This window comes from Balaenoptera ricei, chromosome 16 (assembly GCF_028023285.1).
Source record: "Balaenoptera ricei isolate mBalRic1 chromosome 16, mBalRic1.hap2, whole genome shotgun sequence".
Classification (NCBI taxonomy): Eukaryota; Metazoa; Chordata; class Mammalia; order Artiodactyla; family Balaenopteridae; genus Balaenoptera; species Balaenoptera ricei.
This window is the reverse complement of record NC_082654.1, coordinates 105,181,994-105,254,082: the sequence shown is the minus strand read 5'-3', so window position 1 is coordinate 105,254,082 and position 72,089 is coordinate 105,181,994.

Here is a 72,089-nt window from a genome sequence, read left to right as displayed (position 1 = left end):
AATGCTCCAGGACTCTTGTCATCACAATGCTCCATGACACCTTTCATCACAATGCTCCATGGCTTGGTCATCACAATGCTCCATGTCGCCTCTAATCACAGTGCTTCATGAACCCGTTCATGAAAATGCTCCATGCCCACTGTCATCACAGTGCCCCATGACTCCTGTCATCACAATGCTCCATGACCCTTGTCATCACAAAGCTCCCTGGCCCTTGTCATCACAATTTCCGATGACCCCCTTTATCTCAAAGTTCCATGACACTTGTCATCACAATGCTCCATGAACCCTGTAATCACAATGATCCATGACAGTTTTCCTCACAATGCTCCATTACCCCTTTCGTCACAATGCTCCATGGCTTGGTCATCACAATGCACCATGCCTTTGTCATCACAATGCTCCATGATCCCTGTAATCACAATGATCCATGACCCCTTTCCTCACAATGCTCCAGGACGCCTTTCATCACAATGATCCATGCCGCTTTTCATCACAATGCTCCATGCCCCCTGTCATCACAATGCCGCATGACTCCGGTTATCACAATGTTACATGCCCCTTGTCATCGCAATGCTCCATGAACCCTGTCATCACAGTGCTTCATGACCCTTGCCATCACAATGCTCCATGAACCCTATAATCTCAATGATCCATGACCCCTTTCATCACAATGCTCCATGACCATTTTCATCACACTTCTCCGTGTCCCTTGTCATCACAATGGTCCATGCCCTTGTCATCAAATGCTCCATGGCCCCTGTAATCACAAATCTCCATGCCCATGTCATCACAATGCTCCATGAAAATGCCATCACAATGCTCCAAGACTCTTGTCATCACAATACTCCATGGTGCTTTTCATCACAATGCTCCATGACCACTTTCTTCACAAAGCTCCATGACCATTGTCATCACAATGCTACATAACCCCTGACATCGCAATGATCCATGACCCCTTTCATCACAATGCTCAATGATGCCTGTCATCACAATGTTCCATGGCCTTTGTCTTCACATTTCTCCATGGCTACTGTAATTACAGTGCTCCATAATTCCTTTCATCACAATGCTCCATGGCCCCTGTCATCACAATGTCCCATGACCCCTTTTATCTCAATGCTCCATGTCCCCTTTCATCAAAATGCTCCATGACCATTGCCATCACAATGCTACATGACCCCTGACATCGCAATGATCCATGACTCCTTTTATCACAATGCTCCATGATGCCTGTCATCACAATGTTCCATGGCCTTTATCTTCACAATTCTCCATGGCTCCTGTAATTACAGTGTTCCATAAACCCTTTCATCACAATGCTCCATGGCCCTTGTCATCACAATGTCCTATGACCCCTTTTATCTCAATGTTCCGTGTCCCCTTTCTTAACAATGTTCCATGACCACTTTCATCACAATGCTCCATAACCCATTTGATCACAATGCTCCTTGGCCCTTGTCATCACAATGCTCCAATGCGCTTTTCATCACAATGCTGCATGAACACTTGCCTCACAGTGCTCCAAGACCACATTCATCAAAATGCCCCATAGCCATTGTCATCAATTTTCCCCTTGACCCCTTTCATCACAATGCTCCATGACCATTTTCATCACAATGTTCCATGCCCTTGTCATCAAATGCTCCATGGCCCCTGTAATCACAAATCTCCATGCCCATGTCATCACAATGCTCCATGAAAATGTCATCACAATGCTCCAAGACTCTTGTCATCGCAATACTCCATGGTGCTTTTCATCACAATGCTCCATGACCCCTTTCATCACAATGCTCCATGGCCCTTGTCATCACAATGTCCCTTGACCCCTTTTATCTCAATGCTCTATGTCCCCTTTCATCACAATCCTCCATGACCACATTCATCACAATCCTCGATAACCCATTTGATCACAATGCTCCATGGCTCTTGTCATCACAATGCTCCATAGCACTTTTCATCACAATTCTCCATGACCACTTTCTTCACAATGCTCCATGACCATTGTCATCACAATGCTACATGACCCCTGACATCGAAATGATCCATGACCCCTTTCATCACAATGCTCCATGACGCCTGTCATCACAATGTTCCATGGCCTCTATCTTCACAATTCTCCATGGCTCCTGTAATTACAGTGTTCCATAAACCCTTTCATCACAATGCTCCATGGCCCTTGTCATCACAATGTCCTATGACCCCTTTTATCTCAATGTTCCGTGTCCCCTTTCTTAACAATGTTCCATGACCACTTTCCTCACAATGCTCCATAACCCATTTGATCACAATGCTCCTTGGCCCTTGTCATCACAATGCTCCAATGTGCTTTTCATCACAATGCTGCATGACCACTTGCCTCACAGTGCTCCATGACCACATTCATCAAAATGCCCCATAGCCATTGTCATCAATTTTCCCCTTGACCCCTTTCATCACAATGCTCCATGACCACTTTCATCACAATGTCCCATGCCCCTGTCATCACAATGCTCCATGATCCCTGTAATCACAATGATCCATTCCCACTGTCATCACAATGTCCCATGCCCCCTTTCATCACAATGCCCCATGACCCCTGTCATCACAATGCTCCATGGCCCTTGTCATCACAATGCTCCATGACCCCTGTCATCACAATTCTCTAGTACCGCTTTCATCACAATGCTCCATGCCCTTTGTCATCACAATACTCCATGCACTTGTCATCAAATGTTCCATGGCCCCTGTACTCACAATGCTCCATACCTTTGTCATCTCAATGCTCCAGAACTCTTCTCATCACAATTCTCCATGCCTGTGTCATAACAATGCTCCATGAAAATGTCATCACTATGCTCCAGGACACTTGTCATCACAATGATCCATGACCACTTTCATCACACCGTTCCATAACCCATTTGATCACAATGTTCCATGGCCCTTGTCATCACAATGCTCCATGACACCTTTCATCACAATGCTCAACGATCCTTGTCATCACAATGTCCCATGACCCATTTTATCTCAATGCTCCATGACCCCTTTTATCACAATGGTCTATGACCATTGTCATCACAATGCTCAATGCCCCTATCATCACAATGCTCCATGACCCCTGTCATCTCAGTGATCCCTGACCCCTTTCATCACAATGCTCCGTGATGCCTGTCATCACAATGTTCCATGGCCTTTGTCATCAGAATGCTCCATGGCCCCTGTAATCACAGTGTTCCATGACCCCTATTATCACAAGTACAGATGACCACTGTCATCACTATTCTCCATGGCCCTTGTCATCTCTATGCTCCATGACCCTGTCATCACAATGCTCCATGACCCTTGTCATCACAATGCTCTTTGATCCCTGTAATCACAATGATCCATGTACCATTTCCTCACAATGCTCCAATACCTCTTTCATCACAATGCTCCATGCCACTTGTCATCACAATGTTCCATGCCCTTGCCATCGCAATGCTCAATGGCCCGTTTCCTCACAACGCTCCAGTCACCCATTTATCTCAAGGCTGCATGCCAATGCTCATCACAATGCTACTTGCCCTTGTAATCACAATGATCCATGATCCCTTTCATCACAATGCTCCATGACACCTTTCATCACAATGCTCCATGGCCCCTGTAATCACAATGCTCCATGACCACTTTCATCACAACGCTCCATAAACCACTTAATCACAATGTTCCATGGCTCTTGTCACAACAAGGCCCAATGAAACTTTTCATCACAATGCTCCATGACCCCTTTCATCAGAATACTCCATGGTTTTGTCATCACAATGCTCCATGTCGTATGTAATCACATTGCTCCATGAACCCGTTCATTACAATGCTCCATGCCCACTGTCATCACAAATCCCCGTGACCACTGTCATCACAATGCTCCATGGCCGTTGTCATCTCAAAGCTCCATGACCCCTGTCATAACAGTGATCCATAACACCTTTCCTCACAATGCTCCATTAACCGTTTCATCACAATTCTCCATGCCACTTGTCATCACAATGCTCCATGCACTTGTCATCACAGTGCTCCATGGCCCATTTCCTAACAATGCTCCAGTACCCCTTTCATCACAGGGCTCCATGCCACTTGTCATCACAATGCCCCAGGACCCCTGTAATCACAATGCTCCATGGTGCTTTTCATCACAATGCCCCATCACCCCTGTCATCACAATGCTCCATGGCCCTTGTCATCATAATGCTATGTGACTTCTGTCATCACAATGCTCCATGAACCTTGTCATCACAAGCTCCATGATCCTTGTAATCACAATGCTCCATGCCCTTGTCATCACAATGCTCCAGAACTCTTCTCATCACAATTCTCCATGCCCGTGTCATCACAATGCTCCATGAAAATGTCATCACAATGCTCCAGGACTCTTGTCATCACAATACTCCATGGCGCATTTCATCACAATTATCTATGACTACTTTCATCACAACGCTCCATGAACTCTTTCATCACAATGCTCCATGGCCCTTGTCATTACAATGTCCCATGACCCCTTTTATCTCAGTGCTCCATGACCACTTTCATCACAATGCTCCATAACCCATTTGATCACAATGCTCCATGGCCCTTGTCATAACAATGTCCCATGACCCACTTTACCTCAATGCTCCGTGACCCCTTTCATCACTATGCTCCATGACCATTGTCATCACAATTCTCCATGGCCCTATCATCACAATGCTCCATGACCCCTGTGATCACAATGCTCCATGGCCCTTTTCATCACAATGCTCCATGAACCCTGTCATCACAATGCTCCATGATCGCTGTAATCACAATGATCCATGACATCTTTCCTCACAATTCTCCAGTACGCCTCTCGTCACAATGCTCCACTCCTCTTTTCATCACAATGCTGAATGCAGTTGTCACCACAATGCTCCATGGCCCCTGTAATCACAATTCTCCATGCCCTTGTCATCCAAAAGCTCCAGAAGTCATGTCATCACAATGCTACATTCCCTTGTCATCAAATGCTCCATGACCCTTGTTGTCACAATGTCCCATGACCCATTTTATCTCAAAGCTCCATGACCCCTTTCATCACAATGGTCTATGAGCAGTGTCATCACAATGCTCCATGCCCCTATCATCAAAATGTTCCATGACCCCTGTAATCGCAATGCTCCATGGCTTTTGTCATCACAATGTCCCTTGACCCCTTTTATCTCAATGCTCTATGTCCCCTTTCATCACTATCCTCCATGACCACATTCATCACAATCCTCGATAACCCATTTGATCACAATGCTCCATGGCTCTTGTCATCACAATGCTCCATAGCACTTTTCATCACAATTCTCCATGACCACTTTCTTCACAATGCTCCATGACCATTGTCATCACAATGCTCCATGATCCCTGTAATCACAATGATCCATGACCCCTTTCCTCACAATGCTCCAGGACGCCTTTCATCACAATGATCCATGCCGCTTTTCATCACAATGCTCCATGCCCCCTGTCATCACAATGCCGCATGACTCCGGTTATCACAATGTTACATGCCCCTTGTCATCGCAATGCTCCATGAACCCTGTCATCACAGTGCTTCATGACCCTTGCCATCACAATGCTCCATGAACCCTATAATCTCAATGATCCATGACCCCTTTCATCACAATGCTCCATGACCACTTTCATCACACTTCTCCGTGTCCCTTGTCATCACAATGGTCCATGCCCTTGTCATCAAATGCTCCATGGCCCCTGTAATCACAAATCTCCATGCCCATGTCATCACAATGCTCCATGAAAATGCCATCACAATGCTCCAAGACTCTTGTCATCACAATACTCCATGGTGCTTTTCATCACAATGCTCCATGACCACTTTCTTCACAAAGCTCCATGACCATTGTCATCACAATGCTACATAACCCCTGACATCGCAATGATCCATGACCCCTTTCATCACAATGCTCAATGATGCCTGTCATCACAATGTTCCATGGCCTTTGTCTTCACATTTCTCCATGGCTACTGTAATTACAGTGCTCCATAATTCCTTTCATCACAATGCTCCATGGCCCCTGTCATCACAATGTCCCACGACCCCTTTTATCTCAATGCTCTATGTCCCCTTTCATCACAATGCTCCATGACCATTGTCATCACAATGCTCCATGACCCCTTTCATCAGAATACTCCATGGTTTTGTCATCACAATGCTCCATGTCGTATGTAATCACATTGCTCCATGAACCCGTTCATTACAATGCTCCATGCCCACTGTCATCACAAATCCCCGTGACCACTGTCATCACAATGCTCCATGGCCGTTGTCATCTCAAAGCTCCATGACCCCTGTCATAACAGTGATCCATAACACCTTTCCTCACAATGCTCCATTAACCGTTTCATCACAATTCTCCATGCCACTTGTCATCACAATGCTCCATGCACTTGTCATCACAGTGCTCCATGGCCCATTTCCTAACAATGCTCCAGTACCCCTTTCATCACAGGGCTCCATGCCACTTGTCATCACAATGCCCCAGGACCCCTGTAATCACAATGCTCCATGGTGCTTTTCATCACAATGCCCCATCACCCCTGTCATCACAATGCTCCATGGCCCTTGTCATCATAATGCTATGTGACTTCTGTCATCACAATGCTCCATGAACCTTGTCATCACAAGCTCCATGATCCTTGTAATCACAATGCTCCATGCCCTTGTCATCACAATGCTCCAGAACTCTTCTCATCACAATTCTCCATGCCCGTGTCATCACAATGCTCCATGAAAATGTCATCACAATGCTCCAGGACTCTTGTCATCACAATACTCCATGGCGCATTTCATCACAATTATCTATGACTACTTTCATCACAACGCTCCATGAACTCTTTCATCACAATGCTCCATGGCCCTTGTCATTACAATGTCCCATGACCCCTTTTATCTCAGTGCTCCATGACCACTTTCATCACAATGCTCCATAACCCATTTGATCACAATGCTCCATGGCCCTTGTCATAACAATGTCCCATGACCCACTTTACCTCAATGCTCCATGACCCCTTTCATCACTATGCTCCATGACCATTGTCATCACAATTCTCCATGGCCCTATCATCACAATGCTCCATGACCCCTGTGATCACAATGCTCCATGGCCCTTTTCATCACAATGCTCCATGAACCCTGTCATCACAATGCTCCATGATCGCTGTAATCACAATGATCCATGACATCTTTCCTCACAATTCTCCAGTACGCCTCTCGTCACAATGCTCCACTCCTCTTTTCATCACAATGCTGAATGCAGTTGTCATCACAATGCTCCATGGCCCCTGTAATCACAATTCTCCATGCCCTTGTCATCCAAAAGCTCCAGAAGTCATGTCATCACAATGCTACATTCCCTTGTCATCAAATGCTCCATGACCCTTGTTGTCACAATGTCCCATGACCCATTTTATCTCAAAGCTCCATGACCCCTTTCATCACAATGGTCTATGAGCAGTGTCATCACAATGCTCCATGCCCCTATCATCAAAATGTTCCATGACCCCTGTAATCACAATGCTCCATGGCTTTTGTCATCACAATGTTCCCTGCCCCTATCATCGCAATGCTCCATGACCACTGTCATCACAATGCCCAATAACCTCTCATCACAATGCTCCATGATACCTGTCATCACAATGCACCATGACCCTTGTCATCACAATGCTCCATGATCCCTGTAATCACAACGATCCATGTACCATTTCCTCACAATGCTCCAATACTACTTTCATCACAATGCTCCATGCCACTTGTCATCACAATGCTCAATGGCCTGTTTCCTCACAATGCTCCAGTATCCCATTCATCACAAGGCTCCATGCCAATGGTCATCACAATGCTACATGCCCTGGTCATCACAATGACCCATGATCCCTTTAATCACAATGCTCCATGACACCTTTCATCACAATGCTCCATGGCCCCTGTAATCACAATGCTCCATGCCTCTGTCATCACAATGCTCCAGAACTCTTCTCATCACAATTCTCCATGCCCGTGTCATCCCAGTTCTCCATGACAGTGTCATCAGAATGCTCCCGGACTCTTGTCATCACAATGCTCCATGGCGCTTTTCATCACAATGCTCCATGACCACTTGCATCACAACGCTCCATAACCCATTTAATAACAATACTCCATGGCTCTTGTCATAACAAGGCACAATGACCCTTTCATCACAATGCTCCATGACCTCTGTCATCACAATGATCCATAACACCTTTCCGCACAATGCTCCATTACCCTTTTCTTCACAGTGCTCCATGCCACTTCTCATCACAATGCACCATGCCCTTGTCATCACGATGCCACAGAAGTCATGTCATCACCAATGCTCCATGGCCCTTGTCATCAAAATGCTCCAGAAGTTATCTCATCACAAGGCTCCATGACCGTGTCCTCACAATGCTCAATGAGCACTGTCATCACAATGCTCCATGACCACTTTCATCACAATGCTCCACGCACCCTGTCATCACTATGCCCCATGATTCCTGTCATCACAATGCCTCATGGCCCTTGCCATCACAATGCTCCATGACCCTTGTCTTCACAATGCCCCATGACCCCTGCCATCACAATGCTCCATGATCCCTGTAATCACAAACATCCATGACCCCTTTCATCAAAATGCTCCAGTATCACATTCATCAAATTGCTCCATGCCCCTTTTCATCACAATGTTCCATATCCTTGTCATCACAATGCTCTATGGCCCCTGTAATCACAAGGCTCCATGCCCTTGTCATCACAATACTCCAGCACACTTCTCAACACAATTCTCCATGCCCGTGTCATCCCAATGCTCCATGAAAATGCCATCACAATGCTCCAGGACTCTTGTCATCACAATGCTCCATGACACCTTTCATCACAATGCTCCATGGCTTGGTCATCACAATGCTCCATGTCGCCTCTAATCACAGTGCTTCATGAACCCGTTCATGAAAATGCTCCATGCCCACTGTCATCACAGTGCCCCATGACTCCTGTCATCACAATGCTCCATGACCCTTGTCATCACAAAGCTCCCTGGCCCTTGTCATCACAATTTCCGATGACCCCCTTTATCTCAAAGTTCCATGACACTTGTCATCACAATGCTCCATGAACCCTGTAATCACAATGATCCATGACAGTTTTCCTCACAATGCTCCATTACCCCTTTCGTCACAATGCTCCATGGCTTGGTCATCACAATGCACCATGCCTTTGTCATCACAATGCTCCATGATCCCTGTAATCACAATGATCCATGACCCCTTTCCTCACAATGCTCCAGGACGCCTTTCATCACAATGATCCATGCCGCTTTTCATCACAATGCTCCATGCCCCCTGTCATCACAATGCCGCATGACTCCGGTTATCACAATGTTACATGCCCCTTGTCATCGCAATGCTCCATGAACCCTGTCATCACAGTGCTTCATGACCCTTGCCATCACAATGCTCCATGAACCCTATAATCTCAATGATCCATGACCCCTTTCATCACAATGCTCCATGACCACTTTCATCACACTTCTCCGTGTCCCTTGTCATCACAATGGTCCATGCCCTTGTCATCAAATGCTCCATGGCCCCTGTAATCACAAATCTCCATGCCCATGTCATCACAATGCTCCATGAAAATGCCATCACAATGCTCCAAGACTCTTGTCATCACAATACTCCATGGTGCTTTTCATCACAATGCTCCATGACCACTTTCTTCACAAAGCTCCATGACCATTGTCATCACAATGCTACATAACCCCTGACATCGCAATGATCCATGACCCCTTTCATCACAATGCTCAATGATGCCTGTCATCACAATGTTCCATGGCCTTTGTCTTCACATTTCTCCATGGCTACTGTAATTACAGTGCTCCATAATTCCTTTCATCACAATGCTCCATGGCCCCTGTCATCACAATGTCCCACGACCCCTTTTATCTCAATGCTCTATGTCCCCTTTCATCACAATGCTCCATGACCATTGTCATCACAATGCTCCATGACCCCTTTCATCAGAATACTCCATGGTTTTGTCATCACAATGCTCCATGTCGTATGTAATCACATTGCTCCATGAACCCGTTCATTACAATGCTCCATGCCCACTGTCATCACAAATCCCCGTGACCACTGTCATCACAATGCTCCATGGCCGTTGTCATCTCAAAGCTCCATGACCCCTGTCATAACAGTGATCCATAACACCTTTCCTCACAATGCTCCATTAACCGTTTCATCACAATTCTCCATGCCACTTGTCATCACAATGCTCCATGCACTTGTCATCACAGTGCTCCATGGCCCATTTCCTAACAATGCTCCAGTACCCCTTTCATCACAGGGCTCCATGCCACTTGTCATCACAATGCCCCAGGACCCCTGTAATCACAATGCTCCATGGTGCTTTTCATCACAATGCCCCATCACCCCTGTCATCACAATGCTCCATGGCCCTTGTCATCATAATGCTATGTGACTTCTGTCATCACAATGCTCCATGAACCTTGTCATCACAAGCTCCATGATCCTTGTAATCACAATGCTCCATGCCCTTGTCATCACAATGCTCCAGAACTCTTCTCATCACAATTCTCCATGCCCGTGTCATCACAATGCTCCATGAAAATGTCATCACAATGCTCCAGGACTCTTGTCATCACAATACTCCATGGCGCATTTCATCACAATTATCTATGACTACTTTCATCACAACGCTCCATGAACTCTTTCATCACAATGCTCCATGGCCCTTGTCATTACAATGTCCCATGACCCCTTTTATCTCAGTGCTCCATGACCACTTTCATCACAATGCTCCATAACCCATTTGATCACAATGCTCCATGGCCCTTGTCATAACAATGTCCCATGACCCACTTTACCTCAATGCTCCGTGACCCCTTTCATCACTATGCTCCATGACCATTGTCATCACAATTCTCCATGGCCCTATCATCACAATGCTCCATGACCCCTGTGATCACAATGCTCCATGGCCCTTTTCATCACAATGCTCCATGAACCCTGTCATCACAATGCTCCATGATCGCTGTAATCACAATGATCCATGACATCTTTCCTCACAATTCTCCAGTACGCCTCTCGTCACAATGCTCCACTCCTCTTTTCATCACAATGCTGAATGCAGTTGTCATCACAATGCTCCATGGCCCCTGTAATCACAATTCTCCATGCCCTTGTCATCCAAAAGCTCCAGAAGTCATGTCATCACAATGCTACATTCCCTTGTCATCAAATGCTCCATGACCCTTGTTGTCACAATGTCCCATGACCCATTTTATCTCAAAGCTCCATGACCCCTTTCATCACAATGGTCTATGAGCAGTGTCATCACAATGCTCCATGCCCCTATCATCAAAATGTTCCATGACCCCTGTAATCGCAATGCTCCATGGCTTTTGTCATCACAATGTTCCCTGCCCCTATCATCGCAATGCTCCATGACCACTGTCATCACAATGCCCAATAACCTCTCATCACAATGCTCCATGATACCTGTCATCACAATGCACCATGACCCTTGTCATCACAATGCTCCATGATCCCTGTAATCACAACGATCCATGTACCATTTCCTCACAATGCTCCAATACTACTTTCATCACAATGCTCCATGCCACTTGTCATCACAATGCTCAATGGCCTGTTTCCTCACAATGCTCCAGTATCCCATTCATCACAAGGCTCCATGCCAATGGTCATCACAATGCTACATGCCCTGGTCATCACAATGACCCATGATCCCTTTAATCACAATGCTCCATGACACCTTTCATCACAATGCTCCATGGCCCCTGTAATCACAATGCTCCATGCCTCCGTCATCACAATGCTCCAGAACTCTTCTCATCACAATTCTCCATGCCCGTGTCATCCCAGTTCTCCATGACAGTGTCATCAGAATGCTCCCGGACTCTTGTCATCACAATGCTCCATGGCGCTTTTCATCACAATGCTCCATGACCACTTGCATCACAACGCTCCATAACCCATTTAATAACAATACTCCATGGCTCTTGTCATAACAAGGCACAATGACCCATTCATCACAATGCTCCATGACCTCTGTCATCACAATGATCCATAACACCTTTCCGCACAATGCTCCATTACCCTTTTCTTCACAGTGCTCCATGCCACTTCTCATCACAATGCACCATGCCCTTGTCATCACGATGCCACAGAAGTCATGTCATCACCAATGCTCCATGGCCCTTGTCATCAAAATGCTCCAGAAGTTATCTCATCACAAGGCTCCATGACCGTGTCCTCACAATGCTCAATGAGCACTGTCATCACAATGCTCCATGACCACTTTCATCACAATGCTCCACGCACCCTGTCATCACTATGCCCCATGATTCCTGTCATCACAATGCCTCATGGCCCTTGCCATCACAATGCTCCATGACCCTTGTCTTCACAATGCCCCATGACCCCTGCCATCACAATGCTCCATGATCCCTGTAATCACAAACATCCATGACCCCTTTCATCAAAATGCTCCAGTATCACATTCATCAAATTGCTCCATGACCATTTTCATCACAATGTTCCATATCCTTGTCATCACAATGCTCTATGGCCCCTGTAATCACAAGGCTCCATGCCCTTGTCATCACAATACTCCAGCACACTTCTCAACACAATTCTCCATGCCCGTGTCATCCCAATGCTCCATGAAAATGCCATCACAATGCTCCAGGACTCTTGTCATCACAATGCTCCATGACACCTTTCATCACAATGCTCCATGGCTTGGTCATCACAATGCTCCATGTCGCCTCTAATCACAGTGCTTCATGAACCCGTTCATGAAAATGCTCCATGCCCACTGTCATCACAGTGCCCCATGACTCCTGTCATCACAATGCTCCATGACCCTTGTCATCACAAAGCTCCCTGGCCCTTGTCATCACAATTTCCGATGACCCCCTTTATCTCAAAGTTCCATGACACTTGTCATCACAATGCTCCATGAACCCTGTAATCACAATGATCCATGACAGTTTTCCTCACAATGCTCCATTACCCCTTTCGTCACAATGCTCCATGGCTTGGTCATCACAATGCACCATGCCTTTGTCATCACAATGCTCCATGATCCCTGTAATCACAATGATCCATGACCCCTTTCCTCACAATGCTCCAGGACGCCTTTCATCACAATGATCCATGCCGCTTTTCATCACAATGCTCCATGCCCCCTGTCATCACAATGCCGCATGACTCCGGTTATCACAATGTTACATGCCCCTTGTCATCGCAATGCTCCATGAACCCTGTCATCACAGTGCTTCATGACCCTTGCCATCACAATGCTCCATGAACCCTATAATCTCAATGATCCATGACCCCTTTCATCACAATGCTCCATGACCATTTTCATCACACTTCTCCGTGTCCCTTGTCATCACAATGGTCCATGCCCTTGTCATCAAATGCTCCATGGCCCCTGTAATCACAAATCTCCATGCCCATGTCATCACAATGCTCCATGAAAATGCCATCACAATGCTCCAAGACTCTTGTCATCACAATACTCCATGGTGCTTTTCATCACAATGCTCCATGACCACTTTCTTCACAAAGCTCCATGACCATTGTCATCACAATGCTACATAACCCCTGACATCGCAATGATCCATGACCCCTTTCATCACAATGCTCAATGATGCCTGTCATCACAATGTTCCATGGCCTTTGTCTTCACATTTCTCCATGGCTACTGTAATTACAGTGCTCCATAATTCCTTTCATCACAATGCTCCATGGCCCCTGTCATCACAATGTCCCATGACCCCTTTTATCTCAATGCTCCATGTCCCCTTTCATCACAATGCTCCATGACCATTGCCATCACAATGCTACATGACCCCTGACATCGCAATGATCCATGACTCCTTTTATCACAATGCTCCATGATGCCTGTCATCACAATGTTCCATGGCCTTTATCTTCACAATTCTCCATGGCTCCTGTAATTACAGTGTTCCATAAACCCTTTCATCACAATGCTCCATGGCCCTTGTCATCACAATGTCCTATGACCCCTTTTATCTCAATGTTCCGTGTCCCCTTTCTTAACAATGTTCCATGACCACTTTCATCACAATGCTCCATAACCCATTTGATCACAATGCTCCTTGGCCCTTGTCATCACAATGCTCCAATGCGCTTTTCATCACAATGCTGCATGAACACTTGCCTCACAGTGCTCCAAGACCACATTCATCAAAATGCCCCATAGCCATTGTCATCAATTTTCCCCTTGACCCCTTTCATCACAATGCTCCATGACCATTTTCATCACAATGTTCCATGCCCTTGTCATCAAATGCTCCATGGCCCCTGTAATCACAAATCTCCATGCCCATGTCATCACAATGCTCCATGAAAATGTCATCACAATGCTCCAAGACTCTTGTCATCGCAATACTCCATGGTGCTTTTCATCACAATGCTCCATGACCCCTTTCATCACAATGCTCCATGGCCCTTGTCATCACAATGTCCCTTGACCCCTTTTATCTCAATGCTCTATGTCCCCTTTCATCACAATCCTCCATGACCACATTCATCACAATCCTCGATAACCCATTTGATCACAATGCTCCATGGCTCTTGTCATCACAATGCTCCATAGCACTTTTCATCACAATTCTCCATGACCGCTTTCTTCACAATGCTCCATGACCATTGTCATCACAATGCTACATGACCCCTGACATCGAAATGATCCATGACCCCTTTCATCACAATGCTCCATGACGCCTGTCATCACAATGTTCCATGGCCTCTATCTTCACAATTCTCCATGGCTCCTGTAATTACAGTGTTCCATAAACCCTTTCATCACAATGCTCCATGGCCCTTGTCATCACAATGTCCTATGACCCCTTTTATCTCAATGTTCCGTGTCCCCTTTCTTAACAATGTTCCATGACCACTTTCATCACAATGCTCCATAACCCATTTGATCACAATGCTCCTTGGCCCTTGTCATCACAATGCTCCAATGTGCTTTTCATCACAATGCTGCATGACCACTTGCCTCACAGTGCTCCATGACCACATTCATCAAAATGCCCCATAGCCATTGTCATCAATTTTCCCCTTGACCCCTTTCATCACAATGCTCCATGACCACTTTCATCACAATGTCCCATGCCCCTGTCATCACAATGCTCCATGATCCCTGTAATCACAATGATCCATTCCCACTGTCATCACAATGTCCCATGCCCCCTTTCATCACAATGCCCCATGACCCCTGTCATCACAATGCTCCATGGCCCTTGTCATCACAATGCTCCATGACCCCTGTCATCACAATTCTCTAGTACCGCTTTCATCACAATGCTCCATGCCCTTTGTCATCACAATACTCCATGCACTTGTCATCAAATGTTCCATGGCCCCTGTACTCACAATGCTCCATACCTTTGTCATCTCAATGCTCCAGAACTCTTCTCATCACAATTCTCCATGCCTGTGTCATAACAATGCTCCATGAAAATGTCATCACTACGCTCCAGGACACTTGTCATCACAATGATCCATGACCACTTTCATCACACCGTTCCATAACCCATTTGATCACAATGTTCCATGGCCCTTGTCATCACAATGCTCCATGACACCTTTCATCACAATGCTCAACGATCCTTGTCATCACAATGTCCCATGACCCATTTTATCTCAATGCTCCATGACCCCTTTTATCACAATGGTCTATGACCATTGTCATCACAATGCTCAATGCCCCTATCATCACAATGCTCCATGACCCCTGTCATCTCAGTGATCCCTGACCCCTTTCATCACAATGCTCCGTGATGCCTGTCATCACAATGTTCCATGGCCTTTGTCATCAGAATGCTCCATGGCCCCTGTAATCACAGTGTTCCATGACCCCTATTATCACAAGTACAGATGACCACTGTCATCACTATTCTCCATGGCCCTTGTCATCTCTATGCTCCATGACCCTGTCATCACAATGCTCCATGACCCTTGTCATCACAATGCTCTTTGATCCCTGTAATCACAATGATCCATGTACCATTTCCTCACAATGCTCCAATACCTCTTTCATCACAATGCTCCATGCCACTTGTCATCACAATGTTCCATGCCCTTGCCATCGCAATGCTCAATGGCCCGTTTCCTCACAACGCTCCAGTCACCCATTTATCTCAAGGCTGCATGCCAATGCTCATCACAATGCTACTTGCCCTTGTAATCACAATGATCCATGATCCCTTTCATCACAATGCTCCATGACACCTTTCATCACAATGCTCCATGGCCCCTGTAATCACAATGCTCCATGACCACTTTCATCACAACGCTCCATAAACCACTTAATCACAATGTTCCATGGCTCTTGTCACAACAAGGCCCAATGAAACTTTTCATCACAATGCTCCATGACCCCTTTCATCAGAATACTCCATGGTTTTGTCATCACAATGCTCCATGTCGTATGTAATCACATTGCTCCATGAACCCGTTCATTACAATGCTCCATGCCCACTGTCATCACAAATCCCCGTGACCACTGTCATCACAATGCTCCATGGCCGTTGTCATCTCAAAGCTCCATGACCCCTGTCATAACAGTGATCCATAACACCTTTCCTCACAATGCTCCATTAACCGTTTCATCACAATTCTCCATGCCACTTGTCATCACAATGCTCCATGCACTTGTCATCACAGTGCTCCATGGCCCATTTCCTAACAATGCTCCAGTACCCCTTTCATCACAGGGCTCCATGCCACTTGTCATCACAATGCCCCAGGACCCCTGTAATCACAATGCTCCATGGCCCTTGCCATCACAATGCTCCAAGAACCCTGTCATCACAATGATCCTTGATCGCTGTAATCACAATGATCCATGACACCTTTCCTCACAATGCTCCACGCAACTTGTCATCACAATGATCAAGCAGTTGTCATCACAATGCTCCATAGTCCTTGTAATCACAATTCTCCATGACCTTGTCATCAAAATGCTCCAGAATTCATTTCGTCACAATGCTCCATTCCCTTGTCATCACAATGCTCCATGACCCCTTTCATCACCTCTCCATGACCCTTGTCTAAAATGCTACATGCCTGTGAAATCACAAAGCTCCATGCCCCCTGTCATCACAACTCTCCGTGACTCTTGTCATCACAATGCTCCATGACCCTTGTCATCACAATGCTCCATGATCCTTGTAATCAAAATGTTCCTTGACCCATTCTTCACAATGTTACAGTACCCCTTTCTTCACAATGCTCCATGCCGCTGGTCACCACAATGCTCCATGACTTCTTTCATCACAATGCTCCATGTCTCTTGTCATTGAAATGCTCCATGGCCTCTGTCATCACAATGCTGCATGATGCTTATAATCTCAATGTTCCATGGTCCTCGTCATCACAAATCTCCTCACATTTGTCATCACAATGCTCCATGACCCCTGTCATCCCAATGCTCCATAGCACTTTTCATCACAATGCTACATGACCACTTTTATCACAATGTTCCATGACCACTTTAATCACAATGCTCCATGACCACTTTCATCAGAATGTTCCATGACCACTTTAATCACAATGCTCCATGACCACTTTCATCACAATGCCCCATGACCCCTGTCATCACAATGCTCCATGGCCCTTGTCACCACAATGCTCCAGGACCCGTCATCAAATTCTCCATGGCCCTTGTCATCCCAATGCTCCATGGCGCTTGTCATCACAATGATCCAGAGCCTTAGTGCTTGAGTTGGGAGTAGTATCATTGCCTCAGTTAGGGACACTGTCATTGCCTGAATTGGGAGTAGTGTCAGAGCCTTAGTTAGGGACAGTGCCAGGGCGAGTTGGGAGTAGTGCCAGTGCCTTAGTTAGGGAGAGCACCAGTGCTTGCGTTGGGAGTAGTGTCAGGGCCATAGTTAGGGACAGTGTTAGTGGCTGAGATGGGAATAGTGTCAGGGCCTTAGTTACGGACATTGTCAGTGCCTAAGTTGGGATTTTTGTCAGGGTCTTTATTATGGACACTGTCAGGGCCTGAGATAAGACTAGTGTCAAGGCCTTAATTTGGAAGAGTGTCAGTGTCTCAGTTTGGAGTAGTGTCAGTCCCTTAGTTAGGAACAGCGTCAGTGCCTGAGTTGGGAGTAGTGACATGGCCTAAGTTATGGACAGTGTCAGGGTCTGAGTTAGGAATAGTCTCAGGACCTTAGTTAGGGACAGTGTCAGTGACTGTGTTAGGAATAGTGTCAGGGCCTTAGTTAGGAGTAGTCTGAGACCGGTAGGTAGGAACAGTGTCAGGGCCTGAGTTGTGAGTAGTTTCAGGGCCTTAGTTAGAGAAAGTGTCACTGCCGGAGTTGGGAGTTATGTCAGGGCCTTAGTTAGGGACAGTTTCAGTGCCTGAGTTGGGAGTAGTGTCAGGACATTAGTAAGGGACAGTGTCAGTGCCTGAGTTAGGAGAAGTGTCAGGCCTGTAGTTAGGGATAGTGTCAGTGCCTGAGTTGGAGGTAGTGTCAGGGTCTTAGGGACAGTGTCAATGGCTGAGTTGGGAGTAGTGTCACGGTCTTAGTTAGGGAGAGTGACAGCGCCTGAGTTGGGAATAGTGTCAGGGTCTTTGTTAGGGACAGTGTCAGGGTATTAGTTAAGAGTAGTGTCAAGGCCTTTGTTAGGGAGAGTGTCAGTGTCTGAGTTGGTAGTAGTGTCAGACCCTTAGTTAGGGACAGCGTCAGTGTCTGAGTTAGGAACAGTGCCAGAGCCTAAGTTACGGACAGTGCAAGGGCCTGAGTTAGGACTAGTCTGAGACCGGCAGTTAGTAACAGTGTAAGAGCCTGAGTTGTGAGTCGTTTCAGGGCCTTAGTTAGCGAAAGTGTCAATGCCGGAATTGGGAGTAATGTCACGGCTTACTTAGGGAGAGTGTAAGTGCCTGAGGTGGAAGTAGTATCAGGGCCTTAGTTAAGGACAGTGTCAGTGCCTGAGTTCGGAGTACTGTCAGGGCATATTTAGGGACAGTCTCAGTGCCTATTTTGGGACTAGTGTCACGGCCTTAGTTAGTGACATTGTCAGTGCCTGAGTAAGGAGTAGTGTCTGGCACTTTGTTAGGGACAGTGTCAGTTGCTTAGTTAGGAGTAGTGTCAGGGCCTAAGTTAGGGCCAGTGTCAGTGCCTGAGTCAGGAGTAGAGTCAGGGCCTAAGTTAGGGACAGTGTCATTGCTTGAGATAGGAGTAGTGTCAGGGCCTTAGTTAGGAGTAGCATCAGTGCCTTCGTTAGGTATTGTATCAGCGCCTCAGTTAGGAATAGTTTCAGGGCCTTACTTAGGGACAGTGTTAGTGCCTGAGTTAGGAGTTGTGTCGGCCTCAGTTAGGGACCTTTTCAGGGCCTGAGTTAGGAGTAATGTCAGGGCCTTCCTTAAGTATTGTGTCAGCGCCTGAGTTAGGAATAGTGTCAGGGCCTTACTTAGGGACATTGTCAGGGCATGATTTAGGAGTTGTGTTAGGGTGTGAGCTATGAATAGTGTCAGGGCCTTAGTTAGTGACAGTGTCAGTGCTGAGTTTGGAGTAGTATCAGGGCCTTAGTTAGAGACAGTGTCAGGGCCTGAGTTAGGTGTATGTCAGGGCCTTAGTTAGGGACAGTGTCAGAGCCTGAATTAGGAGTAGTGTCAGAGGCTTTGTTAGGGACAGTGTCAGGGCCTGAGTTAAGAGTAGTGTCACAGCTTTAGTTAGGACCAGTGTCAGGGCCTTAGTTAAGTCCAACATCAGCGCCTATGATAGGAATCAGATCAGGACCTGTGTTCCAGGTAATGTCAGGGCCTTATTTAAGAACAGTGTCAGGGCCTGAGTCCTGACTTACTCCTTACTCTCCTCACTAAGGACTTTGGACACTACTGCTAATTCAGGCCCTGATATTGTCCCTAACTAAGGCCCTGACACTTTCCTTGGCTAAGGCCCTGAACTTCTCCTAAGTCAGGCCCTGATACTGTCCCTAACAATGGCCCTGACACTACACCTAACTGAGGCCCCGACATGATACCTAACAAAGGCTTTGTTGCTAGTCCAAACTAAAGCCCTAAAATTGGTCCTAAATAAGGCCTTGACACTAATCCTAACTCAGGCCCTAAAACTGTCCCTAACTAAGGCCCTGATAGTATGCCTAACTCAGGCCCTCATACGATTCCTAACAATGGCTCTGATGCTAGTCCAAACTAAGGCCGTGAAATTGGTCCTAAATAAGGCCTTGACACTAATCCTAACTCAGGCCCTAGCACTGTCCCTAACTAGGTCTCAGACAGTACACCTAAATCAGACCCTGACACTGTCCCTAAGCAAGGCCCTGACACTATTCCTAACTCAGTCCCTTACACTGTACCTAACAAAGTCTCTGATGTTAGGCCTAACTCAGGCCCTGAAACCGTCTGTAACTAAGGCCCTGCTGCCATCACTATCAAAAGTCCTGACATTATCCTGAGCTAATATCCTGACCTATGTCTTTCCAAGGTCCTGAAACTCTCCCAACGTTAGCCCTGACACTGTCCCTAAGTGAGGCCCTGAGGCTGTCCCTCACAGAGGTCCTGATAATGTCTTTAACTAAACTCTAATGCTGATCTTACAGAGACCCTTATGTTGATCCTATGTCATGCCCTGACACTGTCCGGAGCTAAGGCCCTGACTCTAGGCATCACTCAGGCCCTGTCGCTCTCCCTACGTCAGGCTAAGACTCTGTCCCTACCTGAAGCCCTGACACTGGGCCTAAATTAGGCACTGATGCTCTAATTAGCTATGGTCTTGACACTATCCCTAGGTCATTTCCTGACACTATCCCTAGATCTTAACTTAAACTTGTCTTTAGCTATTGTCGAGCCTCTTATGCTAACTAAATCCCTGATGCTGTCTCTAACTAAGAGCCTGAAATTAGCCCCGAGGCCGTCAACCTGTCCCTAACTGAGGTTGGAGGCTCATCCTAACTGAGGCGCTGACACTGTCCCTAACTAAAGCCCTGACACTACACCTAACTCAGTCCCTGACACTGTACTTTACAAGGGCTCTGATGCTAGTCCTAACTCAGGTCCTGACACTGTCTCTAAGTAAGGCTCAGAATTTGCCCCTAATATAGGCCCTGCTGTCAGCAATAACTAAAAACTGGACACTAGCCTGAGCTAATATCCTGACATATTTCTAACCAAGGTGCTGACACTGTCCCTAAGAAAGCCCTGTCGCTGTCCCTGTGTTAAGAACTGAGGCTGTCCCTAACTCAGGCCCTGAAGCTTTCCCTAACTGAGGCCTAGAAGCTGTGACTAAGTCAGGCCCTGATCATATCTGTAACAAAGACGCTAAGGCTGATCCAACAGAGGCGCTGATTCTGTTCCTAAGTCATGCCCTGACAGTGTCCTCAGCTAAGGGCCTGACGCTAGGCCTCACTCAGGCCCTGTCGCTCTCCCTACGTCAGGCTCTGATGCTGTCCCTACCTGAAGCCCTGACACTGGTTCTAAATAAGGATCTGATACTCTCAGTAACTAAAGTTTTGACACTATGCTTAGGTCCTTTCCTGACACTATCCCTAGACCATAACCTGACCCTGTCCCTAGCAAATGTCGTGCCTCTTATGCTAACTACAGCCCTGCTGCTGTCCTTAACTAAGGGCCTAAAATTACTCTCGAGGCTGTGACCCTGTCCGTACCTAAGGCCTCGATGTTCGTCCTAATTCAGGGCCTGACACTGTCCCTAACTAAGGCCCTGCTGCCGTCAATATCTAAAGTCCTAACACTATCGCTATCCTGAGCTAATTTCTTGACCCATCTCTTACCAAGGTCCTGAAACTGTCCCTAAGGAAGCCCTGATGCTGTCTCCAAGTGAGGCCTTGAGGCTGTCCCTAACAGAGGCCCTGATAATATCTTTCACATAGCCCCTGAGGCTGATCCTACCGGGGCTCTTATGCTGCTCCTAAGTCATGCCCTGACACTGTCTCTAGCTAAGGCCCTGACGCTAGGCCTCACTCAGGCCCTGTCCCACTCCCTAAGTCAGGCTCTGACGCTGTTCCTACCCGAAGCCCTGACACTCACTGCTCCTAAATTAGGTCCTGATGTGCTAAGTAACTAAGGTCTTGACACTATCCCTAGGTCATTTCCTGACACTCTCCCTAGACCTTAACCTAACCTTCTCTTTAGCTAATGTCGAGATTAGCTAAAGAGATTCTTTAGAACGAGATTCTTTCATCTTCTGAATATAGTTTTCTTCAAAACATAATTTTTATAGTGTTACTAACTTTAAACAAAATGTACTCAACTGCTGTGGAATATTCCTTCATAGGAGCGTGCATGGTTCACTTCTGCATCTGCTTGTGGTGGTGTTCAGGTTGCTTTCAGCTGTAGATCCCCTTATGCTAGCTAAATCCCTGATTCTGTCCCTAAATGAGGCCCTGAATTTAGGTCCGAGGCCGTGAACCTGTCCCTAACTGAGGCCTGGAGGCTCGTCCTAATGCAGGCCCTGACACTGTCCCCAACTAAGGCTCTGACACTACACCTAACTCAGTCACTGACACTGTACCTAACAAAGGCTCTGATGCTAGTCCTAACTTAGGCCCTGATACTGCCTCTAACTAAGGCCCTGCTGCCGTCAATATCTGAACACCTGATATTATCCTGAGCTAATAGCCTGACCCATGTCTTACCAAGGTCCTGAAACTTTCCCAAAGTAAGCCCTGACGCTGCCCCTAAGTGAGGCCTTGAGGCTATCCCTAACGGAGGCCCTGATAATAGCTTTAACGAAGACCCTAATGCTGATCCTACAGAGGCCTTTATGCTGCTCCTAAGTCATGCCCTGATACTGTCCCTTACTCAGGCCCTAAAGATAGGCCTCACTTAGGCCCTGTTGCTGTACCTCAGTTAGGCTCTGACGCTGTCCGTACATCCAGCCCTGGCGCTGGTCCTGATTAAGGCGCTCACGCTGCTGCTAACTAAGGCCCTGATGCTCTCAATAACTAAGGTCTTCTCGTTATCCCTTGGTCATCTCCTTTCACTATCTCTGGCCTGGGACCTGACTCTGTCCCGAGATAATCTCCTGCATCTTATGCTAACTGAAACCCTAATGCTCTCCCTAACTAAGGCCCTGACTACTCCTAACTAAGGCCATGACACTGAATCTAACAAAGGCCCGGAATCTGTCCTTAATATAGGCCCTGCTGCCAGCAATAACTAAAATCCTGACACTCTCCTGAGCTAATATCCTGACACATTTCTAACCAAGGTCCTGACACTGTCCCTAAGAAAGCCCTGTCGCTGTCTTTAAGTGAAGACCTGAGGCTGTCTGTAACTCAGACCCTGAAGCTTTCCCTAACTGAGGCCTTGACGCTGTGACTAACTTGGGCTCCGGTCATGTCTTTAACTAAGAGCCTAAAGCTGATCCAACAAAGGCACTGATGCTGCTCCTAAGTCATTCCCTGACAGTGTCCCCAGCTAAGGGCCTGACATCAGGCCTCACTCAGGCCCTGTCGCTCTTCCTAAGTCAGGCCCTGATGCTGTGCCTACCTGAAGCCCTAACGCTGCTTCTGAATAAGTCCCTGAGAGTCTCAGTAACAAAGGTCTTCACACTCTCCTTAGGTCATTTCCTGACACGATTCCAAGCCTTTACCGTAACCCTGTCCCGAGCTAATGTCCTACCTCTTAAGCTAACAAAAGACCTTATGCTGTGCCTAATTCAGGCACTGAATTTAGTCCCAAGGCCGCTAGACTGTCCCTAACTCGGCTCGATGCCCTTATCGTCACAATGTTCCATGACCACTGTCATCACAATGCTCCACGCCCTTGTCATCACAATGCTCCATAACCCCTGTCATCACAATGCTCCATGACTTTTGTCATCGCAATGCTACATGCCATTGTCATCACAATGCTCCATGCCCTTATCATCACAATGCTCCATGACCCCTTTCATCACAATGCTCCATGACCATTGTCTCAAATGCTACATGTCTGTGAAATCACAAAGCTCCATGCCCCCTGTCATCACAAGTCTCCATGACTCTTGTCATCACAATGCTCCATGACCCTTGTCATCACAATGCTCCATGATCCTTGTAATCAAAATGCTCCTTGACCCTTTCTTCACAATGTTACAGTACCCCTTTCTTCACAATGCTCCATGCCGCTGGTCACCACAATGCTCCATGACTTCTGTCATCACAATGCTCCATGTCTCTTGTCATTAAAATGCTCCATGGCCCCTGTCATCACAATGCTGCATGATGCTTATAATCTCAATGCTCCATGGTCCTCGTCATCACAAATCTCCACGCATTTTTCATCACAATGCTCCATGACCCCTGTCATCCCAATGCTCCATAGCACTTTTCATCACAATGCTCCATGACCACTTTTATCACAATGTTCCATGACCACTTTAATCACAGTGCTCCATGACCACTTTCATCACAATGCCCCATGACCCCTGAAATCAAAATGCTCCATGGCCCTTGTCGCCACAATGCTCCAGGACCCGTCATCACAATTCTCCATGGCCCTTGTCATCACAATGCTCCATGGCGCTTGTCATCACAATGATCCAGAGCCTTAGTGCTTGAGTTGGGAGTAGTGTCATTGCCTCAGTTAGGGACACTGTCATTGCCTGAATTGGGAGTAGTGTCAGAGCCTTAGTTAGGGACAGCGCCAGGGCGAGTTGGGAGTAGTGCCAGTGCCTTAGTTAGGGACAGCACCAGTGCTTGCGTTGGGAATAGTGTCAGGGCCATAGTTAGGGACAGTGTCAGTGGCTGAGATGGGAATAGTGTCAGGGCCTTAGTTACGGACATTGTCAGTGCCTAAGTTGGGATTTTTGTCAGGGTCTTTATTATGGACAGTGTCAGGGCCTGAGTTAAGAGTAGTGTCAAGGCCTTAATTTGGAAGAGTGTCAGTGTCTCAGTTTGGAGTCGTGTCAGACCCTTAGTTAGGAACAGCCTCAGTGCCTGAGTTGGGAGTAGTGACGTGGCTTAAGTTATGGACAGTGTCAGGGACTGAGTTAAGAATAGTCTCAGAACCTTAGTTAGGGACAGTGTCAGTGACTGTGTTAGGAATAGTGTCAGCGCCTAAGTTAGGAGTAGTCTGAGACCGGTAGTTAGGAACAGTGTCAGGGCCTGAGTTGTGAGTAGTTTCAGGGCCTTAGTTAGAGAAAGTGTCAGTGCCGGGTTTGGCAGTTATGTCAGGGCCTTAGTTAGGGACAGTGTCAGTGCCTGAGTTGGGAATAGTGTCAGGTCCTAGTTAGGGACAGGGTCAGTGCCTGAGTTGGGAGTAGTTTCAGGGCCTTAATTAGAGAAAGTGTCAGTGCCAGAGTTGGGAGTTATGTCAGGGCCTTAGTTAGGGACAGTGTCAGTGCCTGAGTTGGGAGTAGTGTCAGGGCCTAGTTAGGGACAGTGTCAGTGCCTGAGTAGGAAATAGTGTCAGGGCATTAGGGACAGTGTCAGTGGCTGCAATGGGAGTAGTGTCAGGGTCTTAGTTAGGGAGAGTGTCAGTGCCTGAGTTGGGAATAGTCTCAGGGTCTTTTCTGGGGACAGCATCAGGGCATGAGTTAAAAGTAGTGTCAAGGCCTTAGTTAGGGAGAGTGTCAATGCCTGTGTTGGGAGTAGTGTCAGAGACTTAGTAAGGGACACCGTCAGTGCCTGCATTGGGAGTAGTGTCAGAGCCTTAGTTAGGGACACCGTGAGTGCCTGCGTTGGGAGTAGTATCAGGCCCTTCGTTTGGGACAGTGTCAGGGTCTGAGGTAGAAGTAGTCTCAGGGCCTTAGTTAGGTAGCGTGTCAATGCCTAAGTAAGTAGTAGTGTGAGGGCCTTAGTTAGGGACAGTGTCAATGCCTGTGTTGGGAGTAGTTTCAGAGACTTAGTAAGGGACAGCGTCAGTGCCTGCGTTGGGAGTAGTGTCAGAGCCTTAGTTAGGGACACCGTCAGTGCCTGCGTTGGGAGTAGTGTCAGGGCCTTACTTAGGGACAGCGTCAGTGCCTGAGTTAGGAGTAGTGTGATGGCCGTAGTTAGGGACACTCTCAGTGCCAGAGTTGGGGGTAGTGTCAGGCCTTTGTTAGGGACTGTGCCAGGGCCTGAGTTAAGAGTAGTGTCAAGTCCTTAGTTAGGGAGAGTGTTAGTGCCTGAGTTGAGAGTAATGTCAAGACCTTAGTTAGGGACAATGTCAGTGCGTAGTTTGGGAGTACTGTCAGGGCCTTAGTTAGGGACAGTGTCAGTGCCTGAGTTGGGAGTACTGTCAGGGCGTATTTAGGGACAGTCTCAATGCCTATTTTGGGAGTAGTGTCACGGCCTTAGTTAGTGATATTATCAGCACCTGAGTAAGGAGTAGTGTTCGGGCCTTAGTTAAGGACAGTGTCAGTTGCTTAGTTAGGAGTAGCGTCACGGCCTAAGTTAGGGCCAGTGTCAGTGCCTGAGTCAGGAGTAGAGTCAGGGCCTAAGTTAAGGACAGTGTCATTGCTTGAGATAGGAGTAGTGTCAGGGCCTTAGTTAGGGACATTGTCAGGGCATGATTTAGGAGTTGTTTTAGGGTGTGAGCTATGAATAATGTCAGGGCCTTAGTTAGTGACAGTGTCAGTGCTGAGTTTGGAGTAGTATCAGGGCCTTAGTTAGAGACAGTGTCAGGGCCTGAGTTAGGTGTACGTCAGGGCCTTAGTTAGGGACAGTGTCAGAGCCTGATTTAGGAGTAGTGTCAGAGGCTTTGTTAGGGACAGTGTCAGGGCCTGAGTTAAGAGTAGTGTCACAGCTTTAGTTAGGACCAGTGTCAGGGCCTTAGTTAAGTCCAACATCAGCGCCTATGATAGGAATCAGATCAGGACCTGTGTTCCAGGTAATGTCAGGGCCTTATTTAAGAACAGTGTCAGGGCCTGAGTCCTGACTTACTCCTTACTCTCCTCACTAAGGACTTTGGACACTACTGCTAATTCAGGCCCTGATAATGTCCCTAACTAAGGCCCTGACACTTTCCTTGGCTAAGGCCCTGAACTTCTCCTAAGTCAGGCCCTGATACTGTCCCTAACAATGGCCCTGACACTACACCTAACTGAGGCCCCGACATGATACCTAACAAAGGCTTTGTTGCTAGTCCAAACTAAAGCCCTAAAATTGGTCCTAAATAAGGCCTTGACACTAATCCTAACTCAGGCCCTCAAACTGTCCCTAACTAAGGCCCTGATAATATGCCTAACTCAGGCCCTCATACGATTCCTAACAATGGCTCTGATGCTAGTCCAAACGAAGGCCGTGAAATTGGTCCTAAATAAGGCCTTGACACTAATCCTAACTCAGGCCCTAGCACTGTCCCTAACTAGGTCTCAGACAGTACACCTAAATCAGACCCTGACACTGTCCCTAAGCAAGGCCCTGACACTACTCCTAACTCAGTCCCTTACACTGTACCTAACAAAGTCTCTGATGCTAGGCCTAACTCAGGCCCTGAAACCGTCTGTAACTAAGGCCCTGCTGCCATCACTATCAAAAGTCCTGACATTATCCTGAGCTAATATCCTGACCTATGTCTTTCCAAGGTCCTGAAACTCTCCCAACGTTAGCCCTGACACTGTCCCTAAGTGAAGACCTGAGGCTGTCCCTAACTCAGGCCCTGAAGCTTTCCTGAACTGAAGCCTTGAAGCTGTGACTAATTCAGGCCCTGATCATGTACCTAACGAAGACCTTAATGCTGATCCAGCAAAGACGCTGATGCTGCTCCAAAGTCATGCCCTGACAGTGTGCCCAGCTAAGGGCCTGACGCTAAGCCTCACTCAGGCCCTGTCGCTCTCCCTAAGTCAGGCCCTGACACTGTCACTAACTAAGGCCCTGACTCTACTCCTAATTCAGTCCCGTACATTGTATCTAACAAAGGCTCTGATGCTAGTCGTAACTCAGGGCCTAACACAATCTTTAACTAAGGGCTGCTGCCATCAACATCTAAAGTCCTGACATTATCCGGAGCTAATAACCTGACCCATGTCTTACCAAGGTCCTGAAACTGTCCCAAAGTAAGCCCTGACGCTGTCCCTAAGTGAGGCCCTGAAGCTTTCCCTACCTAACTCAGGCCTTGATGCTGTGACTAACTCAGACCCTGATCATGTCTTTAACTAAGACCCTAAGGCTGATGCAACAGAGGCCCTGATGCTGCTCCTAAGTCATGCCCCGATAGTGTCCCCCACTAAGTGTCTGATGCTAGGCCTCACTCAGACCCTATCGCTCTCCCTAAGTCAGGCTCTGATGCTGTCCCTACCTGAAGCCCTAACACTGGTTCTGAATAAGGCCCTGAGAGTCTCCGTAACAAAGGTCTTCACACTATCCTTAGGTCATTTCCTGACACTATCCCTAGATGTTAAACTGACACGGTCACTAGCTAATGTCCTGCCTCTTATGCTAACTGAAGTCCTTAGGCTGTGCCTACCTCAGGCACTGAATTTAGTCCCAAGACCATGAAACTGTCCCGAACTAAGGCCTAGATGCTCGCCCTACATCCGGCCCTGACACTGTCCCTAACTAAGGCCCTAACACTATTGCTAACTGAGGATCTGACACTGGACCTATCAGAGGCCCTCTACTCCTAACTAACGCCTTGAAACTTTCCCTAACGTAGGCGCTGCTACCATCAATATCTAAAGTCCTGACATTATCCTGAGCTAATATCCTGACCCATGTCTTACCAAGGTCCTGAAACTCTCCCAACGTTAGCCCTGACACTGTCGCTAATTGAGGCCCTGTGGCTGTCCCTCACAGAGGTCCTGATAATGTCTTTAACTAAACTCTAATGCTGATCTTACAGAGACCCTTATGTTGATCCTATGTCATGCCCTGACGCTGTCCGTAGCTAAGGCCCTGACTCTAGGCATCACTCAGGCCCTGTCGCTCTCCCTACGTCAGGCTAAGACTCTGTCCCTACCTGAAGCCCGGACACTGGGCCTAAATTAGGCACTGATGCTCTAATTAGCTATGGTCTTGACACTATCCCTAGGTCATTTCCTGACACTATCCCTAGATCTTAACCTAAACTTGTCTTTAGCTATTGTCGAGCCTCTTATGCTAAGTAAATCCCTGATGCTGTCTCTAACTAAGAGCCTGAAATTAGTCCCGAGGCCGTCAACCTGTCCCTAACTGAGGTTGGAGGCTCATCCTAACTGAGGCGCTGACACTGTCCCTAACTAAAGCCCTGACACTACACCTAACTCAGTCCCTGACACTGTACTTTACAAGGGCTCTGATGCTAGTCCTAACTCAGGCCCTGACACTGTCTCTAAGTAAGGCTCAGAATTTGCCCCTAATATAGGCCCTGCTGTCAGCAATAACTAAAAACTGGACACTAGCCTGAGCTAATATCCTGACATATTTCTAACCAAGGTGCTGACACTGTCCCTAAGAAAGCCCTGTCGCTGTCCCTATGTTAAGAACTGAGGCTGTCCCTAACTCAGGTGCTGAAGCTTTCCCTAACTGAGGCCTTGAAGCTGTGACTAAGTCAGGCCCTGATCATATCTGTAACAAAGACGCTAAGGCTGATCCAACAGAGGCGCTGATTCTGTTCCTAAGTCATACCCTGACAGTATCCTCAGCTAAGGGCCAGACGCTAGGCCTCACTCAGGCCCTGTCGCTCTCCCTAAGTCAGGCTCTGATGCTGTCCCTACCTGAAGCCCTGACACTGGTTCTAAATAAGGATCTGATACTCTCAGTAACTAAGGTTTTGACACTATGCTTAGGTCCTTTCCTGACACTATCCCTAGACCATAACCTGACCCTGTCCCTAGCAAATGTCGTGCCTCTTATGCTAACTACAGCCCTGCTGCTGTCCTTAACTAAGGGCCTAAAATTACTCTCGAGGCTGTGACCCTGTCCGTACCTAAGGCCTCGATGTTCGTCCTAATTCAGGGCCTGACACTGTCCCTAACTAAGGCCCTGCTGCCGTCAGTATCTAAAGTCCTGACACTATCCTGAGCTAATTTCTTGACCCATCTCTTACCAAGGTCCTGAAACTGTCCCTAAGGAAGCCCTGATGCTGTCTCTAAGTGAGGCCTTGACGCTGTCCCTAACAGAGGCCCTGATAATATCTTTCACATAGCCCCTGAGGCTGATCCTACCGTGGCTCTTAGGCTGCTCCTAAGTCATGCCCTGACACTGTCTCTAGCTAAGGCCCTGACGCTAGGCCTCACTCAGGCCCTGTCCCACTCCCTAAGTCAGGCTCTGACGCTGTTCCTACCCGAAGCCCTGACACTCACTGCTCCTAAATTAGGTCCTGATGTGCTAAGTAACTAAGGTCTTGACACTATCCCTAGGTCATTTCCTGACACTCTCCCTAGATCTTAACCTAACTTTCTCTTTAGCTAATGTCGAGATTAGCTAAAGAGATTCTTTAGAACGAGATTCTTTCATCTTCTGAATATAGTTTTCTTCAAAACATAATTTTTATAGTGTTACTAACTTTAAACACAATGTACTCAACTGCTGTGGAATATTCCTTCATAGGAGCGTGCATGGTTCACTTCTGCATCTGCTTGTGGTGGTGTTCAGGTTGCTTTCAGCTGTAGATCCCCTTATGCTAGCTAAATCCCTGATTCTGTCCCTAAATGAGGCCCTGAATTTAGGTCCGAGGCCGTGAACCTGTCCCTAACTGAGGCCTGGAGGCTCGTCCTAATGCAGGCCCTGACACTGTCCCTAACTAAGGCTCTGACACTATACCTAACTCAGTCACTGACACTGTACCTAACAAAGGCTCTGATGCTAGTCCTAACTTAGGCCCTGACACTGCCTCTAACTAAGGCCCTGCTGCCGTCAATATCTGAACACCTGATATTATCCTGAGCTAATAGCCTGACCCATGTCTTACCAAGGGCCTGAAACTTTCCCAAAGTAAGTCCTGACACTGTCCCTAAGTGAGGCCTTGAGGCTATCCCTAACGGAGGCCCTGATAATAGCTTTAATGAAGACCCTAATGCTGATCCTACAGAGGCCTTTATGCTGCTCCTAAGTCATGCCCTGATACTGTCCCTTACTCAGGCCCTAAAGATAGGCCTCACTTAGGCCCTGTTGCTGTACCTCAGTTAGGCTCTGACGCTGTCCATACATCAAGTCCTGGCGCTGGTCCTGATTAAGGCGCTCACGCTGCTGCTAACTAAGGCCCTGATGCTCTCAATAACTAAGGTCTTCTCGTTATGCCTTGGTCATTTCCTTTCACTATCTCTGGCCTGGGACCTGACTCTGTCCCGAGATAATCTCCTGCATCTTATGCTAACTGAAACCCTAATGCTCTCCCTAACTAAGGCCCTGACTACTCCTAACAAAGGCCATGACACTGAATCTAACAAAGGCCCGGAATCTGTCCTTAATATAGGCCCTGCTGCCAGCAATAACTAAAATCCTGACACTCTCCTGAGCTAATATCCTGACTCATTTCTAACCAAGGTCCTGACACTGTCCCTAAGAAAGCCCTGTCGCTGTCTTTAAGTGAAGACCTGAGGCTGTCTGTAACTCAGACCCTGAAGCTTTCCCTAACTGAGGCCTTGACGCTGTGACTAACTTGGGCTCCGGTCATGTCTTTAACTAAGAGCCTAAAGCTGATCCAACAAAGGCACTGGTTCTGCTCCTAAGTCGTTTCCTGACAGTGTCCCCAGCTAAGGGCCTGATATTAGGCCTCACTCAGGCCCTGTCGCTCTCCCTAAGTCAGGCCCTGATGCTGTGCCTACCTGAAGCCCTAACACTGCTTCTGAATAAGTCCCTGAGAGTCTCAGTAACAAAGGTCTTCACACTCTCCTTAGGTCATTTCCTGACACGATTCCAAGCCTTTACCCTAACCCTGTCCCGAGCTAATGTCCTACCTCTTAAGCTAACAAAAGACCTTATGCTGTGCCTAATTCAGGCACTGAATTTAGTCCCAAGGCCGCTAGACTGTCCCTAACTCGGCTCGATGCCCTTATCGTCACAATGTTCCATGACCACTGTCATCACAATGCTCCACGCCCTTGTCATCACAATGCTCCATAACCCCTGTCATCACAATGCTCCATGACCTTTGTCATCGCAATGCTACATGCCATTGTCCTCGCAATGCTCCATGCCCTTATCATCACAATGCTCCATGACCCCTTTCATCACAATGCTCCATGACCCTTGTCTAAAATGCTACATGTCTGTGAAATCACAAAGCTCCATGCCCCCTGTCATCACAAGTCTCCATGACTCTTGTCATCACAATGCTCCATGACCCTTGTCATCACAATGCTCCATGATCCTTGTAATCAAAATGCTCCTTGACCCTTTCTTCACAATGTTACAGTACCCCTTTCTTCACAATGCTCCATGCCGCTGGTCACCACAATGCTCCATGACTTCTGTCATCACAATGCTCCATGTCCCTTGTCATTAAAATGCTCCATGGCCCCTGTCATCACAATGCTGCAGGATCCTTATAATCTCAATGCTCCATGGTCCTCGTCATCACAAATCTCCACGCATTTGTCATCACAATGCTCCATGACCCCTGTCATCCCAATGCTCCATAGCACTTTTCATCACAATGCCACCTAACCACTTTTATCACAATGTTCCATGACCACTTTAATCACAGTGCTCCATGACCACTTTCATCACAATGCCCCATGACCCCTGAAATCAAAATGCTCCATGGCCCTTGTCGCCACAATGCTCCAGGACCCGTCATCACAATTCTCCATGGCCCTTGTCATCACAATGCTCCATGGCGCTTGTCATCACAATGATCCAGAGCCTTAGTGCTTGAGTTGGGAGTAGTGTCATTGCCTCAGTTAGGGACACTGTCATTGCCTGAATTGGGAGTAGTGTCAGAGCCTTAGTTAGGGACAGCACCAGGGCGAGCTGGGAGTAGTGCCAGTGCCTTAGTTAGGGACAGCACCAGTGCTTGCGTTGGGAGAAGTGTCAGGGCCATAGTTAGGGACAGTGTCAGTGGCTGAGATGGGAATAGTGTCAGGGCCTTAGTTACGGACATTGTCAGTGCCTAAGTTGGGATTTTTGTCAGGGTCTTTATTATGGACAGTGTCAGGGCCTGAGTTAAGAGTAGTGTCGGGGCTTCCCTGGTGGCGCAGTGGTTGAGAATCTGCCTGCTAATGCAGGGGACACGGGTTCGAGCCCTGGCCTGGGAAGATCCCACATGCCACGGAGCAGCTGGGCCCGTGAGCCACAACTACTGAGCCTGCGCGTCTGGAGCCTGTGCCCCGCGGCGGGAGGGGCCGCGATAGTGAGAGGCCCGCGCACCGCGATGAAGAGCGGTCCCCGCACCGCGATGAAGAGTGGCCCCCACTTGCCTCAACTAGAGAAAGCCCTCGCATGAACCGAAGACCCAACACAGCCAAAAATAAAAAATAAAAATAAATAAAGTAGCTATAAAAAAAAAAAAAAAAAAAAAAAAAAAAGAGTAGTGTCAAGGCCTTAATTTGGAAGAGTGTCAGTGTCTCAGTTTGGAGTAGTGTCAGACCCTTAGTTAGGAACAGCGTCAGTGCCTGAGTTGGGAGTAGTGACATGGCCTAAGTTATGGACAGTGTCAGGATCTGAGGTAGAAATAGTCTCAGGACCTTAGTTAGGGACAGTGTCAGTGACTGTGTTAGGAATAGTGTCAGGGCCTAAGTTAGGAGTAGTCTGAGACCGGTAGTTAGGAACAGTGTCAGGGCCTGAGTTGTGAGTAGTTTCAGGGCCTTAGTTAGAGAAAGTGTCAGTGCCGGAGTTGGGAGTTATGTCAGGGCCTTAGATAGGGACAGTGTCAGTGCCTGAGTTGGCAGTAGTGTCGGGTCCTAGTTAGGGACAGGGTCAGTGCCTGAGTTGGGAGTAGTTTCAGGTCCTTAGTTAGAGAAAGTGTCAGTGCCGGAGTTGGGAGTTATGTCAGGGCCTTAGTTAGGGACAGTGTCAGGGCCTGAGTTGGGAGTAGTGTCAGGGCCTAGTTAGGGACAGTGTCAGTGCCTGAGTTGGAAGTAGTGTCAGGGCATTAGGGACAGTGTCAGTGGCTGCGACGGGAGTAGTGTCAGGGTCTTAGTTAGGGAGAGTGTCAGTGCCTGAGTTGGGAATAGTCTCAGGGTCTTTTTTGGGGACAGCATCAGGGCATGAGTTAAAAGTAGTGTCAAGGCCTTAGTTAGGGAGAGTGTCAGTGCCTGTGTTGGGAGTAGTATCAGGCCCTTCGTTAGGGACAGTGTCAGGGTCTGAGGTAGAAATAGTCTCAGGGCCTTAGTTAGGTAGCGTGTCAATGCCTAAGTAAGTAGTAGTGTGAGGGCCTTAGTTAGGGACAGTGTCAATGCCTGTGTTGGGAGTAGTGTCAGAGACTTAGTAAGGGACAGCGTCAGTGCCTGCGTTGGGAGTAGTGTCAGGGCCTTACTTAGGGACAGCGTCAGTGCCTGAGTTAGGAGTAGTGTGATGGCCGTAGTTAGGGACACTCTCAGTGCCAGAGTTGGGGGTAGTGGCAGGCCTTTGTTAGGGACTGTGCCAGGGCCTGAGTTAAGAGTAGTGTCAAGTCCTTAGTTAGGGAAAGTGTTAGTGCCTGAGTTGAGAGTAATGTCAAGGCCTTAGTTAGGGACAATGTCAGTGCCTAGTTTGGGAGTAGTGTCAGGGCCTTAGTTAGGGACAGTGTCAGTGCCTGAGTTGGGAGTACTGTCAGGGAGTATTTAGGGACAGTCTCAATGCCTATTTTGGGAGTAGTGTCACGGCCTTAGTTAGTGATATTATCAGTGCCTGAGTAAGGAGTAGTGTCCGGGCCTTAGTTAGGGACAGTGTCAGTTGCTTAGTTAGGAGTAGCGTCACGGCCTAAGTTAGGGCCAGTGTCAGTGCCTGAGTCAGGAGTAGAGTCAGGGCCTAAGTTAGGGACAGTGTCATTGCTTGAGATAGGAGTAGTGTCAGGGCCTTAGTTAGGGACCTTGTCAGGGCATGATTTAGGAGATGTGTTAGGGCGTGAGCTATGAATAGTGTCAGGGCCTTAGTTAGTGACAGTGTCAGTGCTGAGTTTGGAGTAGTATCAGGGCCTTAGTTAGAGACAGTGTCAGGGCCTGAGTTAGGTGTATGTCAGGGCCTTAGTTAGGGACAGTGTCAGAGCCTGATTTAGGAGTAGTGTCAGAGGCTTTGTTAGGGACAGTGTCAGGGCCTGAGTTAAGAGTAGTGTCACAGCTTTAGTTAGGACCAGTGTCAGGGCCTTAGTTAACTCCAACATCAGCGCCTGTGATAGGAATCAGATCAGGACCTGTGTTCCAGGTAATGTCAGGGCCTTACTTAAGAACAGTGTCAGGGCCTGAGTCCTGACTTACTCCTTACTCTCCTCACTAAGGACTTTGGACACTACTGCTAATTCAGGCCCTGATATTGTCCCTAACTAAGGTCCTGACACTTTCCTTGGCTAAGGCCCTGAACTTCTCCTAAGTCAGGCCCTCATACTGTCCCTAACAATGGCCCTGACACTACACCTAACTGACGCCCCGACATGATACCTAACAAAGGCTTTGTTGCTAGTCCAAACTAAAGCCCTAAAATTGGTCCTAAATAAGGCCTTGACACTAATCCTAACTCAGGCCCTAAAACTGTCCCTAACTAAGGCCCTGAGAGTATGCCTAACTCAGGCCCTCATACGATTCCTAACAATGGCTCTGATGCTAGTCCAAACGAAGGCCGTGAAATTGGTCCTAAATAAGGCCTTGACACTAATCCTAACTCAGGCCCTAGCACTGTCCCTAACTAGGTCTCAGACAGTACACCTAAATCAGACCCTGACACTGTCCCTAAGCAAGGCCCTGACACTACTCCTAACTCAGTCCCTTACACTGTACCTAACAAAGTCTCTGATGCTAGGCCTAACTCAGGCCCTGAAACCGTCTGTAACTAAGGCCCTGCTGCCATCACTATCAAAAGTCCTGACATTATCCTGAGCTAATATCCTGACCTATGTCTTTCCAAGGTCCTGAAACTCTCCCAACGTTAGCCCTGACACTGTCCCTAAGTGAAGACCTGAGGCTGTCCCTAACTCAGGCCCTGAAGCTTTCCTGAACTGAAGCCTTGAAGCTGTGACTAATTCAGGCCCTGATCATGTACCTAACGAAGACCTTAATGCTGATCCAGCAAAGACGCTGATGCTGCTCCAAAGTCATGCCCTGACAGTGTGCCCAGCTAAGGGCCTGACGCTAAGCCTCACTCAGGCCCTGTCGCTCTCCCTAAGTCAGGCCCTGACACTGTCACTAACTAAGGCCCTGACTCTACTCCTAATTCAGTCCCGTACATTGTATCTAACAAAGGCTCTGATGCTAGTCGTAACTCAGGGCCTAACACAATCTTTAACTAAGGGCTGCTGCCATCAACATCTAAAGTCCTGACATTATCCGGAGCTAATAACCTGACCCATGTCTTACCAAGGTCCTGAAACTGTCCCAAAGTAAGCCCTGACGCTGTCCCTAAGTGAGGCCCTGAAGCTTTCCCTAACTAACTCAGGCCTTGATGCTGTGACTAACTCAGACCCTGATCATGTCTTTAACTAAGACCCTAAGGCTGATGCAACAGAGGCCCTGATGCTGCTCCTAAGTCATGCCCCGATAGTGTCCCCCACTAAGTGTCTGATGCTAGGCCTCACTCAGACCCTATCGCTCTCCCTAAGTCAGGCTCTGATGCTGTCCCTACCTGAAGCCCTAACACTGGTTCTGAATAAGGCCCTGAGAGTCTCCGTAACAAAGGTCTTCACACTATCCTTAGGTCATTTCCTGACACTATCCCTAGATGTTAAACTGACACGGTCACTAGCTAATGTCCTGCCTCTTATGCTAACTGAAGTCCTTAGGCTGTGCCTACCTCAGGCACTGAATTTAGTCCCAAGACCATGAAACTGTCCCGAACTAAGGCCTAGATGCTCGCCCTACATCCGGCCCTGACACTGTCCCTAACTAAGGCCCTAACACTATTGCTAACTGAGGATCTGACACTGGACCTATCAGAGGCCCTCTACTCCTAACTAACGCCTTGAAACTTTCCCTAACGTAGGCGCTGCTACCATCAATATCTAAAGTCCTGACATTATCCTGAGCTAATATCCTGACCCATGTCTTACCAAGGTCCTGAAACTCTCCCAACGTTAGCCCTGACACTGTCGCTAATTGAGGCCCTGTGGCTGTCCCTCACAGAGGTCCTGATAATGTCTTTAACTAAACTCTAATGCTGATCTTACAGAGACCCTTATGTTGATCCTATGTCATGCCCTGACGCTGTCCGTAGCTAAGGCCCTGACTCTAGGCATCACTCAGGCCCTGTCGCTCTCCCTACGTCAGGCTAAGACTCTGTCCCTACCTGAAGCCCGGACACTGGGCCTAAATTAGGCACTGATGCTCTAATTAGCTATGGTCTTGACACTATCCCTAGGTCATTTCCTGACACTATCCCTAGATCTTAACCTAAACTTGTCTTTAGCTATTGTCGAGCCTCTTATGCTAAGTAAATCCCTGATGCTGTCTCTAACTAAGAGCCTGAAATTAGTCCCGAGGCCGTCAACCTGTCCCTAACTGAGGTTGGAGGCTCATCCTAACTGAGGCGCTGACACTGTCCCTAACTAAAGCCCTGACACTACACCTAACTCAGTCCCTGACACTGTACTTTACAAGGGCTCTGATGCTAGTCCTAACTCAGGCCCTGACACTGTCTCTAAGTAAGGCTCAGAATTTGCCCCTAATATAGGCCCTGCTGTCAGCAATAACTAAAAACTGGACACTAGCCTGAGCTAATATCCTGACATATTTCTAACCAAGGTGCTGACACTGTCCCTAAGAAAGCCCTGTCGCTGTCCCTATGTTAAGAACTGAGGCTGTCCCTAACTCAGGTGCTGAAGCTTTCCCTAACTGAGGCCTTGAAGCTGTGACTAAGTCAGGCCCTGATCATATCTGTAACAAAGACGCTAAGGCTGATCCAACAGAGGCGCTGATTCTGTTCCTAAGTCATACCCTGACAGTATCCTCAGCTAAGGGCCAGACGCTAGGCCTCACTCAGGCCCTGTCGCTCTCCCTAAGTCAGGCTCTGATGCTGTCCCTACCTGAAGCCCTGACACTGGTTCTAAATAAGGATCTGATACTCTCAGTAACTAAGGTTTTGACACTATGCTTAGGTCCTTTCCTGACACTATCCCTAGACCATAACCTGACCCTGTCCCTAGCAAATGTCGTGCCTCTTATGCTAACTACAGCCCTGCTGCTGTCCTTAACTAAGGGCCTAAAATTACTCTCGAGGCTGTGACCCTGTCCGTACCTAAGGCCTCGATGTTCGTCCTAATTCAGGGCCTGACACTGTCCCTAACTAAGGCCCTGCTGCCGTCAGTATCTAAAGTCCTGACACTATCCTGAGCTAATTTCTTGACCCATCTCTTACCAAGGTCCTGAAACTGTCCCTAAGGAAGCCCTGATGCTGTCTCTAAGTGAGGCCTTGACGCTGTCCCTAACAGAGGCCCTGATAATATCTTTCACATAGCCCCTGAGGCTGATCCTACCGTGGCTCTTAGGCTGCTCCTAAGTCATGCCCTGACACTGTCTCTAGCTAAGGCCCTGACGCTAGGCCTCACTCAGGCCCTGTCCCACTCCCTAAGTCAGGCTCTGACGCTGTTCCTACCCGAAGCCCTGACACTCACTGCTCCTAAATTAGGTCCTGATGTGCTAAGTAACTAAGGTCTTGACACTATCCCTAGGTCATTTCCTGACACTCTCCCTAGATCTTAACCTAACTTTCTCTTTAGCTAATGTCGAGATTAGCTAAAGAGATTCTTTAGAACGAGATTCTTTCATCTTCTGAATATAGTTTTCTTCAAAACATAATTTTTATAGTGTTACTAACTTTAAACAAAATGTACTCAACTGCTGTGGAATATTCCTTCATAGGAGCGTGCATGGTTCACTTCTGCATCTGCTTGTGGTGGTGTTCAGGTTGCTTTCAGCTGTAGATCCCCTTATGCTAGCTAAATCCCTGATTCTGTCCCTAAATGAGGCCCTGAATTTAGGTCCGAGGCCGTGAACCTGTCCCTAACTGAGGCCTGGAGGCTCGTCCTAATGCAGGCCCTGACACTGTCCCTAACTAAGGCTCTGACACTATACCTAACTCAGTCACTGACACTGTACCTAACAAAGGCTCTGATGCTAGTCCTAACTTAGGCCCTGACACTGCCTCTAACTAAGGCCCTGCTGCCGTCAATATCTGAACACCTGATATTATCCTGAGCTAATAGCCTGACCCATGTCTTACCAAGGGCCTGAAACTTTCCCAAAGTAAGTCCTGACACTGTCCCTAAGTGAGGCCTTGAGGCTATCCCTAACGGAGGCCCTGATAATAGCTTTAATGAAGACCCTAATGCTGATCCTACAGAGGCCTTTATGCTGCTCCTAAGTCATGCCCTGATACTGTCCCTTACTCAGGCCCTAAAGATAGGCCTCACTTAGGCCCTGTTGCTGTACCTCAGTTAGGCTCTGACGCTGTCCATACATCAAGTCCTGGCGCTGGTCCTGATTAAGGCGCTCACGCTGCTGCTAACTAAGGCCCTGATGCTCTCAATAACTAAGGTCTTCTCGTTATGCCTTGGTCATTTCCTTTCACTATCTCTGGCCTGGGACCTGACTCTGTCCCGAGATAATCTCCTGCATCTTATGCTAACTGAAACCCTAATGCTCTCCCTAACTAAGGCCCTGACTACTCCTAACAAAGGCCATGACACTGAATCTAACAAAGGCCCGGAATCTGTCCTTAATATAGGCCCTGCTGCCAGCAATAACTAAAATCCTGACACTCTCCTGAGCTAATATCCTGACTCATTTCTAACCAAGGTCCTGACACTGTCCCTAAGAAAGCCCTGTCGCTGTCTTTAAGTGAAGACCTGAGGCTGTCTGTAACTCAGACCCTGAAGCTTTCCCTAACTGAGGCCTTGACGCTGTGACTAACTTGGGCTCCGGTCATGTCTTTAACTAAGAGCCTAAAGCTGATCCAACAAAGGCACTGGTTCTGCTCCTAAGTCGTTTCCTGACAGTGTCCCCAGCTAAGGGCCTGATATTAGGCCTCACTCAGGCCCTGTCGCTCTCCCTAAGTCAGGCCCTGATGCTGTGCCTACCTGAAGCCCTAACACTGCTTCTGAATAAGTCCCTGAGAGTCTCAGTAACAAAGGTCTTCACACTCTCCTTAGGTCATTTCCTGACACGATTCCAAGCCTTTACCCTAACCCTGTCCCGAGCTAATGTCCTACCTCTTAAGCTAACAAAAGACCTTATGCTGTGCCTAATTCAGGCACTGAATTTAGTCCCAAGGCCGCTAGACTGTCCCTAACTCGGCTCGATGCCCTTATCGTCACAATGTTCCATGACCACTGTCATCACAATGCTCCACGCCCTTGTCATCACAATGCTCCATAACCCCTGTCATCACAATGCTCCATGACCTTTGTCATCGCAATGCTACATGCCATTGTCCTCGCAATGCTCCATGCCCTTATCATCACAATGCTCCATGACCCCTTTCATCACAATGCTCCATGACCCTTGTCTAAAATGCTACATGTCTGTGAAATCACAAAGCTCCATGCCCCCTGTCATCACAAGTCTCCATGACTCTTGTCATCACAATGCTCCATGACCCTTGTCATCACAATGCTCCATGATCCTTGTAATCAAAATGCTCCTTGACCCTTTCTTCACAATGTTACAGTACCCCTTTCTTCACAATGCTCCATGCCGCTGGTCACCACAATGCTCCATGACTTCTGTCATCACAATGCTCCATGTCCCTTGTCATTAAAATGCTCCATGGCCCCTGTCATCACAATGCTGCAGGATCCTTATAATCTCAATGCTCCATGGTCCTCGTCATCACAAATCTCCACGCATTTGTCATCACAATGCTCCATGACCCCTGTCATCCCAATGCTCCATAGCACTTTTCATCACAATGCCACCTAACCACTTTTATCACAATGTTCCATGACCACTTTAATCACAGTGCTCCATGACCACTTTCATCACAATGCCCCATGACCCCTGAAATCAAAATGCTCCATGGCCCTTGTCGCCACAATGCTCCAGGACCCGTCATCACAATTCTCCATGGCCCTTGTCATCACAATGCTCCATGGCGCTTGTCATCACAATGATCCAGAGCCTTAGTGCTTGAGTTGGGAGTAGTGTCATTGCCTCAGTTAGGGACACTGTCATTGCCTGAATTGGGAGTAGTGTCAGAGCCTTAGTTAGGGACAGCACCAGGGCGAGCTGGGAGTAGTGCCAGTGCCTTAGTTAGGGACAGCACCAGTGCTTGCGTTGGGAGAAGTGTCAGGGCCATAGTTAGGGACAGTGTCAGTGGCTGAGATGGGAATAGTGTCAGGGCCTTAGTTACGGACATTGTCAGTGCCTAAGTTGGGATTTTTGTCAGGGTCTTTATTATGGACAGTGTCAGGGCCTGAGTTAAGAGCAGTGTCAAGGCCTTAATTTGGAAGAGTGTCAGTGTCTCAGTTTGGAGTAGTGTCAGACCCTTAGTTAGGAACAGCGTCAGTGCCTGAGTTGGGAGTAGTGACATGGCCTAAGTTATGGACAGTGTCAGGATCTGAGGTAGAAATAGTCTCAGGACCTTAGTTAGGGACAGTGTCAGTGACTGTGTTAGGAATAGTGTCAGGGCCTAAGTTAGGAGTAGTCTGAGACCGGTAGTTAGGAACAGTGTCAGGGCCTGAGTTGTGAGTAGTTTCAGGGCCTTAGTTAGAGAAAGTGTCAGTGCCGGAGTTGGGAGTTATGTCAGGGCCTTAGATAGGGACAGTGTCAGTGCCTGAGTTGGCAGTAGTGTCGGGTCCTAGTTAGGGACAGGGTCAGTGCCTGAGTTGGGAGTAGTTTCAGGTCCTTAGTTAGAGAAAGTGTCAGTGCCGGAGTTGGGAGTTATGTCAGGGCCTTAGTTAGGGACAGTGTCAGGGCCTGAGTTGGGAGTAGTGTCAGGGCCTAGTTAGGGACAGTGTCAGTGCCTGAGTTGGAAGTAGTGTCAGGGCATTAGGGACAGTGTCAGTGGCTGCGACGGGAGTAGTGTCAGGGTCTTAGTTAGGGAGAGTGTCAGTGCCTGAGTTGGGAATAGTCTCAGGGTCTTTTTTGGGGACAGCATCAGGGCATGAGTTAAAAGTAGTGTCAAGGCCTTAGTTAGGGAGAGTGTCAGTGCCTGTGTTGGGAGTAGTATCAGGCCCTTCGTTAGGGACAGTGTCAGGGTCTGAGGTAGAAATAGTCTCAGGGCCTTAGTTAGGTAGCGTGTCAATGCCTAAGTAAGTAGTAGTGTGAGGGCCTTAGTTAGGGACAGTGTCAATGCCTGTGTTGGGAGTAGTGTCAGAGACTTAGTAAGGGACAGCGTCAGTGCCTGCGTTGGGAGTAGTGTCAGGGCCTAACTTAGGGACAGCGTGAGTGCCTGAGTTAGGAGTAGTGTGATGGCCGTAGTTAGGGACACTCTCAGTGCCAGAGTTGGGGGTAGTGGCAGGCCTTTGTTAGGGACTGTGCCAGGGCCTGAGTTAAGAGTAGTGTCAAGTCCTTAGTTAGGGAAAGTGTTAGTGCCTGAGTTGAGAGTAATGTCAAGGCCTTAGTTAGGGACAATGTCAGTGCCTAGTTTGGGAGTAGTGTCAGGGCCTTAGTTAGGGACAGTGTCAGTGCCTGAGTTGGGAGTACTGTCAGGGAGTATTTAGGGACAGTCTCAATGCCTATTTTGGGAGTAGTGTCACGGCCTTAGTTAGTGATATTATCAGTGCCTGAGTAAGGAGTAGTGTCCGGGCCTTAGTTAGGGACAGTGTCAGTTGCTTAGTTAGGAGTAGCGTCACGGCCTAAGTTAGGGCCAGTGTCAGTGCCTGAGTCAGGAGTAGAGTCAGGGCCTAAGTTAGGGACAGTGTCATTGCTTGAGATAGGAGTAGTGTCAGGGCCTTAGTTAGGGACCTTGTCAGGGCATGATTTAGGAGATGTGTTAGGGCGTGAGCTATGAATAGTGTCAGGGCCTTAGTTAGTGACAGTGTCAGTGCTGAGTTTGGAGTAGTATCAGGGCCTTAGTTAGAGACAGTGTCAGGGCCTGAGTTAGGTGTATGTCAGGGCCTTAGTTAGGGACAGTGTCAGAGCCTGATTTAGGAGTAGTGTCAGAGGCTTTGTTAGGGACAGTGTCAGGGCCTGAGTTAAGAGTAGTGTCACAGCTTTAGTTAGGACCAGTGTCAGGGCCTTAGTTAACTCCAACATCAGCGCCTGTGATAGGAATCAGATCAGGACCTGTGTTCCAGGTAATGTCAGGGCCTTATTTAAGAACAGTGTCAGGGCCTGAGTCCTGACTTACTCCTTACTCTCCTCACTAAGGACTTTGGACACTACTGCTAATTCAGGCCCTGATATTGTCCCTAACTAAGGTCCTGACACTTTCCTTGGCTAAGGCCCTGAACTTCTCCTAAGTCAGGCCCTCATACTGTCCCTAACAATGGCCCTGACACTACACCTACCTGATGCCCCGACATGATACCTAACAAAGGCTTTGTTGCTAGTCCAAACTAAAGCCCTAAAATTGGTCCTAAATAAGGCCTTGACACTAATCCTAACTCAGGCCCTAAAACTGTCCCTAACTAAGGCCCTGAGAGTATGCCTAACTCAGGCCCTCATACGATTCCTAACAATGGCTCTGATGCTAGTCCAAACGAAGGCCGTGAAATTGGTCCTAAATAAGGCCTTGACACTAATCCTAACTCAGGCCCTAGCACTGTCCCTAACTAGGTCTCAGACAGTACACCTAAATCAGACCCTGACACTGTCCCTAAGCAAGGCCCTGACACTACTCCTAACTCAGTCCCTTACACTGTACCTAACAAAGTCTCTGATGCTAGGCCTAACTCAGGCCCTGAAACCGTCTGTAACTAAGACCCTGCTGCCATCACTATCAAAAGTCCTGACATTATCCTGAGCTAATATCCTGACCTATGTCTTTCCAAGGTCCTGAAACTGTCCCAAAGTAAGCCCTGATGCTGTCCCTAAGTGAAGACCTGAGGCTGTCCCTAACTCAGGCCCTGAAGCTTTCCTGAACTGAAGCCTTGAAGCTGTGACTAATTCAGGCCCTGATCATGTACCTAACGAAGACCTTAATGCTGATCCAGCAAAGACGCTGATGCTGCTCCAAAGTCATGCCCTGAAAGTGTGCCCAGCTAAGGGCCTGATGCTAAGCCTCACTCAGGCCCTGTCGCTCTCCCTAAGTCAGGCCCTGACACTGTCACTAACTAAGGCCCTGACTCTACTCCTAATTCAGTCCCGTACATTGTATCTAACAAAGGCTCTGATGCTAGTCGTAACTCAGGGCCTGACACTGTCTCTAACTAAGGGCTGCTGCCATCAACATCTAAAGTCCTGACATTATCCGGAGCTAATAACCTGACCCATGTCTTACCAAGGTCCTGAAACTGTCCCAAAGTAAGCCCTGACGCTGTCCCTAAGTGAGGCCCTGAAGCTTTCCCTACCTAACTCAGGCCTTGATGCTGTGACTAACTCAGACCCTGATCATGTCTTTAACTAAGACCCTAAGGCTGATGCAACAGAGGCCCTGATGCTGCTCCTAAGTCATGCCCCGATAGTGTCCCCCACTAAGTGTCTGATGCTAGGCCTCACTCAGACCCTAACGCTCTCCCTAAGTCAGGCTCTGATGCTCTCCCTACCTGAAGCCCTAACACTGGTTCTGAATAAGGCCCTGAGAGTCTCCGTAACAAAGGTCTTCACACTTTCCTTAGGTCATTTCCTGACACTATCCCTAGATGTTAAACTGACACGGTCACTAGCTAATGTCCTGCCTCTTATGCTAACTGAAGCCCTTAGGCTGTGCCTACCTCAGGCACTGAATTTAGTCCCAAGACCATGAAACTGTCCCGAACTAAGGCCTAGATGCTCGCCCTACATCCGGCCCTGACACTGTCCCTAACTAAGGCCCTAACACTATTGCTAACTGAGGATCTGACACTGGACCTATCAGAGGCCCTCTACTCCTAACTAACGCCTTGAAACTTTCCCTAACGTAGGCGCTGCTACCATCAATATCTAAAGTCCTGACATTATCCTGAGCTAATATCCTGACCCATGTCTTACCAAGGTCCTGAAACTCTCCCAACGTTAGCCCTGACACTGTCGCTAATTGAGGCCCTGTGGCTGTCCCTCACAGAGGTCCTGATAATGTCTTTAACTAAACTCTAATGCTGATCTTACAGAGACCCTTATGTTGATCCTATGTCATGCCCTGACGCTGTCCGTAGCTAAGGCCCTGACTCTAGGCATCACTCAGGCCCTGTCGCTCTCCCTACGTCAGGCTAAGACTCTGTCCCTACCTGAAGCCCGGACACTGGGCCTAAATTAGGCACTGATGCTCTAATTAGCTATGGTCTTGACACTATCCCTAGGTCATTTCCTGACACTATCCCTAGATCTTAACCTAAACTTGTCTTTAGCTATTGTCGAGCCTCTTATGCTAAGTAAATCCCTGATGCTGTCTCTAACTAAGAGCCTGAAATTAGTCCCGAGGCCGTCAACCTGTCCCTAACTGAGGTTGGAGGCTCATCCTAACTGAGGCGCTGACACTGTCCCTAACTAAAGCCCTGACACTACACCTAACTCAGTCCCTGACACTGTACTTTACAAGGGCTCTGATGCTAGTCCTAACTCAGGCCCTGACACTGTCTCTAAGTAAGGCTCAGAATTTGCCCCTAATATAGGCCCTGCTGTCAGCAATAACTAAAAACTGGACACTAGCCTGAGCTAATATCCTGACATATTTCTAACCAAGGTGCTGACACTGTCCCTAAGAAAGCCCTGTCGCTGTCCCTATGTTAAGAACTGAGGCTGTCCCTAACTCAGGTGCTGAAGCTTTCCCTAACTGAGGCCTTGAAGCTGTGACTAAGTCAGGCCCTGATCATATCTGTAACAAAGACGCTAAGGCTGATCCAACAGAGGCGCTGATTCTGTTCCTAAGTCATACCCTGACAGTATCCTCAGCTAAGGGCCAGACGCTAGGCCTCACTCAGGCCCTGTCGCTCTCCCTAAGTCAGGCTCTGATGCTGTCCCTACCTGAAGCCCTGACACTGGTTCTAAATAAGGATCTGATACTCTCAGTAACTAAGGTTTTGACACTATGCTTAGGTCCTTTCCTGACACTATCCCTAGACCATAACCTGACCCTGTCCCTAGCAAATGTCGTGCCTCTTATGCTAACTACAGCCCTGCTGCTGTCCTTAACTAAGGGCCTAAAATTACTCTCGAGGCTGTGACCCTGTCCGTACCTAAGGCCTCGATGTTCGTCCTAATTCAGGGCCTGACACTGTCCCTAACTAAGGCCCTGCTGCCGTCAGTATCTAAAGTCCTGACACTATCCTGAGCTAATTTCTTGACCCATCTCTTACCAAGGTCCTGAAACTGTCCCTAAGGAAGCCCTGATGCTGTCTCTAAGTGAGGCCTTGACGCTGTCCCTAACAGAGGCCCTGATAATATCTTTCACATAGCCCCTGAGGCTGATCCTACCGTGGCTCTTAGGCTGCTCCTAAGTCATGCCCTGACACTGTCTCTAGCTAAGGCCCTGACGCTAGGCCTCACTCAGGCCCTGTCCCACTCCCTAAGTCAGGCTCTGACGCTGTTCCTACCCGAAGCCCTGACACTCACTGCTCCTAAATTAGGTCCTGATGTGCTAAGTAACTAAGGTCTTGACACTATCCCTAGGTCATTTCCTGACACTCTCCCTAGATCTTAACCTAACTTTCTCTTTAGCTAATGTCGAGATTAGCTAAAGAGATTCTTTAGAACGAGATTCTTTCATCTTCTGAATATAGTTTTCTTCAAAACATAATTTTTATAGTGTTACTAACTTTAAACAAAATGTACTCAACTGCTGTGGAATATTCCTTCATAGGAGCGTGCATGGTTCACTTCTGCATCTGCTTGTGGTGGTGTTCAGGTTGCTTTCAGCTGTAGATCCCCTTATGCTAGCTAAATCCCTGATTCTGTCCCTAAATGAGGCCCTGAATTTAGGTCCGAGGCCGTGAACCTGTCCCTAACTGAGGCCTGGAGGCTCGTCCTAATGCAGGCCCTGACACTGTCCCTAACTAAGGCTCTGACACTATACCTAACTCAGTCACTGACACTGTACCTAACAAAGGCTCTGATGCTAGTCCTAACTTAGGCCCTGACACTGCCTCTAACTAAGGCCCTGCTGCCGTCAATATCTGAACACCTGATATTATCCTGAGCTAATAGCCTGACCCATGTCTTACCAAGGGCCTGAAACTTTCCCAAAGTAAGTCCTGACACTGTCCCTAAGTGAGGCCTTGAGGCTATCCCTAACGGAGGCCCTGATAATAGCTTTAATGAAGACCCTAATGCTGATCCTACAGAGGCCTTTATGCTGCTCCTAAGTCATGCCCTGATACTGTCCCTTACTCAGGCCCTAAAGATAGGCCTCACTTAGGCCCTGTTGCTGTACCTCAGTTAGGCTCTGACGCTGTCCATACATCAAGTCCTGGCGCTGGTCCTGATTAAGGCGCTCACGCTGCTGCTAACTAAGGCCCTGATGCTCTCAATAACTAAGGTCTTCTCGTTATGCCTTGGTCATTTCCTTTCACTATCTCTGGCCTGGGACCTGACTCTGTCCCGAGATAATCTCCTGCATCTTATGCTAACTGAAACCCTAATGCTCTCCCTAACTAAGGCCCTGACTACTCCTAACAAAGGCCATGACACTGAATCTAACAAAGGCCCGGAATCTGTCCTTAATATAGGCCCTGCTGCCAGCAATAACTAAAATCCTGACACTCTCCTGAGCTAATATCCTGACTCATTTCTAACCAAGGTCCTGACACTGTCCCTAAGAAAGCCCTGTCGCTGTCTTTAAGTGAAGACCTGAGGCTGTCTGTAACTCAGACCCTGAAGCTTTCCCTAACTGAGGCCTTGACGCTGTGACTAACTTGGGCTCCGGTCATGTCTTTAACTAAGAGCCTAAAGCTGATCCAACAAAGGCACTGGTTCTGCTCCTAAGTCGTTTCCTGACAGTGTCCCCAGCTAAGGGCCTGATATTAGGCCTCACTCAGGCCCTGTCGCTCTCCCTAAGTCAGGCCCTGATGCTGTGCCTACCTGAAGCCCTAACACTGCTTCTGAATAAGTCCCTGAGAGTCTCAGTAACAAAGGTCTTCACACTCTCCTTAGGTCATTTCCTGACACGATTCCAAGCCTTTACCCTAACCCTGTCCCGAGCTAATGTCCTACCTCTTAAGCTAACAAAAGACCTTATGCTGTGCCTAATTCAGGCACTGAATTTAGTCCCAAGGCCGCTAGACTGTCCCTAACTCGGCTCGATGCCCTTATCGTCACAATGTTCCATGACCACTGTCATCACAATGCTCCACGCCCTTGTCATCACAATGCTCCATAACCCCTGTCATCACAATGCTCCATGACCTTTGTCATCGCAATGCTACATGCCATTGTCCTCGCAATGCTCCATGCCCTTATCATCACAATGCTCCATGACCCCTTTCATCACAATGCTCCATGACCCTTGTCTAAAATGCTACATGTCTGTGAAATCACAAAGCTCCATGCCCCCTGTCATCACAAGTCTCCATGACTCTTGTCATCACAATGCTCCATGACCCTTGTCATCACAATGCTCCATGATCCTTGTAATCAAAATGCTCCTTGACCCTTTCTTCACAATGTTACAGTACCCCTTTCTTCACAATGCTCCATGCCGCTGGTCACCACAATGCTCCATGACTTCTGTCATCACAATGCTCCATGTCCCTTGTCATTAAAATGCTCCATGGCCCCTGTCATCACAATGCTGCAGGATCCTTATAATCTCAATGCTCCATGGTCCTCGTCATCACAAATCTCCACGCATTTGTCATCACAATGCTCCATGACCCCTGTCATCCCAATGCTCCATAGCACTTTTCATCACAATGCCACCTAACTACTTTTATCACAATGTTCCATGACCACTTTAATCACAGTGCTCCATGACCACTTTCATCACAATGCCCCGTGACCCCTGTAATCAAAATGCTCCATGGCCCTTGTCGCCACAATGCTCCAGGACCCGTCATCACAATTCTCCATGGCCCTTGTCATCACAATGCTCCATGGCGCTTGTCATCACAATGATCCAGAGCCTTAGTGCTTGAGTTGGGAGTAGTGTCATTGCCTCAGTTAGGGACACTGTCATTGCCTGAATTGGGAGTAGTGTCAGAGCCTTAGTTAGGGACAGCACCAGGGCGAGCTGGGAGTAGTGCCAGTGCCTTAGTTAGGGACAGCACCAGTGCTTGCGTTGGGAGAAGTGTCAGGGCCATAGTTAGGGACAGTGTCAGTGGCTGAGATGGGAATAGTGTCAGGGCCTTAGTTACGGACATTGTCAGTGCCTAAGTTGGGATTTTTGTCAGGGTCTTTATTATGGACAGTGTCAGGGCCTGAGTTAAGAGTAGTGTCAAGGCCTTAATTTGGAAGAGTGTCAGTGTCTCAGTTTGGAGTAGTCTCAGAACCTTAGTTAGGAACAGCGTCAGTGCCTGAGTTGGGAGTAGTGACATGGCCTAAGTTATGGACAGTGTCAGGATCTGAGGTAGAAATAGTCTCAGGACCTTAGTTAGGGACAGTGTCAGTGACTGTGTTAGGAATAGTGTCAGGGCCTAAGTTAGGAGTAGTCTGAGACCGGTAGTTAGGAACAGTGTCAGGGCCTGAGTTGTGAGTAGTTTCAGGGCCTTAGTTAGAGAAAGTGTCAGTGCCGGAGTTGGGAGTTATGTCAGGGCCTTAGATAGGGACAGTGTCAGTGCCTGAGTTGGCAGTAGTGTCGGGTCCTAGTTAGGGACAGGGTCAGTGCCTGAGTTGGGAGTAGTTTCAGGTCCTTAGTTAGAGAAAGTGTCAGTGCCGGAGTTGGGAGTTATGTCAGGGCCTTAGTTAGGGACAGTGTCAGGGCCTGAGTTGGGAGTAGTGTCAGGGCCTAGTTAGGGACAGTGTCAGTGCCTGAGTTGGAAGTAGTGTCAGGGCATTAGGGACAGTGTCAGTGGCTGCGACGGGAGTAGTGTCAGGGTCTTAGTTAGGGAGAGTGTCAGTGCCTGAGTTGGGAATAGTCTCAGGGTCTTTTTTGGGGACAGCATCAGGGCATGAGTTAAAAGTAGTGTCAAGGCCTTAGTTAGGGAGAGTGTCAGTGCCTGTGTTGGGAGTAGTATCAGGCCCTTCGTTAGGGACAGTGTCAGGGTCTGAGGTAGAAATAGTCTCAGGGCCTTAGTTAGGTAGCGTGTCAATGCCTAAGTAAGTAGTAGTGTGAGGGCCTTAGTTAGGGACAGTGTCAATGCCTGTGTTGGGAGTAGTGTCAGAGACTTAGTAAGGGACAGCGTCAGTGCCTGCGTTGGGAGTAGTGTCAGGGCCTTACTTAGGGACAGCGTGAGTGCCTGAGTTAGGAGTAGTGTGATGGCTGTAGTTAGGGACACTCTCAGTGCCAGAGTTGGGGGTAGTGGCAGGCCTTTGTTAGGGACTGTGCCAGGGCCTGAGTTAAGAGTAGTGTCAAGTCCTTAGTTAGGGAAAGTGTTAGTGCCTGAGTTGAGAGTAATGTCAAGGCCTTAGTTAGGGACAATGTCAGTGCCTAGTTTGGGAGTAGTGTCAGGGCCTTAGTTAGGGACAGTGTCAGTGCCTGAGTTGGGAGTACTGTCAGGGAGTATTTAGGGACAGTCTCAATGCCTATTTTGGGAGTAGTGTCACGGCCTTAGTTAGTGATATTATCAGTGCCTGAGTAAGGAGTAGTGTCCGGGCCTTAGTTAGGGACAGTGTCAGTTGCTTAGTTAGGAGTAGCGTCACGGCCTAAGTTAGGGCCAGTGTCAGTGCCTGAGTCAGGAGTAGAGTCAGGGCCTAAGTTAGGGACAGTGTCATTGCTTGAGATAGGAGTAGTGTCAGGGCCTTAGTTAGGGACCTTGTCAGGGCATGATTTAGGAGATGTGTTAGGGCGTGAGCTATGAATAGTGTCAGGGCCTTAGTTAGTGACAGTGTCAGTGCTGAGTTTGGAGTAGTATCAGGGCCTTAGTTAGAGACAGTGTCAGGGCCTGAGTTAGGTGTATGTCAGGGCCTTAGTTAGGGACAGTGTCAGAGCCTGATTTAGGAGTAGTGTCAGAGGCTTTGTTAGGGACAGTGTCAGGGCCTGAGTTAAGAGTAGTGTCACAGCTTTAGTTAGGACCAGTGTCAGGGCCTTAGTTAACTCCAACATCAGCGCCTGTGATAGGAATCAGATCAGGACCTGTGTTCCAGGTAATGTCAGGGCCTTATTTAAGAACAGTGTCAGGGCCTGAGTCCTGACTTACTCCTTACTCTCCTCACTAAGGACTTTGGACACTACTGCTAATTCAGGCCCTGATATTGTCCCTAACTAAGGTCCTGACACTTTCCTTGGCTAAGGCCCTGAACTTCTCCTAAGTCAGGCCCTCATACTGTCCCTAACAATGGCCCTGACACTACACCTACCTGATGCCCCGACATGATACCTAACAAAGGCTTTGTTGCTAGTCCAAACTAAAGCCCTAAAATTGGTCCTAAATAAGGCCTTGACACTAATCCTAACTCAGGCCCTAAAACTGTCCCTAACTAAGGCCCTGAGAGTATGCCTAACTCAGGCCCTCATACGATTCCTAACAATGGCTCTGATGCTAGTCCAAACGAAGGCCGTGAAATTGGTCCTAAATAAGGCCTTGACACTAATCCTAACTCAGGCCCTAGCACTGTCCCTAACTAGGTCTCAGACAGTACACCTAAATCAGACCCTGACACTGTCCCTAAGCAAGGCCCTGACACTACTCTTAACTCAGTCCCTTACACTGTACCTAACAAAGTCTCTGATGCTAGGCCTAACTCAGGCCCTGAAACCGTCTGTAACTAAGACCCTGCTGCCATCACTATCAAAAGTCCTGACATTATCCTGAGCTAATATCCTGACCTATGTCTTTCCAAGGTCCTGAAACTGTCCCAAAGTAAGCCCTGATGCTGTCCCTAAGTGAAGACCTGAGGCTGTCCCTAACTCAGGCCCTGAAGCTTTCCTGAACTGAAGCCTTGAAGCTGTGACTAATTCAGGCCCTGATCATGTACCTAACGAAGACCTTAATGCTGATCCAGCAAAGACGCTGATGCTGCTCCAAAGTCATGCCCTGAAAGTGTGCCCAGCTAAGGGCCTGATGCTAAGCCTCACTCAGGCCCTGTCGCTCTCCCTAAGTCAGGCCCTGACACTGTCACTAACTAAGGCCCTGACTCTACTCCTAATTCAGTCCCGTACATTGTATCTAACAAAGGCTCTGATGCTAGTCGTAACTCAGGGCCTGACACTGTCTCTAACTAAGGGCTGCTGCCATCAACATCTAAAGTCCTGACATTATCCGGAGCTAATAACCTGACCCATGTCTTACCAAGGTCCTGAAACTGTCCCAAAGTAAGCCCTGACGCTGTCCCTAAGTGAGGCCCTGAAGCTTTCCCTACCTAACTCAGGCCTTGATGCTGTGACTAACTCAGACCCTGATCATGTCTTTAACTAAGACCCTAAGGCTGATCCAACAGAAGCCCTGATGCTGCTCCTAAGTCATGCCCCGATAGTGTCCCCCACTAAGTGTCTGATGCTAGGCCTCACTCAGACCCTAACGCTCTCCCTAAGTCAGGCTCTGATGCTCTCCCTACCTGAAGCCCTAACACTGGTTCTGAATAAGGCCCTGAGAGTCTCCGTAACAAAGGTCTTCACACTTTCCTTAGGTCATTTCCTGACACTATCCCTAGATGTTAAACTGACACGGTCACTAGCTAATGTCCTGCCTCTTATGCTAACTGAAGCCCTTAGGCTGTGCCTACCTCAGGCACTGAATTTAGTCCCAAGACCATGAAACTGTCCCGAACTAAGGCCTAGATGCTCGCCCTACATCCGGCCCTGACACTGTCCCTAACTAAGGCCCTAACACTATTGCTAACTGAGGATCTGACACTGGACCTATCAGAGGCCCTCTACTCCTAACTAACGCCTTGAAACTTTCCCTAACGTAGGCGCTGCTACCATCAATATCTAAAGTCCTGACATTATCCTGAGCTAATATCCTGACCCATGTCTTACCAAGGTCCTGAAACTCTCCCAACGTTAGCCCTGACACTGTCGCTAATTGAGGCCCTGTGGCTGTCCCTCACAGAGGTCCTGATAATGTCTTTAACTAAACTCTAATGCTGATCTTACAGAGACCCTTATGTTGATCCTATGTCATGCCCTGACGCTGTCCGTAGCTAAGACCCTGACTCTAGGCATCACTCAGGCCCTGTCGCTCTCCCTACATCAGGCTAAGACTCTGTCCCTACCTGAAGCCCGGACACTGGGCCTAAATTAGGCACTGATGCTCTAATTAGCTATGGTCTTGACACTATCCCTAGGTCATTTCCTGACACTATCCCTAGATCTTAACCTAAACTTGTCTTTAGCTATTGTCGAGCCTCTTATGCTAAGTAAATCCCTGATGCTGTCTCTAACTAAGAGCCTGAAATTAGTCCCGAGGCCGTCAACCTGTCCCTAACTGAGGTTGGAGGCTCATCCTAACTGAGGCGCTGACACTGTCCCTAACTAAAGCCCTGACACTACACCTAACTCAGTCCCTGACACTGTACTTTACAAGGGCTCTGATGCTAGTCCTAACTCAGGCCCTGACACTGTCTCTAAGTAAGGCTCAGAATTTGCCCCTAATATAGGCCCTGCTGTCAGCAATAACTAAAAACTGGACACTAGCCTGAGCTAATATCCTGACATATTTCTAACCAAGGTGCTGACACTGTCCCTAAGAAAGCCCTGTCGCTGTCCCTATGTTAAGAACTGAGGCTGTCCCTAACTCAGGTGCTGAAGCTTTCCCTAACTGAGGCCTTGAAGCTGTGACTAAGTCAGGCCCTGATCATATCTGTAACAAAGACGCTAAGGCTGATCCAACAGAGGCGCTGATTCTGTTCCTAAGTCATACCCTGACAGTATCCTCAGCTAAGGGCCAGACGCTAGGCCTCACTCAGGCCCTGTCGCTCTCCCTAAGTCAGGCTCTGATGCTGTCCCTACCTGAAGCCCTGACACTGGTTCTAAATAAGGATCTGATACTCTCAGTAACTAAGGTTTTGACACTATGCTTAGGTCCTTTCCTGACACTATCCCTAGACCATAACCTGACCCTGTCCCTAGCAAATGTCGTGCCTCTTATGCTAACTACAGCCCTGCTGCTGTCCTTAACTAAGGGCCTAAAATTACTCTCGAGGCTGTGACCCTGTCCGTACCTAAGGCCTCGATGTTCGTCCTAATTCAGGGCCTGACACTGTCCCTAACTAAGGCCCTGCTGCCGTTAGTATCTAAAGTCCTGACACTATCCTGAGCTAATTTCTTGACCCATCTCTTACCAAGGTCCTGAAACTGTCCCTAAGGAAGCCCTGATGCTGTCTCTAAGTGAGGCCTTGACGCTGTCCCTAACAGAGGCCCTGATAATATCTTTCACATAGCCCCTGAGGCTGATCCTACCGTGGCTCTTAGGCTGCTCCTAAGTCATGCCCTGACACTGTCTCTAGCTAAGGCCCTGACGCTAGGCCTCACTCAGGCCCTGTCCCACTCCCTAAGTCAGGCTCTGACGCTGTTCCTACCCGAAGCCCTGACACTCACTGCTCCTAAATTAGGTCCTGATGTGCTAAGTAACTAAGGTCTTGACACTATCCCTAGGTCATTTCCTGACACTCTCCCTAGACCTTAACCTAACCTTCTCTTTAGCTAATGTCGAGATTAGCTAAAGAGATTCTTTAGAACGAGATTCTTTCATCTTCTGAATATAGTTTTCTTCAAAACATAATTTTTATAGTGTTACTAACTTTAAACACAATGTACTCAACTGCTGTGGAATATTCCTTCATAGGAGCGTGCATGGTTCACTTCTGCATCTGCTTGTGGTGGTGTTCAGGTTGCTTTCAGCTGTAGATCCCCTTATGCTAGCTAAATCCCTGATTCTGTCCCTAAATGAGGCCCTGAATTTAGGTCCGAGGCCGTGAACCTGTCCCTAACTGAGGCCTGGAGGCTCGTCCTAATGCAGGCCCTGACACTGTCCCCAACTAAGGCTCTGACACTACACCTAACTCATTCACTGACACTGTACCTAACAAAGTCTCTGATGCTAGTCCTAACTTAGGCCCTGACACTGCCTCTAACTACGGCCCTGCTGCCGTCAATATCTGAACACCTGATATTATCCTGAGCTAATAGCCTGACCCATGTCTTACCAAGGGCCTGAAACTTTCCCAAAGTAAGCCCTGACGCTGTCCCTAAGTGAGGCCTTGAGGCTATCCATAATGGAGGCCCTGATAATAGCTTTAACGAAGACCCTAATGCTGATCCTACAGAGGCCTTTATGCTGCTCCTAAGTCATGCCCTGATACTGTCCCTTACTCAGGCCCTAAAGATAGGCCTCACTTAGGCCCTGTTGCTGTACCTCAGTTAGGCTCTGACGCTGCCCGTACATCAAGTCCTGGCGCTGGTCCTGATTAAGGCTCTCACGCTGCTGCTAACTAAGGCCCTGATGCTCTCAATAACTAAGGTCTTCTCGTTATCCCTTGGTCATTTCCTTTCACTATCTCTGGCCTGGGACCTGACTCTGTCCCGAGATAATCTCCTGCATCTTCTGCTAACTGAAACCCTAATGCTCTCCCTAACTAAGGCCCTAACTACTCCTAATGAAGGCCATGACACTGAATCTAACAAAGGCCCGGAATCTGTCCTTAATATAGGCCCTGCTGCCAGCAATAACTAAAATCCTGACACTCTCCTGAGCTAATATCCTGACTCATTTCTAACCAAGGTCCTGACACTGACCCTAAGAAAGCCCTGTCGCTGTCTTTAAGTGAAGACCTGAGGCTGTCTGTAACTCAGACCCTGAAGCTTTCCCTAACTGAGACCTTGACGCTGTGACTAACTTGGGCTCCGGTCATGTCTTTAACTAAGAGCCTAAAGCTGATCCAACAAAGGCACTGGTTCTGCTCCTAAGTTATTTCCTGACAGTGTCCCCAGCTAAGGGCCTGACATTAGGCCTCACTCAGGCCCTGTCGCTCTCCCTAAGTCAGGCCCTGATGCTGTGCCTACCTGAAGCCCTAACACTGCTTCTGAATAAGTCCCTGAGAGTCTCAGTAACAAAGGTCTTCACACTCTCCTTAGGTCATTTCCTGACACGATTCCAAGCCTTTACCCTAACCCTGTCCCGAGCTAATGTCCTACCTCTTAAGCTAACAAAAGACCTTATGCTGTGCCTAATTCAGGCACTGAATTTAGTCCCAAGGCCGCTAGACTGTCCCTAACTCGGCTCGATGCCCTTATCGTCACAATGTTCCATGACCACTGTCATCACAATGCTCCACGCCCTTGTCATCACAATGCTCCATAACCCCTGTCATCACAATGCTCCATGACCTTTGTCATCGCAATGCTACATGCCATTGTCCTCGCAATGCTCCATGCCCTTATCATCACAATGCTCCATGACCCCTTTCATCACAATGCTCCATGACCCTTGTCTAAAATGCTACATGTCTGTGAAATCACAAAGCTCCATGCCCCCTGTCATCACAAGTCTCCATGACTCTTGTCATCACAATGCTCCATGACCCTTGTCATCACAATGCTCCATGATCCTTGTAATCAAAATGCTCCTTGACCCTTTCTTCACAATGTTACAGTACCCCTTTCTTCACAATGCTCCATGCCGCTGGTCACCACAATGCTCCATGACTTCTGTCATCACAATGCTCCATGTCTCTTGTCATTAAAATGCTCCATGTCCCCTGTCATCACAATGCTGCAGGATCCTTATAATCTCAATGCTCCATGGTCCTCGTCATCACAAATCTCCACGCATTTGTCATCACAATGCTCCATGACCCCTGTCATCCCAATGCTCCATAGCACTTTTCATCACAATGCTACCTAACCACTTTTATCACAATGTTCCATGACCACTTTAATCACAGTGCTCCATGACCACTTTCATCACAATGCCCAATGACACCTGAAATCAAAATGCTCCATGGCCCTTGTCGCCACAATGCTCCAGGACCCGTCATCACAATTCTCCATGGTCCTTGTCATCACAATGCTCCATGGCGCTTGTCATCACAATGATCCAGAGCCTTAGTGCTTGAGTTGGGAGTAGTATCATTGCCTCAGTTAGGGACACTGTCATTGCCTGAATTGGGAGTAGTGTCAGAGTCTTAGTTAGGGACAGCGCCAGGGCGAGCTGGGAGTAGTGCCAGTGCCTTAGTTAGGGACAGCACCAGTGCTTGCGTTGGGAGTAGTGTCAGGGCCATAGTTAGGGACAGTGTCAGTGGCTGAGATGGGAATAGTGTCAGGGCCTTAGTTACGGACATTGTCAGTGCCTAAGTTGGGATTTTTGTCAGGGTCTTTATTATGGACAGTGTCAGGGCCTGAGTTAAGAGTAGTGTCAAGGCCTTAATTTGGAAGAGTGTCAGTGTCTCAGTTTGGAGTAGTCTCAGACCCTTAGTTAGGAACAGCGTCAGTGCCTGAGTTGGGAGTAGTGACATGGCCTAAGTTATGGACAGTGTCAGGGTCTGAGGTAGAAATAGTCTCAGGACCTTAGTTAGGGACAGTGTCAGTGACTGTGTTAGGAATAGTGTCAGGGCCTAAGTTAGGAGTAGTCTGAGACCGGTAGTTAGGAACAGTGTCAGGGCCTGAGTTGTGAGTAGTTTCAGGGCCTTAGTTAGAGAAAGTGTCAGTGCCGGGTTTGGGAGTTATGTCAGGGCCTTAGTTAGGGACAGTGTCAGTGCCTGAGTTGGGAGTAGTGTCAGGGCCTAGTTAGGGACAGGGTCAGTGCCTGAGTTGTGAGTAGTTTCAGGGCCTTAGTTAGGGAAAGTGTCAGTGCCGGAGTTGGGAGTTATGTCAGGGCCTTAGATAGGGACAGTGTCAGTGCCTGAGTTGGCAGTAGTGTCAGGGCCTAGTTAGGGACAGGGTCAGTGCCTGAGTTGGGAGTAGTTTCAGGTCCTTAGTTAGAGAAAGTGTCAGTGCCGGAGTTGGGAGTTATGTCAGGGCCTTAGTTAGGGACAGTGTCAGGGCCTGAGTTGGGAGTAGTGTCAGGGCCTAGTTAGGGACAGTGTCAGTGCCTGAGTTGGAAGTAGTGTCAGGGCATTAGGGACAGTGTCAGTGGCTGCGACGGGAGTAGTGTCAGGGTCTTAGATAGGGAGAGTGTCAGTGCCTGAGTTGGGAATAGTCTCAGGGTCTTTTTTGGGGACAGTATCAGGGCATGAGTTAAAAGTAGTGTCAAGGCCTTAGTTAGGGAGTGTGTCAGTGCCTGTGTTGGGAGTAGTATCAGGCCCTTCGTTAGGGACAGTGTCAGGGTCTGAGGTAGAAATAGTCTCAGGGCCTTAGTTAGGTAGCGTGTCAATGCCTAAGTAAGTAGTAGTGTGAGGGCCTTAGTTAGGGACAGTGTCAATGCCTGTGTTGGGAGTAGTGTCAGAGACTTAGTAAGGGACAGCGTCAGTGCCTGCGTTGGGAGTAGTGTCAGGGCCTTACTTAGGGACAGCGTCAGTGCCTGAGTTAGGAGTAGTGTGATGGCCGTAGTTAGGGACACTCTCAGTGCCAGAGTTGGGGGTAGTGGCAGGCCTTTGTTAGGGACTGTGCCAGGGCCTGAGTTAAGAGTAGTGTCAAGTCCTTAGTTAGGGAAAGTGTTAGTGCCTGAGTTGAGAGTAATGTCAAGGCCTTAGTTAGGGACAATGTCAGTGCCTAGTTTGGGAGTAGTGTCAGGGCCTTAGTTAGGGACAGTGTCAGTGCCTGAGTTGGGAGTACTGTCAGGGAGTATTTAGGGACAGTCTCAATGCCTATTTTGGGAGTAGTGTCACGGCCTTAGTTAGTGACATTGTCAGTGCCTGAGTAAGGAGTAATGTCCGGGCCTTAGTTAGGGACAGTGTCAGTTGCTTAGTTAGGAGTAGCATCACGGCCTAAGTTAGGGCCAGTGTCAGTGCCTGAGTCAGGAGTAGAGTCAGGGCCTAAGTTAGGGACAATGTCATTGCTTGAGATAGGAGTAGTGTCAGGGCCTTAGTTAGGGACCTTGTCAGGGCATGATTTAGGAGATGTGTTAGGGCGTGAGCTATGAATAGTGTCAGGGCCTTAGTTAGTGACAGTGTCAGTGCTGAGTTTGGAGTAGTATCAGGGCCTTAGTTAGAGACAGTGTCAGGGCCTGAGTTAGGTGTATGTCAGGGCCTTAGTTAGGGACAGTGTCAGAGCCTGATTTAGGAGTAGTGTCAGAGGCTTTGTTAGGGACAGTGTCAGGGCCTGAGTTAAGAGTAGTGTCACAGCTTTAGTTAGGACCAGTGTCAGGGCCTTAGTTAACTCCAACATCAGCGCCTGTGATAGGAATCAGATCAGGACCTGTGTTCCAGGTAATGTCAGGGCCTTACTTAAGAACAGTGTCAGGGCCTGAGTCCTGACTTACTCCTTACTCTCCTCACTAAGGACTTTGGACACTACTGCTAATTCAGGCCCTGATAATGTCCCTAACTAAGGCCCTGACACTTTCCCTGGCTAAGGCCCTGAACTTCTCCTAAGTCAGGCCCGCCTACTGTCCCTAACAATGGCCCTGACACTACACCTAACTGAGGCCCTGACATGATACTTAACAAAGGCTTTGTTGCTAGTCCAAACTAAAGCCCTAAAACTGGTCCTAAATAAGGCCTTGACACTAATCCTAACTCAGGCCCTAAAACTGTCCCTAACTAGGTCTCAGACAGTACACCTAAATCAGACCCTGACACTGTCCCTAAGCAAGGCCCTGACACTACTCCTAACTCAGTCCCTTACACTGTACCTAACAAAGTCTCTGATGCTAGGCCTAACTTAGGCCCTGACACTGCCTCTAACTAAGGCCCTGCTGCCGTCAATATCTGAACACCTGATATTATCCTGAGCTAATAGCCTGACCCATGTCTTACCAAGGGCCTGAAACTTTCCCAAAGTAAGTCCTGACACTGTCCCTAAGTGAGGCCTTGAGGCTATCCCTAACGGAGGCCCTGATAATAGCTTTAACGAAGACCCTAATGCTGATCCTACAGAGGCCTTTATGCTGCTCCTAAGTCATGCCCTGATACTGTCCCTTACTCAGGCCCTAAAGATAGGCCTCACTTAAGCCCTGTTGCTGTACCTCAGTTAGGCTCTGACGCTGTCCGTACATCAAGCCCTGGCGCTTGTCCTGATTAAGGCGCTCACGCTGCTGCTAACTAAGGCCCTGATGCTCTCAATAACTAAGGTCTTCTCGTTATCCCTTGGTCATTTCCTTTCACTATCTCTGGCCTGGGACCTGACTCTGTCCCGAGATAATCTCCTGCATCTTCTGCTAACTGAAACCCTAATGCTCTCCCTAACTAAGGCCCTGACTACTCCTAACGAAGGCCATGACACTGAATCTAACAAAGGCCCGGAATCTGTCCTTAATATAGGCCCTGCTGCCAGCAATAACTAAAATCCTGACACTCTCCTGAGCTAATATCCTGACTCATTTCTCACCAAGGTCCTGACACTGTCCCTAAGAAAGCCCTGTCGCTGTCTTTAAGCGAAGACCTGAGGCTGTCTGTAACTCAGACCCTGAAGCTTTCCCTAACTGAGGCCTTGACGCTGTGACTAACTTGGGCTCCGGTCATGTCTTTAACTAAGAGCCTAAAGCTGATCCAACAAAGGCACTGGTTCTGCTCCTAAGTCGTTTCCTGACAGTGTCCCCAGCTAAGGGCCTGACATTAGGCCTCACTCAGGCCCTGTCGCTCTCCCTAAGTCAGGCCCTGATGCTGTGCCTACCTGAAGCCCTAACACTGCTTCTGAATAAGTCCCTGAGAGTCTCAGTAACAAAGGTCTTCACACTCTCCTTAGGTCATTTCCTGACACGATTCCAAGCCTTTACCCTAACCCTGTCCCGAGCTAATGTCCTACCTCTTAAGCTAACAAAAGACCTTATGCTGTGCCTAATTCAGGCACTGAATTTAGTCCCAAGGCCGCTAGACAGTCCCTAACTCGGCTCGATGCCCTTATCGTCACAATGTTCCATGACCACTGTCATCACAATGCTCCACGCCCTTGTCATCACAATGCTCCATAACCCCTGTCATCACAATGCTCCATGACCTTTGTCATCGCAATGCTACATGCCATTGTCCTCGCAATGCTCCATGCCCTTATCATCACAATGCTCCATGACCCCTTTCATCACAATGCTCCATGACCCTTGTCTAAAATGCTACATGTCTGTGAAATCACAAAGCTCCATGCCCCCTGTCATCACAAGTCTCCATGACTCTTGTCATCACAATGCTCCATGACCCTTGTCATCACAATGCTCCATGATCCTTGTAATCAAAATGCTCCTTGACCCTTTCTTCACAATGTTACAGTACCCCTTTCTTCACAATGCTCCATGCCGCTGGTCACCACAATGCTCCATGACTTCTGTCATCACAATGCTCCATGTCCCTTGTCATTAAAATGCTCCATGGCCCCTGTCATCACAATGCTGCAGGATCCTTATAATCTCAATGCTCCATGGTCCTCGTCATCACAAATCTCCACGCATTTGTCATCACAATGCTCCATGACCCCTGTCATCCCAATGCTCCATAGCACTTTTCATCACAATGCCACCTAACCACTTTTATCACAATGTTCCATGACCACTTTAATCACAGTGCTCCATGACCACTTTCATCACAATGCCCCATGACACCTGAAATCAAAATGCTCCATGGCCCTTGTCGCCACAATGCTCCAGGACCCGTCATCACAATTCTCCATGGCCCTTGTCATCACAATGCTCCATGGCGCTTGTCATCACAATGATCCAGAGCCTTAGTGCTTGAGTTGGGAGTAGTGTCATTGCCTCAGTTAGGGACACTGTCATTGCCTGAATTGGGAGTAGTGTCAGAGCCTTAGTTAGGGACAGCACCAGGGCGAGCTGGGAGTAGTGCCAGTGCCTTAGTTAGGGACAGCACCAGTGCTTGCGTTGGGAGTAGTGTCAGGGCCATAGTTAGGGACAGTGTCAGTGGCTGAGATGGGAATAGTGTCAGGGCCTTAGTTACGGACATTGTCAGTGCCTAAGTTGGGATTTTTGTCAGGGTCTTTATTATGGACAGTGTCAGGGCCTGAGTTAAGAGTAGTGTCAAGGCCTTAATTTGGAAGAGTGTCAGTGTCTCAGTTTGGAGTAGTCTCAGACCCTTAGTTAGGAACAGCGTCAGTGCCTGAGTTGGGAGTAGTGACATGGCCTAAGTTATGGACAGTGTCAGGGTCTGAGGTAGAAATAGTCTCAGGACCTTAGTTAGGGACAGTGTCAGTGACTGTGTTAGGAATAGTGTCAGGGCCTAAGTTAGGAGTAGTCTGAGACCGGTAGTTAGGAACAGTGTCAGGGCCTGAGTTGTGAGTAGTTTCAGGGCCTTAGTTAGAGAAAGTGTCAGTGCCGGGTTTGGGAGTTATGTCAGGGCCTTAGTTAGGGACAGTGTCAGTGCCTGAGTTGGGAGTAGTGTCAGGGCCTAGTTAGGGACAGGGTCAGTGCCTGAGTTGTGAGTAGTTTCAGGGCCTTAGTTAGGGAAAGTGTCAGTGCCGGAGTTGGGAGTTATGTCAGGGCCTTAGATAGGGACAGTGTCAGTGCCTGAGTTGGCAGTAGTGTCAGGGCCTAGTTAGGGACAGGGTCAGTGCCTGAGTTGGGAGTAGTTTCAGGTCCTTAGTTAGAGAAAGTGTCAGTGCCGGAGTTGGGAGTTATGTCAGGGCCTTAGTTAGGGACAGTGTCAGGGCCTGAGTTGGGAGTAGTGTCAGGGCCTAGTTAGGGACAGTGTCAGTGCCTGAGTTGGAAGTAGTGTCAGGGCATTAGGGACAGTGTCAGTGGCTGCGACGGGAGTAGTGTCAGGGTCTTAGATAGGGAGAGTGTCAGTGCCTGAGTTGGGAATAGTCTCAGGGTCTTTTTTGGGGACAGTATCAGGGCATGAGTTAAAAGTAGTGTCAAGGCCTTAGTTAGGGAGTGTGTCAGTGCCTGTGTTGGGAGTAGTATCAGGCCCTTCGTTAGGGACAGTGTCAGGGTCTGAGGTAGAAATAGTCTCAGGGCCTTAGTTAGGTAGCGTGTCAATGCCTAAGTAAGTAGTAGTGTGAGGGCCTTAGTTAGGGACAGTGTCAATGCCTGTGTTGGGAGTAGTGTCAGAGACTTAGTAAGGGACAGCGTCAGTGCCTGCGTTGGGAGTAGTGTCAGGGCCTTACTTAGGGACAGCGTCAGTGCCTGAGTTAGGAGTAGTGTGATGGCCGTAGTTAGGGACACTCTCAGTGCCAGAGTTGGGGGTAGTGGCAGGCCTTTGTTAGGGACTGTGCCAGGGCCTGAGTTAAGAGTAGTGTCAAGTCCTTAGTTAGGGAAAGTGTTAGTGCCTGAGTTGAGAGTAATGTCAAGGCCTTAGTTAGGGACAATGTCAGTGCCTAGTTTGGGAGTAGTGTCAGGGCCTTAGTTAGGGACAGTGTCAGTGCCTGAGTTGGGAGTACTGTCAGGGAGTATTTAGGGACAGTCTCAATGCCTATTTTGGGAGTAGTGTCACGGCCTTAGTTAGTGACATTGTCAGTGCCTGAGTAAGGAGTAATGTCCGGGCCTTAGTTAGGGACAGTGTCAGTTGCTTAGTTAGGAGTAGCATCACGGCCTAAGTTAGGGCCAGTGTCAGTGCCTGAGTCAGGAGTAGAGTCAGGGCCTAAGTTAGGGACAATGTCATTGCTTGAGATAGGAGTAGTGTCAGGGCCTTAGTTAGGGACCTTGTCAGGGCATGATTTAGGAGATGTGTTAGGGCGTGAGCTATGAATAGTGTCAGGGCCTTAGTTAGTGACAGTGTCAGTGCTGAGTTTGGAGTAGTATCAGGGCCTTAGTTAGAGACAGTGTCAGGGCCTGAGTTAGGTGTATGTCAGGGCCTTAGTTAGGGACAGTGTCAGAGCCTGATTTAGGAGTAGTGTCAGAGGCTTTGTTAGGGACAGTGTCAGGGCCTGAGTTAAGAGTAGTGTCACAGCTTTAGTTAGGACCAGTGTCAGGGCCTTAGTTAACTCCAACATCAGCGCCTGTGATAGGAATCAGATCAGGACCTGTGTTCCAGGTAATGTCAGGGCCTTACTTAAGAACAGTGTCAGGGCCTGAGTCCTGACTTACTCCTTACTCTCCTCACTAAGGACTTTGGACACTACTGCTAATTCAGGCCCTGATAATGTCCCTAACTAAGGCCCTGACACTTTCCCTGGCTAAGGCCCTGAACTTCTCCTAAGTCAGGCCCGCCTACTGTCCCTAACAATGGCCCTGACACTACACCTAACTGAGGCCCTGACATGATACTTAACAAAGGCTTTGTTGCTAGTCCAAACTAAAGCCCTAAAACTGGTCCTAAATAAGGCCTTGACACTAATCCTAACTCAGGCCCTAAAACTGTCCCTAACTAGGTCTCAGACAGTACACCTAAATCAGACCCTGACACTGTCCCTAAGCAAGGCCCTGACACTACTCCTAACTCAGTCCCTTACACTGTACCTAACAAAGTCTCTGATGCTAGGCCTAACTTAGGCCCTGACACTGCCTCTAACTAAGGCCCTGCTGCCGTCAATATCTGAACACCTGATATTATCCTGAGCTAATAGCCTGACCCATGTCTTACCAAGGGCCTGAAACTTTCCCAAAGTAAGTCCTGACACTGTCCCTAAGTGAGGCCTTGAGGCTATCCCTAACGGAGGCCCTGATAATAGCTTTAACGAAGACCCTAATGCTGATCCTACAGAGGCCTTTATGCTGCTCCTAAGTCATGCCCTGATACTGTCCCTTACTCAGGCCCTAAAGATAGGCCTCACTTAAGCCCTGTTGCTGTACCTCAGTTAGGCTCTGACGCTGTCCGTACATCAAGCCCTGGCGCTTGTCCTGATTAAGGCGCTCACGCTGCTGCTAACTAAGGCCCTGATGCTCTCAATAACTAAGGTCTTCTCGTTATCCCTTGGTCATTTCCTTTCACTATCTCTGGCCTGGGACCTGACTCTGTCCCGAGATAATCTCCTGCATCTTCTGCTAACTGAAACCCTAATGCTCTCCCTAACTAAGGCCCTGACTACTCCTAACGAAGGCCATGACACTGAATCTAACAAAGGCCCGGAATCTGTCCTTAATATAGGCCCTGCTGCCAGCAATAACTAAAATCCTGACACTCTCCTGAGCTAATATCCTGACTCATTTCTCACCAAGGTCCTGACACTGTCCCTAAGAAAGCCCTGTCGCTGTCTTTAAGCGAAGACCTGAGGCTGTCTGTAACTCAGACCCTGAAGCTTTCCCTAACTGAGGCCTTGACGCTGTGACTAACTTGGGCTCCGGTCATGTCTTTAACTAAGAGCCTAAAGCTGATCCAACAAAGGCACTGGTTCTGCTCCTAAGTCGTTTCCTGACAGTGTCCCCAGCTAAGGGCCTGACATTAGGCCTCACTCAGGCCCTGTCGCTCTCCCTAAGTCAGGCCCTGATGCTGTGCCTACCTGAAGCCCTAACACTGCTTCTGAATAAGTCCCTGAGAGTCTCAGTAACAAAGGTCTTCACACTCTCCTTAGGTCATTTCCTGACACGATTCCAAGCCTTTACCCTAACCCTGTCCCGAGCTAATGTCCTACCTCTTAAGCTAACAAAAGACCTTATGCTGTGCCTAATTCAGGCACTGAATTTAGTCCCAAGGCCGCTAGACAGTCCCTAACTCGGCTCGATGCCCTTATCGTCACAATGTTCCATGACCACTGTCATCACAATGCTCCACGCCCTTGTCATCACAATGCTCCATAACCCCTGTCATCACAATGCTCCATGACCTTTGTCATCGCAATGCTACATGCCATTGTCCTCGCAATGCTCCATGCCCTTATCATCACAATGCTCCATGACCCCTTTCATCACAATGCTCCATGACCCTTGTCTAAAATGCTACATGTCTGTGAAATCACAAAGCTCCATGCCCCCTGTCATCACAAGTCTCCATGACTCTTGTCATCACAATGCTCCATGACCCTTGTCATCACAATGCTCCATGATCCTTGTAATCAAAATGCTCCTTGACCCTTTCTTCACAATGTTACAGTACCCCTTTCTTCACAATGCTCCATGCCGCTGGTCACCACAATGCTCCATGACTTCTGTCATCACAATGCTCCATGTCCCTTGTCATTAAAATGCTCCATGGCCCCTGTCATCACAATGCTGCAGGATCCTTATAATCTCAATGCTCCATGGTCCTCGTCATCACAAATCTCCACGCATTTGTCATCACAATGCTCCATGACCCCTGTCATCCCAATGCTCCATAGCACTTTTCATCACAATGCCACCTAACCACTTTTATCACAATGTTCCATGACCACTTTAATCACAGTGCTCCATGACCACTTTCATCACAATGCCCCATGACACCTGAAATCAAAATGCTCCATGGCCCTTGTCGCCACAATGCTCCAGGACCCGTCATCACAATTCTCCATGGCCCTTGTCATCACAATGCTCCATGGCGCTTGTCATCACAATGATCCAGAGCCTTAGTGCTTGAGTTGGGAGTAGTGTCATTGCCTCAGTTAGGGACACTGTCATTGCCTGAATTGGGAGTAGTGTCAGAGCCTTAGTTAGGGACAGCACCAGGGCGAGCTGGGAGTAGTGCCAGTGCCTTAGTTAGGGACAGCACCAGTGCTTGCGTTGGGAGTAGTGTCAGGGCCATAGTTAGGGACAGTGTCAGTGGCTGAGATGGGAATAGTGTCAGGGCCTTAGTTACGGACATTGTCAGTGCCTAAGTTGGGATTTTTGTCAGGGTCTTTATTATGGACAGTGTCAGGGCCTGAGTTAAGAGTAGTGTCAAGGCCTTAATTTGGAAGAGTGTCAGTGTCTCAGTTTGGAGTAGTGTCAGACCCTTAGTTAGGAACAGCGTCAGTGCCTGAGTTGGGAGTAGTGACATGGCCTAAGTTATGGACAGTGTCAGGGTCTGAGGTAGAAATAGTCTCAGGACCTTAGTTAGGGACAGTGTCAGTGACTGTGTTAGGAATAGTGTCAGGGCCTAAGATAGGAGTAGTCTGAGACCAGTAGTTAGGAACAGTGTCAGGGCCTGAGTTGTGAGTAGTTTCAGGGACTTAGTTAGAGAAAGTGTCAGTGCCGGGTTTGGGAGTTATGTCAGGGCCTTAGTTAGGGACAGTGTCTGTGCCTGAGTTGGGAGTAGTGTCAGGGCCTAGTTAGGGACAGGGTCAGTGCCTGAGCTGTGAGTAGTTTCAGGTCCTTAGTTAGAGAAAGTGTCAGTGCCGGAGTTGGGAGTTATGTCAGGGCCTTAGATAGGGACAGTGTCAGTGCCTGAGTTGGGAGTAGTGTCAGGGCCTAGTTAGGGACAGGGTCAGTGCCTGAGTTGGGAGTAGTTTCAGGGCCTTAGTTAGAGAAAGTGTCAGTGCCGGAGTTGGGAGTTATGTCAGGGCCTTAGTTAGGGACAGTGTCAGGGCCTGAATTGGGAGTAGTGTCAGGGCCTAGTTAGGGACAGTGTCAGTGCCTGAGTTGGAAGTAGTGTCATGGCATTAGGGACAGTGTCAGTGGCTGCAATGGGAGTAGTGTCAGGGTCTTAGTTAGGGAGAGTGTCAGTGCCTGATTTGGGAATAGTCTCAGGGTCTTTTTTGGGGACAGCATCAGGGCATGAGTTAAAAGTAGTGTCAAGGCCTTAGTTAGGGAGAGTGTCAGTGCCTGTGCTGGGAGTAGTATCAGGCCCTTCGTTAGGGACAGTGTCAGGGTCTGAGGTAGAAGTAGTCTCAGGGCCTTAGTTAGGTAGCGTGTCAATGCCTAAGTAAGTAGTAGTGTGAGGGCCTTAGTTAGGGACAGTGTCAATGCCTGTGTTGGGAGTAGTGTCAGAGACTTAGTAAGGGACAGCGTCAGTGCCTGCGTTGGGAGTAGTGTCAGGGCCTTACTTAGGGACATCGTCAGTGCCTGAGTTAGGAGTAGTGTGATGGCCGTAGTTAGGGACACTCTCAGTGCCAGAGTTGTGGGTAGTGGCAGGCCTTTGTTAAGGATTGTGCCAGGGCCTGAGTTAAGAGTAGTGTCAAGTCCTTAGTTAGGGAAAGTGTTAGTGCCTGAGTTGAGAGTAATGTCAAGGCCTTAGTTAGGGACAATGTCAGTGCCTAGTTTGGGAGTAGTGTCAGGGCCTTAGTTAGGGACAGTGTCAGTGCCTGAGTTGGGAGTACTGTCAGGGAGTATTTAGGGACAGTCTCAATGCCTATTTTGGGAGTAGTGTCACGGCCTTAGTTAGTGACATTGTCAGTGCCTGAGTAAGGAGTAATGTCCGGGCCTTAGTTAGGGACAGTGTCAGTTGCTTAGTTAGGAGTAGCATCACGGCCTAAGTTAGGGCCAGTGTCAGTGCCTGAGTCAGGAGTAGAGTCAGGGCCTAAGTTAGGGACAATGTCATTGCTTGAGTTAGGAGTAGTGTCAGGGCCTTAGTTAGGGACATTGTCAGGGCATGATTTAGGAGATGTGTTAGGGCGTGATCTATGAATAGTGTCAGGGCCTTAGTTAGTGACAGTGTCAGTGCTGAGTTTGGAGTAGTATCAGGGCCTTAGTGAGAGACAGTGTCAGGGCCTGAGTTAGGTGTATGTCAGGGCCTTAGTTAGGGACTGTGTCAGTGCCTGATTTAGGAGTAGTGTCAAAGGCTTTGTTAGGGACAGTGTCAGGGCCTGAGTTAAGAGTAATGTCACAGCTTTAGTTAGGACCAGTGTCAGGGCCTTAGTTAAGTCCAACATCAGCGCCTATGATAGGAATCAGATCAGGACCTGTGTTCCAGGTAATGTCAGGGCCTTACTTAAGAACAGTGTCAGGGCCTGAGTCCTGACTTACTCCTTACTCTCCTCACTAAGGACTTTGGACACTACTGCTAATTCAGGCCCTGATAATGTCCCTAACTAAGGCCCTGACACTTTCCCTGGCTAAGGCCCTGAACTTCTCCTAAGTCAGGCCCGCCTACTGTCCCTAACAATGGCCCTGACACTACACCTAACTCAGGCCCTGACATGATACTTAACAAAGGCTTTGTTGCTAGTCCAAACTAAAGCCCTAAAACTGGTCCTAAATAAGGCCTTGACAATAATCCTAACTCAGGCCCTAAAACTGGCCCTAACTAGGTCTCAGACAGTACACCTAAATCAGACCCTGACACTGTCCCTAAGCAAGGCCCTGACACTACTCCTAACTCAGTCCCTTACACTGTACCTAACAAAGTCTCTCATGCTCGGCCTAACTCAGGCCCTGAAACCGTCTGTAACTAAGGCCCTGCTGCCATCACTATCAAAAGTCCTGACATTATCCTGAGCTAATATCCTGACATATGTCTTTCCAAGGTCCTGAAACTGTCCCAAAGTAAGCCCTGACGCTGTCCCTTAGTGAAGACCTGAGGCTGTTCCTAACTCAGGCCCTGAAGCGTTCCTGAACTGAAGCCTTGAAGCTGTGACTAATTCAGGCCTTGATCATGTACCTAACGAAGACCTTAATGCTGATCCAGCAAAGACGCTGATGCTGCTCCAAAGTCATGCCCGGACAGTGTGCCCAGCTAAGGGCCTGATGCTAGGCCTCACTCAGGCCCTGTCCCACTCCCTAAGTCAGGCTCTGACGCTGTTCCTCCCCGAAGCCCTGACACTCACTGCTCCTAAATTAGGTCCTGATGTGCTAAGTAACTAAGGTCTTGACACTATCCCTAGGTCATTTCCTGACACTCTCCCTAGATCTTAACCTAACTTTCTCTTTAGCTAATGTCGAGATTAGCTAAAGAGATTCTTTAGAACGAGATTCTTTCATCTTCTGAATATAGTTTTCTTCAAAACATAATTTTTATAGTGTTACTAACTTTAAACAAAATGTACTCAACTGCTGTGGAATATTCCTTCATAGGAGCGTGCATGGTTCACTTCTGCATCTGCTTGTGGTGGTGTTCAGGTTGCTTTCAGCTGTAGATCCCCTTATGCTAGCTAAATCCCTGATTCTGTCCCTAAATGAGGCCCTGAATTTAGGTCCGAGGCCGTGAACCTGTCCCTAACTGAGGCCTGGAGGCTCGTCCTAATGCAGGCCCTGACACTGTCCCTAACTAAGGCTCTGACACTACACCTAACTCAGTCACTGACACTGTACCTAACAAAGGCTCTGATGCTAGTCCTAACTTAGGCCCTGACACTGCCTCTAACTAAGGCCCTGCTGCCGTCAATATCTGAACACCTGATATTATCCTGAGCTAATAGCCTGACCCATGTCTTACCAAGGTCCTGAAACTTTCCCAAAGTAAGTCCTGACGCTGTCCCTAAGTGAGGCCTTGAGGCTATCCCTAACGGAGGCCCTGATAATAGCTTTAACGAAGACCCTAATGCTGATCCTACAGAGGCCTTTATGCTGCTCCTAAGTCATGCCCTGATACTGTCCCTTACTCAGGCCCTAAAGATAGGCCTCACTTAAGCCCTGTTGCTGTACCTTAGTTAGGCTCTGACGCTGTCCGTACATCAAGCCCTGGTGCTGGTCCTTTTTAAGGCGCTCACGCTGCTGCTAACTAAGGCCCTGATGCTCTCAATAACTAAGGTCTTCTCGTTATCCCTTGGTCATTTCCTTTCACTATCTCTGGCCTGGGACCTGACTCTGTCCCGAGATAATCTCCTGCATCTTATGCTAACTGAAACCCTAATGCTCTCCCTAACTAAGGCCCTGACTACTCCTAACGAAGGCCATGACACTGAATCTAAGAAAGGCCCGGAATCTGTCCTTAATATAGGCCCAGCTGCCAGCAATAACTAAAATCCTGACACTCTCCTGAGCTAATATCCTGACTCATTTCTAACCAAGGTCCTGACACTGTCCCTAAGAAAGCCCTGTCGCTGTCTTTAAGTGAAGACCTGAGGCTGTCTGTAACTCAGACCCTGAAGCTTTCCCTAACTGAGGCCTTGACGCTGTGACTAACTAGGGCTCCGGTCATGTCTTTAACTAAGAGCCTAAAGCTGATCCAACAAAGGCACTGATGCTGCTCCTAAGTCATTCCCTGACAGTGTCCCCAGCTAAGGGCCTGACTTTAGGCCTCACTCAGGCCCTGTCGTTCTCCCTAAGTCAGGCCCTGATGCTGTCCCTACCTGAAGCCCTAACACTGCTTCTGAATAAGTCCCTGAAAGTCTCCGTAACAAAGGTCTTCACACTCTCCTTAGGTCATTTCCTGACACGATTCCAAGCCTTTACCCTAAACCTGTCCTGAGGTAATGTCCTACCTCTTATGCTAACTAAAGACCTTATGCTGTGCCTAATTCAGGCACTGAATTTAGTCCCAAGGCCGCTAGACTGTCCCTAACTCGGCTCGATGCCCTTATCGTCACAATGTTCCATGACCACTGTCATCACAATGCTCCACGCCCTTGACATCACAATGCTCCATAACCCCTGTCATCACAATGCCCCATGACGCCTGCCATCACAATTCTCCACGGCCTCTCTTACCAAAAAGTTCCATGATCCCTGTCAGCACAATGTTCCATGACACTTTTCATCACAATGCTCCATGACCCCTGTCATCACAAAATTCTCTGCCCATATCATCACAATGCTCCTTGTCACCTTGAATCACAATGCTCCATGCCCTTTCATCACAATGCTCCAGAATTCTTGTCATCACAATGTTCCTTGACCGTGTCATCACAAAGCTCCTTAACCCTTGTATTCACAAAGCTCCATGTCCCCTGATATCACAATGATCCATGATTCCTTTCCTCACAGTGCTCCAGTAACCTTTTCATCACAATGCTCCATGCCATTGTCAGCACAATGCTCCTTGGACCCTGTCATTAAAATGCTCCATCCCCTTTTCATCACAATGCTCCATGCCATTGTCAGCATAATGCTCCTTGGACCCTGTCATCAAAATGCTCCATCCCCTTTTCATCACAATGCTCCTGATATCCTATCATTACAATGCTCCATGCCCGTGTCAACACAATGCTCCATGACCCCTGTCATCAAAATACTT